The sequence below is a fragment of the Dendropsophus ebraccatus genome, chromosome 6, assembly GCF_027789765.1.
Source record: "Dendropsophus ebraccatus isolate aDenEbr1 chromosome 6, aDenEbr1.pat, whole genome shotgun sequence".
Classification (NCBI taxonomy): Eukaryota; Metazoa; Chordata; class Amphibia; order Anura; family Hylidae; genus Dendropsophus; species Dendropsophus ebraccatus.
Genome location: NC_091459.1, coordinates 83443191 through 83506411, shown reverse-complemented (window position 1 = coordinate 83506411; position 63221 = coordinate 83443191). Strand labels below are relative to the sequence as shown.

The window sequence follows — 63221 nt, the reverse complement described above, 5'->3', positions numbered from 1 at the left end:
TTGTAGAATAGCAGGCCCAGAAATAAGCCGATGGACAAGCACTCACTAGCCAGCTGATTGCCAACTTCTAACCTGTCAAACAAATCTATTATCTCCTATTACATGGGGAAATGTACAGCTGTTTGGCTGATTAATGCTAGTGTTACATGAACAATTTTTGGTTTGGTGTGCCAGTTACTTTACTTGACATACTTTTTCTTCGGGTCATACACGTATATACCCCCTCCCATAGTCCCATCCATCAACTGGTATTTACTCTATTAAAATTAAGTTAAAGCCAATCTGTACTGGCTGCCACTCACCCCAGTCTATCTTTTTTTCTAGCCTTTACCATATTATGTCTGGCCACGGGGTCTGCCTTTCCCCTGGGGCCAGGATTATTCCTAAACAGTTTTATTCTGGCAGTGCAGCTGCAATGAGGCAGGTGAATTTTCTGCAATTATTTTTATTTGTCAAGTTAGTCCTATTTGTAAAACATACTCTGTAGAAAAATCGTATATTGGCCCCATAAACTTGCACAAAGCACTGGGCATAAAAGGTAAGTTTCTTACCTCCATCACCAGCATCATTTCTGTGCCATTAGGTGTTTAATCCTTATGCTAATTAAGGTGACCTGCCCCTTCTATAAATATATCAGCAGAAAGAGCCCGCTAGGGGGCAGTGCACTGTGGGGTGGTAGTCCCGCCCACACCAATACCTAATTAGCATGAAAATTCTCCCAATAGCATAGAAATGGCACAGAGGGTAAAGGTAAGAAATTTCCCTTCATACTAAGCATCCAGTGCCCTATAGGGAGATATCAGCAGGTTAGATTCTGCTGATAATTGCCCTTTAAAATTCTATATTATAGGTTTCATTTGATCAGATGTAAAGAAAAATACATTTGTGCAGACAATTCTGTTGTGGCTAAATAAATTCTTTATTTTTTACCAATTTTAACTCACATTAAATGGGAAAGTTGGTAATATTAGTTTCAGCGTTAAGTAAAAAAGGAAACATCTGGTTAATTGGGTTTAATAATTGGAAATTATTTTCTTTTACAATGTGGCCAGTGGACATCATGACCAAGTTCACTAGATACAGCAACTATACACAATATATTCTGCGTAGATTAAGACAGCCTTCACAAGTATGCTTGTTTCATCAGCATGCCACATTAAGGTTGCAATGACCATGCAAATATACACAGATTAAAGAGTCAAAATAGGGTCATCATTCTTCAAAATGATTTTGGATGCTAGGGATTCCAGAGGCACGCAAGGATACATAATCTATGACATATAGAATATGTCAGGATATTTAAAGAGTAAAACAGAAGTGATGAAGGGAAGGGGGAGACACCTATAGCATTAACATGGGAATAAGGTTATTGTGATGTCTCATACAACTACATAGAAATATATCTTTAACCTACTTAACTTAAAAACTGATAGATAATATAAAGTTTCACAAAGTACAAGTATGGGCTGAACACAATCTATTTAACTACGCCTGCAACTAGCAGAAAAAAACCTTACATCCCAACTCTGGTATTCATGTTCATATATTCCGTGTACACCATATGGAATTCAAAGCATCAGCCAATAGTCAGTAGAATTAACTGCAAACGACAAAGTCTGAATTCACGCCTCAAAATGTATTCTTTTACACGTAATAGTCTTTTATGACGTTTGTGCACCCTCTTCTATCTCCTGACCTGTCATACACATTGATGTGTGCCCAGACCAGCACACTGCTATCATCTAGATCAGTGCTTCTCAATTCCAGTCCTCACCAACAAGTCATGTTTTGAGGATTCCCCATACAAAGATCACCTGTGAGAATACCTGATTTACTAACAATTATATCACCTGTGAAATTGTAAGGAAATCCTCAAAACTTGACCTGTTGGTGAGGCCGGAGGACTGGAATTTTAGCCAAAATGGAAAAGCCAATTCATTCTCATAGGACATTCAGACACACCTATTTACAACTCTATAACAAGTCAAAAAAGATAGAAATATGTGCACAAATCCTCCAGACTGCCCAAAATAATAGCTTGTTACGCACACAGGGGTAAGGTGGCTGGTGCATTAGCTTTCTTTAGGTCACTGTTAAGACTCACAGATAGCAAACTCCATCTTTACCCTCCATGTTTTACACATTTTTATCAGGAGTGTTATAAACACAGTTAAAGGGGTAGTGCGGCGGTAAAAAATTATTCACAGAACACACATTACAAAGTTATACAACTTTGTAATGTATGCTATGACTGTGAATCACCCCCTTCCAGTGTCCCACCACCCCACCCGTGTACCCGGAAGTGTGTGGTGCATTATACATTACGCGGCCGCGTCATCAGCTGCGATTTTTTTCCCCATGAGGAAGGGGGCTAAAGGGGTAGTGCGGCGCTAAAAAATTATTTACAGAATAAGGGTACAAACCCACTTGACGTATTTGCTGCGTGAATCAGTCTTAAAAATAAGCAGGCAAAACGCAGGTTGGCTTTATACAATTGTTCTGCGTTAAAATACGCAATTGCGTATTTTTGAAGCATGAAGCTTGTTGTTAGCAAAGCATCAGTTGTTAACAACCTGTGCGCAAAACGCATGTAGCTTAATGCTTCAAAAATACGCAATTGCGTATTTTAACACAGAACAATTGTATAAAGCCAACCTGCGTTTTGCCTGCTTATTTTTAAAACTGATTCACGCAGCAAATACGTCAAGTGGGTTTGTACCCTTATTCTGTAAATAATTTTTTAGCGCCGCACTACCCCTTTAGCCCCCTTCCTCATGGGGAAAAAAATCCCCATGGTAATGTCAGCTTCTAATAGCTGCTATCCAGTTCCTATTGTGAAAGAACAGCCTTTCTCCTCTTATCCAGCAGGAGCACCTAGAGACAAACAATAAGGCAAGGCTTTAGTCATAAAGTTACATATCTAACTGTGGAACGGCCTCTACTTTTGTTACCACCAATAGGAAAGCTGTGGTTTTCATGAATTAAATTGATTTGACAGCTCACTGCACCTAAATAAATGGCATTTTATGCAACCCATTTAAAAGAAAGTCTTGCCCACCTTCCCTAGCATAATCATACTTAAGACAAATGACATTTATTTACATATTCACAGTCATGAAAATATAGGAGACACTACCTTAAAGGGGTTAGTCACTTAACAGTTGTTTTTAATAATCATATTTCTGACAACATGCCAATGACAAATACAGTGCTGTTAGTTCTACACAGTTCTGCTTAATAATGAAGTGCTGTCCCCATACCCAGCTGGAAATCTCTATCCATAATGTAGCCTCCAATAAAGGAGTATGTGACCAGTACAAGTCCTTCTCCCTGCTCCACCGTGTCTATTTCCTGGATTCAGTGTAGCACTATACAGGAGGCATAGTGACCTGTACTGATCTCACCTGTACTCAACTTATAGACAGAGGAGCCCTCCAGCCAGAAACACTGGTCAAGGGAGCTACATTATAATGTATATTACACACAATGTATATGCACAGAACTAACACCAATGTATGTGTAAATAGCATCTTACCAGCAATACCATGTTTAAATTCATTTCTAAATTGACCAACCCATTTAAACTAGAACAGAAATTTTAGAAATTACTTACGCGAAATCAGCTAAGAAATAGTGGAATAAAAGCTGTAGCTGTTTAAACAGCCCTTCACTACAAGGAGCCATTCCCCCAACTATTTTAATGGAGCTCTATTAGGGCATGTTCACACACAGAATATATGGCGCAGGAATGTTCAGATTTAAAACTACAAATCTGTTAACAAGATCTAATCCGCAACATGTCTGCTGTGTGACTTTACCATGTGAGCTGCTAAGGCCTTTACATGGTAGACAACTTGTTTCTCCTTGGTTTCACCCTATGTAGGCATGTCTGTATCTTCATGGGCTACATAGCAGCATCCACAGATATGACTCCTTGACTATTCCAATCTGTTCAAACCACCAATAAAAGGTTTACCATTTACTTACATTAAAGTAATCATCTTCAGTATATTAAGAACTAGGAGTGCAACACAACAGATAGCGTGGAGACAATCGCCATGTGTTAAGGTCTGGTCACACAAAATGTGGTGGTGCAAGATATGTGAACATATTGGGTTATAACATCTGCAAGCTAGATATGCACACATCAGTCTGGAATCATTTACAAGCAGACCATTTCTATAACAGCAATGGAGATAAAGTCTATAAATGTCTACAAATACCTAGTATTTCAAGGAAAGCAAATATCAACAGCCAACTACATATGTTGCTGCTCACACCTTAAAAAAAAAAAAAAAAAAGCATTTTGCTTGATATTACTGGGTAGTTACCTGGAAAACAAAAAATAAAAAAATGGTCTCATAAGAGGTATTGAAAATATCAAGTTATACGGAAGTGCATAGCCAAGTTGGAATACTAACATTTTATGTCATGTATACTGATAAAGGGGTTCTCAAAGTTTTAATACAGCATCTTTACATGCATGTTAAAAGTACAATAAAATGAACATATCCAGCGCCACAGCAAATTTCTCATTGCTAGCCATCAATTTAACAGAATGAACTTGACAAAGACAGACATTCAGTTAACACTGTAGGTGCCATGAAATATTTCAGAACCAAAAAGTAACCCAAAGTCAGTCAAGGGGACCACCGAGACTAGGTTCTGAAAGTATTTGGCATAGATGTCATAGGTCAGTTATAAGAGAAAGCCATGACAGATTTTATCCAGGTATGTCATATAGTCTATTACATTTGTTTTACCAATATACATTCTTATGGATTTGCCATCTGAAGCTGCTGATATACAGCAAAATTAGCTAGGAAGGGAAACAGGTAGTTGGGTGACATCAAGTTGCAGTGACCAGTAATTATAAATTTATCGAAGGTCTACAACTTTATATCCAACTAAATTTCATACCAAGGCCACAGACTTTAATGAATGTAACGGCTGTTCAATGTTTGATATATAGATGGGGATCCATGTATGTAATCCTACAACTTCTGTAAAATTGGGGTTAGCATTTCTATAGATTTATTTGGCATGAAATGCTCTACACTTCCTTCATGATCTTAAGGAGCAGATATATTCTCACATCATGGTATATGGAAAATTATAAAGTCTTACGGTTGTATCTGAGAAAATCCACTAGTTAGACTAGTAGTGAAGAAGCTGCATAATACATGGCACACATTTTATTTTACAGGCAGACCCCAGCACTTCCATCATGAAGTAGACTATACTTTATTTTTCTAAACTCAGCATAAGAGGGGGGGGGGGGGGGGGGGGGGGGGGAAGAAAGAAAATACAAAGACAAAAAGCAATTGAATTGTGTCTTAAGGATTACTCTTTATTTCCCACGACAGCCTAGCTTGTCTTCTACATTAATAAGTTTACAAGCTAGCTATATTCTGTTTCTAGATTTAAACTGTAACCATGTTTCAGATGACAAGGAATGCTGCAAAAATACTCTAATCCAACAAAGTAAGATTCACAAAATAATCTGTATCCATTCTACAGTGTTTTACCAGTTATCTTTAACACAAAATTAGATATTGATGCTAAGGGTGGCTATAGATTTATGTCTTACAGTAACTTGTTGTTCATGCAACACTTGTGCTCAGAGGGAAGGCACAGCATTTCCTACAATGAGCCACCTTATAAAGAGTTCTGGTACTTCTAGAAATCCCTGTTGCTTTGTAATTTCATGTGTGCGTCACCTCACATTGAGGCAGTCTTCCAATTAAAAGTCACTTGCATAGAGACAATGCAAGTCTTAAAAAATACAAAGTTATCTCCCTAAAGTGGCTCAAAATAGAGATTGTTCATGGCTGCCTACATCTATAGATAAAAAGATTCTAAAACAATATAAGGGCTTAGGCATAGTACAGGTGTTGAAACCATGAATTAATTTTTTACATCTACTTACACCTCCCAATAATGTGAATGTAGCAGTACAAATGCACCAAATATCATTTTAGAAGTGTCCATATCATTTTCATAGAAAACAAATGTTTGATAACTAATAGGATTTAACACGGCACAGTGTCTACCACAACAGAAAACATCTGTACAGAACAAAATGTATCTAAAAAATAAAACTATGCTGTTCTTTGCCACATGCAAATATATTCATGAAAATGAAAGGATTGCGTGTAACCATCTTTTTCTGTATGGCATCTCATGGACTGGGGAGAAACAGAAAACAAAGGGACAAGTCTACTTTTCATGCAGATCCTTTTTGTACACAAAATCAGCTTTGATGATATGGAACAGTTTGCATAACATCAAACATTTATCTGGTGCAGATGCACAGGGTTGCCTTCTTCAATATCCTTATTTTCTAAGCAACTTAAAATATACAAGCCATACAAGTTGGAAACTAAAAAAAAAAAAAAATAATAAAAAAAAAATAATAAAGCACACAGGCTGCAGGAGTAAACCAAAATCTGCTGCTATAGCGGTCTTTGTTTTCATGTCCAGTGTAAGGTAACACTTATGAACTTATTGTTTTCTAGGTTTAGGATCAACCCCCTGAAGGCGATTCAAGCTTGCATGCGTTCACATACAGCACCACACCCATACTCTCGTACACACGCCACTCCTTGACTGGGAGTCTGCTTCATGAGTGAATTGCCTCACATTTGTAAAATGAGCCTGGCACCACAACACTGTGTCCAGACATTCATTCAATGCTGTCCATTCATACGGAGCTTCTTAGCAAGGCCTGGGCTTATTCTCCTTGGACTTGTGTGGGCATCCTACCCATATGTTTTTCTTTTATGCTTACAAGGCTTGATGATGACAGTACCACATTTCCTCATTTGCTCGGTTAGATCAATGATCCCTCTCAGGCACTGAAGATCTTTGACCTGTAGCCCTTTTCCTCTGCACAACCTATATAAGCATTCGGTGTGAAGTTATCATTACATTTGCCACTCATTCTCACTCGCACCCACTCGCCATCTTGACATCATTTGGTCTTTACTGTCATCCAAATGAAGTCCGCACATTTCTGTCTCCGATTTAATGCAGCAGCAGATCCCATGAGCCAAGCTTGATGGATCAAACCAGTTTTCAGTGCTGCACTGTACCTAACTTCCAACCATTCTTCCTAAAACTGGAACCCTTCTGCTGGTACATTGGCAGCTGAATTGAAGTTGAATGTTCCACCTTGTATTGTCTCAGGAACAAGGCTAGAATCTTCATCAATCTATGGAAAATGATACAAAAACATGATTGCACTGTTAACATCTGAAGTTCCTAAAAGGAAGCATTCCTATTTTTTAAAGGGGTACTCCGGGCAAAATGTGTTTTTAAATATGTTATTACATAACGAAAGTTATACAAATCCCTAATATACACTAATTATGGGAAATGCACATATTCTGCTGATTCCCTCACTTTAGTAGGTCAGGCGGGCTCACTTCCTCAAAAAAAAATGTGACGTCACGTCTCAAATGTATACACCAGCAGGGGGCACATGTAGAAGTATAGAAAGGGAATAGATGTCTATTTTCCATCCCTCCCTCGGCTGGTAATGTCCCCCTCCCCCCCCCCCTGTCCGGTCCTCTTATACTTGCCGCAGTGGCTCACCCCAACTAGCTGCCCCCTCTGAGCCCATCTCTCCCCTGGCTGGTCCCCTGCAGGAGCACTCACCCACCGCCCCGTTCCGGCGTGGTGAGAGCTCCTGCACCTACCCCCCCAACTTGCTGCCCCTCATCTGAGCACTGTGCCCGGTCCTTTGCATGAGCGCTCACCCACTGCCCTTCGGGGTGAGCGCTCATGCACCTCCTCCTCAGAGTCTGCTCCCCTCCATCACAGGCCGCTGCCTGGCCCCGTGCAGAGCACTCACCCGCCGGCCCGTCCCAGCGGGGTGAGCGCTTATGCACCTCTTCCCAAGTAGCTGCACCTTCTCCCAAGCAGGGTTCTTCACTGTGCATGGAACCGGGCGGCCGGGTGAGCGCAGAGATGAAGCAATCTGAGCCAGTCTCAGCGCTCACACGGCTACCCGGTTCGGTGCACGGTGAAGCACCCTGCTTGGGAGAAGGTGCAGCTGCTTGGGAAGAGGTGCACAAGCGCTCACCCCGCCAGGGCAGCGGCGGGTGAGCGCTCTGCACAGGGCCAGGCGGCGGCTGTGATGGAGGGGAGCACACTCTGAGGAGAAGGTGCATGAGCGCTCACCTAGAAGGGCAGAGGGTGAGCGCTCGTGCAAAGGACCGGGCACAGTACTCAGATGAGGGGCGGCAAGTTGGGGGTAAAGTGCGGGTGAGTGCTCCTGCAGGGGACCGGCCAAGGGAGAGATGGGCTCAGAGGGGGCAGCTAGTTGGTGTGAGCCACTGCAGCAAGTATAAGACCGGGCAGGGGGGTGGGACATTATCAGCCCAGGGAGGGATGGATGGAGAATAGACGTCTATTCCCTTTCTATACTTTTACATGCACCCTCTGCTGCTGCATACATCTGAGACGTGATGTCACGTTTTTTTTTTTGAGGAAGTGAGCCTGCCTGACCTACTAAAGTGAGGGAAATAGCACTATATGTGCATTTCCCATAATTAGTGTATATTAGGGATTTGTATAACTTTCTGTAATAACATATTTGAAAACACATTTTGCCCGGAGTACCCCTTTAAACTCATTTTGTGTGTATGTGTGTGTAATAAATATATATATACACACACACACACACATGTGAATTAGAGACGAATGAACCTCAAGCATGCCAAGGTCATCTGGTCTGTGCTGTACAAAACTGCTTTGGGAATGCCTCTTCTAAAAGCATTGAGAACAGTCTTAGGCCTTATCTACACGTCCTGTAAAGTTGTCCGTAATTGCGGATCTGTAATCATGGTATAGTTTAGACCACATTCATTTATATTGGGCTAATCACACACTCCATTTTAATTTAGATCTGTAACCTGTTCCGTAAAAAAAACAAAAAAAAAAACAGAACATGGACTGTGACCGCGGTATGGATTACCAGTAGAAGTCTATGGGATCACTAAACTTGTGAAAGAGGTCTTAGAGTTTGGACACCATCACAGAGGCTAGAGAATTTATAGCATTGAGCGCCAATGTAATCGCTGCACTACAATCACTATAGCTACTTACATCATCTGAGGAGAAAAACTGGTCAATTATTTCAAACGCCAGTTTGTAGATATCTTCATTTTCATGACTCTGTAGCTGTTCAATCTTTTCCAGTCCTGTAAAGGCAGATACATTGTTTTGTAAGTAGACTATTTTACTGGTTAAAACTTAAAAATAAAAATATATAATTTTTTTTTTTTTTTTTTTTTTTTTTAAACATTAGCACACTTCTAAGTTATCGTCGATATCAGCGACTGCATCAGGATGTCAATTGTAATTACAGCAGACACCCAATGTTGGTGGCATGGGCTCAACTGTGCCCATAGAATTTGACATGCAGTCTTCTGATCACTAATATAATACACTGCATTACTAGTAAAGTTCAATATCAGTTCCTGAACACCAGAGACACATTCATAATGACAGGTATAAAATAGTGTCTCATACAGAAGCTTTACATATGCTAGCTGTAGTTACATACCTCCACATTCTTCAATAAGATTGGCTATGGTTTCAGCCTCGTCATCAGCCATTTTTAATATGTTGCTCAATCCATCCAACACTACTTGTATCACCTGGGCATCTTTTACAGTCAACAAGTTGCAAAATGGTGGAATTACATTTTGTTGGATAAGATAAGCAACCTGGAGAAGAAGGGGAAAAGGCAACCATTTAGACATGGCAAGATTTCATAGGGTAAATAGTTACTGTTGTGTCAAACAATTTTCCTCCATCTAATAGCCTATGTGATTGCTTACATTTTTGTAAAAGTACTTTATCGAAGATGACTCCTTACCTTACAGTGCTGCTCACTAGGCTTCTCATTCCCCTACAATCTGCTGTTAACTGCCTATTAAGCTAAGGGCCCTTTTACATGGCTTGATATAGCACCACAAGTGTTCTGGCCAGCGAGATGAGCGCTCGTTTGCAGTGTTGATCTCGCTCGGCCGGGCCTCAGCTGTGTCTATCATCGGACCATTATTTAATGTTAATCTCATTTAGCCAAATCTATACACAATACTGACTACTAGCTGAGATCAAGACCAGTAGTTTCACACAGTTCCCAGATAAACATTAAAACACAGAAAATCTGCATTACATGACATAAGTCACAAGTCATAAGATACATCACACATAAAAAGGTGCTTTTACACAGGTGCTCTGACAGATTTTTAAGGCCAAAGCCAGGAATGGATTTGAGAAGAGGAGGCATCTGTCTTTCCTTTATGACCGGTTTTCTGTTTATAGTCTGTTAATGGCTTTGGCTTCAAAGATCTGTCAGATAAATCTGTGTGAGGGCACCCCAAGATTTCCATACTGACAGTCCTCACCTGGTCTTTTCGTCCACTAATTGTTAAGTTGCTTATAGCCCATGCTGCCTCCTTCTGTGTCCCAAAATCTCCCTATTTAGAAAGGAACACACAAAATCTATTAGATGATGACCGTGAAAACCTCGAGATCAATTCTGCTCCGTAACTACAGTGTACATTTAGCTTTACCTTATCCAAGAGGTGGATAATCATTGGTACAAGGTTAGCGTCAATAACTGCTTGTACTTGTTGCTGGTTGCCCGCTGTGATGTTGGACAAAAACCAAACTGCCTCCTAGAAGAATTAAACAGATTTAATAGTTCACTACTCACCAGATATCAATACATAAAGCTTAAACAGAGCTGTTTTTTGTTTTTAAACAGCGCCACTCTTGTTCTCAGTTTGAATCTCTATTACTGGCTGGCTTGTAATGAATATAATAAAAGTTTTATCCCAGAAAATGTTCCCCTTTCGCATCATTCATAACATTTACAAAACACTCAAGACAGCAAGTTGAATATACAGTAAGCAGTGATTTCATACCTTATTAATCTTTTCCTTGACATGGGTAAGCAATGCTGGAAAGTGTGACAGTGCATCACAGTTCAACACAACCTGTGTCTGCTCATCCGTTCCAGTGACAATATTACCTACAGCTCTCAAGGCAGCAGTCTAAGATTAAAAAAAATAATAATAATAATGTTTGTGTAATCTGAAGCATATGTTGAAATTTTAAAAAGGGCAACTATCAGTAGGTTTGTGTAAATGAGCCTGCTGATATCCCCCCAACAGTTCTGTGTTGACATCCTCATGTTGGAAGAGTTATTCATTTTTCTATGCGTCCCTGCATTCTTGAGCAAAAAAAAAAAAAAAAAAGAATCAGATTTTATTAGGGACCAGTTCAGTTCTGAAGTGGATTTGTGGGGCCTGTATGTTAGTTACCCCCACTGTAATACTGCACCCCTCAAAGTATTCAAAGTAACATTTCATAAGTTTATTAACCCTATAGGTGTTTCGTAGAAATTTAAGTTGGAGGGAAAATTTAAAATTCATTTTTTGGCAGATATTCTATTTTAATCCTTTTTTTTTTCTCTTAACACAGCAAATACTAACTGAGAAATGGCCATTAAATATTTATTCCGCTTATTCCAATGTTTCTAGAAATCCCCCATTATGTGGCCGCAGTGAGTCACCTGACTCAACCACAGGCCGCAGACATGACACAGACCTGGTGATGTTTGGGGCCTTTTTTTAATTTAGGTTTTTTAAGCTATGTTATCATTATTAGTCAGTTCAGTACGATTACAGTGATATCCATATTATATGGCTTTTGTTATAGTTTATGGCATTTATACTATACATACTGTTTTTGTCTTGCATATTGTAAGAGCAGTAATATTTTCATATTTTTCGCCAATGGAGTTACGTGAGGGCTTTTTTTTTGCGGCAGAAGCTGATGTTTTTAGCGGTACATGTGACTTGATAGTTTTTCTATATTTTTTAGGGGGTGGGATTAACAGAAAAGTCATTTTGGTTAGTTTTTTATGGCCTTAATCGGAAGGGATAATTAACCCCTTAAGGACCATGGGCGTACATTTACGCCCCCGCAGCCTGGGCTTTAAGGCAGGAGGACGTATATGTACGCCCTGCCGTGGTCCTGGGCTATGGAGTGGGCTCACAAGCTGAGCTTGCCCCATAGCGGGTGAGGACCGCTGCTATCTGCAAAACTGTGCTCAGCCAATCGCAGCTGATGACGCGGCAGAGGGCGTCCGGCACTCAGGACGCTCGGAGGGATTAGGCCGGGCCGTCCGAAGATGACATCGCAGACTGAAGATCGGAGACGAGTCGGCACGTGACAGGTATGTATAGCGCACCACACTTCCGGGTACACGGGTGGAGGTGGTGGGACACGGGGAAGTTGTATAACTTTGTAATGTGTGTTATTCTGTGAATTGTTTACCGCCGGACTACCCCTTTAAGGGTCAGGATCTGAAAAGAGGAGAAATATCAGACTTTCCTTTATGACCTGTTCTCAGTTTATAGTCTGTTGCTTGCTTTGACTTCAAAAATCTGTCAATATAAAATCTGTGTGTAAACACAGCCTGAGACTTACCTGCACTTTTACTTCTGGGTTGCTTAGAAGAGGAACCAAGTTTGTCACAATTCCAGAGTCTATTACCATCTGTATCTGCTCATTGCCAGCGTCTGTTAAATAGGAAAGCGCCCACACTGTGTCCACCAAAATCTAGAGGTAACAAACAGCCAATTGATTTTTTTTTTTTTTTTTTTTGGGACATTGTGTTCTTAATTATACAGAAGACATATGAGAAACTTACATTTACATCTGTGTGGTGAATGAGAACACAAAGTGCTGGTAGAATCTGAAAAAAAAGGAAAACGAGTATGTATGTGTTACACAGAGAAAAAAAAAAATACTCCTTAATGACTATGAAAGGTATTCTAATGCTGTCCGGATCAGATCACAGGTCTGAATTACGCAAACCTGTCAGAGATAAGGGTATGCAGGTTATTTAGGAGATCTCATGTGGAGCTGTAATCACAGGAATTGTTGCGGTAAAGCCCCTTCTTTTTACAACATTCCTCAGATGCACTCCGAAATCTACAATACTCTGTAATTTCAGAGACCCCTTGTAATAACCAAACCAAACACACACACACATACAGACTTCTACACAAGGGTCAATTCCCATGTAACAAGGTTGCAGCGGATTTTATACTGAGTTTCATAGTGAAATCCACTGCGATACTCAGTACCATTATAGCCTCTAAACTAACAGCCACTCCGAGAATGTAGTGACAGCCATGCATTAACTACTTCGCTTCAGTGACGGTAAAATAAACAGCCCTTCCTTACCTACCCGTGCTCCCTCTTAAGTGTCTGGGTCTCAGCTCATTGACAGTCCACTCAGCGAATCACTGGCTGCGGCGAGACAGCACAGCGATTAGCTGAGCAGGCAGTCACTGAGCCTTAAGCTAAGCTCCTGCTTCAGTCTAAGAATCCTGGCTCACTGATGGCCCACTCAACCAAACACTGGCTGAGGGAGGCGAGACAGCACAGCGATGGCTGAGCAGGCAGTCACTGAGCTGGGCTCTTGCTCGAGTATACAAATTATGGCTTACTGATGTCCCACTCAACCAGTCACTGGCTGCGGTGAGACAGCACAGCGATTAGCTGAGCAGGCAGTCACTGAGCTAAGCTCCTGCTTCAGTCTAAGAATCCTGGCTCACTGATGGCCCACTCAACCAAACACTGGCTGAGGGAGGCGAGACAGCACAGCGATGGCTAAGCAGGCAGTCACTGAGCTGGGCTCTTGCTCGAGTATACAAATTATGGCTTACTGATGTCCCACTCAACCAATCACTGGCTGCGGCGAGACAGCACAGCGATTAGCTGAGCAGGCAGTCACTGAGCTAAGCTTTTGCTTCAGGTCTAAGAATCCTGGCTTACTGATGTCCCACTCAACCAATCACTGGCTGCGGTGAGACAGCACAGCGATTAGCTGAGCAGGCAGCCACTGAGCTAAGCTAAGCTCCTGCTTCAGTCTAAGAATCCTGGCTCACGGATGGCCCACTCAACCAATCACTGGCTGCGGTGAGACAGCACAGCGATTAGCTGAGCAGGCAGCCACTGAGCTAAGCTCCTGCTTCAGTCTAAGAATCCTGGCTCACTGATGGCCCACTCAACCAAACACTGGCTGAGGGAGGCGAGACAGCACAGCGATGGCTGAGCAGGCAGTCACTGAGCTGGGCTCCTGCTCGAGTCTACGAATTATGCCTTACTGATGTCCCACTCAACCAATCACTGGCTGCGGTGAGACAGCACAGCAATTAGCTGAGAAGGCAGTCACTGAGCTAAGCTCCTGCAGGAGTCTAGGAATCCCGGCTCACTGATGGCCCACTCAAAACAATCACTGGCTGAGGGAGGCAAGACAGCGCAGCGATGGCTAAGCAGGCCACCAGCGAGTAGGGTTCCGGAGACTGAAGGAACGCAGGCAGGTAAGCATGGGCTGTTTGTTTTTACTAGCAAGGCAGTTAAATAGTAAACATGGCTGTGACTACATTCTTACAAAATGAAAATCCGTTGTGAGAATGGAGGGCCATAGGCTATAATGGTACCGAATATTGCAGCAGATTTCGCTGCAAACTCGTTACGTGTGTATCTACCCTTACAGAACATCAATATATATTATAAAAATAAATAAATCTATATTATAAAAATAAATAAATCTAATATCAATAAATAAATAAATAAAACATTCACACCAATACCCTAATTCTCTATTTCATCATATCCAAGAACAGCAATTAAAATATCTGCCAATTTTTCTGATCTCTTAAAAACGAAGAACACACTTACCTCCTGAATGGTCTCCATAGGTGGTGGTGGGTCTTTATGTCGACACAAGTTTACCATTACCCAAGTGACATTTCTCAGAAACGTAATCGGTATTGATGGGTTGATGAATGACAGCAGAGGCTTTACCACGCCAAGGCTGATAACATAATCTCTGCACTGTGGCCCATCACCTAATAAGAAAATCAGAGAACATTTTGAGGACTATTTCTTGTGACCAAAGCATAGTTATTTATAAAAAAAAAAAAAAAAAAAAAACAGTACCAAACCAAACCAGTTACCCAGTTCCTAAACAAAGATTAGTATTGGCACAATGTGAAAGTACTATTACTGTACGTGAGAGCACAATAAAGAAACTGAATCAGACCACACTGAAGATTAGGAATGTTTCAAATGAACAGACACTGCACAGAACGGTCAATATGTTGGTGTTCCACAAGAACTATCATCAATCAACAGTTTCTGTTGGAGAGAACACTTACCAATTATATTCCCCAGTGCCCACACAGCCTGCTCACAGACATTCTGATGCGGAGAATGCAACAACCTTAAGAAAAGTGGGACAGCATCTAAAAAGAAAAAAACATGTCAAGGGTTAACCTGGCAACTTAAATCACTTAAAAGGGCTATAAAATACCACCTTTTGTTTTTGCAGTTTACAAATTATAAGCCTGCAATCTTTATTTGTTTTGAGACTTCCTAGTGTGCAATTGGAAGCCTGCTTCAGATCCCTCTCTCATATGGGTCCTTCCCAGTAATATATGCTATATTAGGTTATATTATGTTAGGTCTGTGTCCTGGAGTCCAAGATGTTGCTGTGGGCGCTCTACACTTTTACACAGCCCATGTGTTTTTCCCCAGCAAACGGCTTTAAGAACGTCCCCCCACCTACAGCCTATGTGTGCTGCCGTACATGTATGCTCTCCCAATTTTCTACACTCTGATCTGCAGTGTAAGACTCCCTCTCCTCCATGCTGCAAACACAAAGAAAAGAGAATCTGAAAAACTGAAACGTGTAACATCTGATATGTGGATACAAGTTAGTCTGGAGGATGAAAGACTTACAGATAATTATCTAGTTATGTGTATACCGATAATACATTCATAAAGCCCATAAACTACAAACTGTACTCACGGGATTGGACTACAGCTTGTGTTTGCTCAGATGTTCCTGAAGCAATGTTGGTCAGAGCCCACGCAGCTTCAAACTGGAGGGAAGGACTAGGGAAGAGGGAAAAAAATTAATTATCTATACCTCACATAGGTGTTTTTTTCTTTCTAGAACTTAAGGAAAATAAAGACAACTTACTTGTCATCTCTTTCTAGACAATGGACCAAAATTGGCAAAATCCCTGATTTAATGAGATCATCAATAGGTGGATTACGATCACTGGACAGAAGTTTCCTGATAACAAAGGGTGAAGTTAGTTACAATGCAGATCAAACATGAAAATCACAATACACAACTAAAGAAGATCAGAAACAATGAGATGTGAGAAAATATTCCTTTACTGGGATAAACCTATATATATCCTAAGATAAGGTAATTACTGGAAGGGCAGAATAGATGAACTAACAATCTAGGCTTCTATTTAACTAAAAAGTTAATTACCCATCTTTCTGAGAGACAATAAAATACTGGACTTTTGTGGCACACGTGAAGTTTAAAAATTCAACCAGAGGCCTTAGAAATTATTATAGAAGGGAAAACATGCATAATATGATGCTATCTTATTCCAAACATAAAATCAGTCTCAGTACCATTAGCAATTGTTGCTACAGGCAAATTACACCAGTTTGTGTTTAAATGGAATGATAAATCTGTGGAAAGGTTCCATAAAAGCACAAGCCAGACACAGTAAATAGAGAAGGGGAATAATAGCCCCATCACAGTGGGCCAAGCCCCTTATGTTAATCTTCATGACAAAGTTTACGGCAATTCATCTGACCATTCTTCAAAACCACTACTGTTTGTACTGTGCTCTCAACATGTTTCACCCTAATAGGCATTGGCATGAGATAACAGATAGGATTTACCTCTTGACAACACCCTTTGGGATGAAACATGTTGTAGTCTAATTGTGCGTTTACACAGAGATTTATCTGACAGATTTTTGAAGCCAAAGCCACGAATGGACTATAAACAGAACAGGTCAAAGAAAATACAGATTTCTCCTTTTCTCAAATCTATTCCTGGCTTTGGCTTGAAAAATGTTAGATAAAAGACATTTAGGAAAAACTTCACATAAATCTTACCTTGCAGCTTGGACAGCACTGAGCTGAATACCTTGATGGTCACTGGATGCATTCTGAAAGAGAAGAGTGAAACTATCAAACACAAACTAAAATGTCCAGTCTAATCGTATGCACACTATTAATACATTTTACATTACCTGCACAATTGCTTCCAGAGACGTGTTTTGCTATAGGAAGATACAAAAAGGAAAAAATAATTAATGTAATGTTTCTTGCTCCATCTTTGTTGCCTTTAAAGAGGAATTCCATAAAAGCTGAATTCTTGTGATCATGGGGGTCCTAGCAGTCAGACACTAATCCTGAGAAACACTGGAAATTTGGAATAACCCCTATAACTACCCAAGTCTTTTCATATTTTGATACCACCACAACTTTACAAGCTACACCTATATTAGTTTGATATTTGTGCACAATGGAAGCTTGTGGTGCTGAGAATAGCTATGGATCCTAGTTCAGGCCCGCAGTAATGTAATCTTTAACACGGCTGCGGTCTCCAAGAATAATATGCCTAAGGTGTAGCTGTCATTTCTAAACACCTTGAGGAAATAGTTAGCACAATATACAAAACAATGTAACTTCTCTTATTAAGCAAAAAAGCCTCATGTACTTCTATACTAAAGACTGTTCTCCCCTCCACTGCTCATCTGTTGATCACTAAAAATCCCCCAAACACTTAAGTGAGTGGCAAGCTCAGCCAACAGATGTATAAAGTGTATGGGGTTCTCCTGAGACTCCACTAACAGATGAAGTCAGTGGATATAAGGATTTGGGTGTAAGGGAAAATTACTGCCTGATCCCTTTGTTCTCGGAGAGATAAACCACCACCAGAGCTGTCTGGCTGCTGCTTCTCCCTCCCCATAGAGGACAGAGAAACATTCGGCGGTGCCTTTATAATAGTGATAGAAAGGTAAAAAACAGTGCCGCTCTTTATGTGCACTCGTCTGATTATCCTAAAAAGTAACCCGAAGTCACATTAACGCTGAAAAACGGTCTGCTACAAAAGATTACATAAAAACCAATTCATTGCAACATGGCATTTACCTCAAATACCTCTTTCATTCTAAGTACATTCATAACATTGACTGCAGCCAGGAATAGTAGGAGTACACTAGTACAGTATACATTGCCACTGAACTCACCACCTTGAAATCTGCATCCACATCAGAGTCCTCACAGACATCATCATGGGGAACATTTCTTCTTTTTAACAGATGCTCATCTCTTTTATTCTATAATGAAAATATTATAAATTTCATGATATAAGGGTTGTAAAGACATTTTTGTTAGATGATGGAATTAGGTGCATATAAGTAGGATCATAGATCAATTAACCCCTTCATAACATAAGGCCATTGATGCACGGATGTCTGGGTCAAATTGAAACAATGTTTCTCCCCGCCTTCTAAGAGCCATAATGCTTTAATTTTTCCACTTACAGGGCTGGTTGGGGTGTCATTTTAGGCACCACAATCTCTAGTTTTTATTGGTTTCATTTTGAGGTAAAAGAAAATTTGATTGCTCTTTATTATTTCCTTTCTGATACATAAAAAAAACAAAAAAAAAACCACCCTGTTTTATACTTAACACTATTTTACAGTTAAATATACAACCGTTAGATTGCATATACTGATTAATGCTATGCTGTTGCACAACATTGCACAGATTGCCCATTGAACTGATCTATGCTGAGTGCAAAGTGATCAGGACTCCGCCTCCCGATCAGTGATCAGTCAGTGACAGGTGCTTATCCTGTCACTGACTTCCTTTAAGAGGTAATGAAAGAAAAACAAGGGACAGCGCTCCATGGCACGGATCAGCTGGACTACAAGGGGTCAAGGGATAAATTATGGTAACCCTCACCTGACAAAGTTGTGCTGAACTGATACTTATACTGAAGGATGGGAAGGTGAAGACGGAGTTAGAATCATATAGACCAATAAGTCTTATCAATACTGACGTGCAAGATCTTCTCTAGAATTCTAGCAAATCGTTTGAAGGAAGTTATGCCTGATTTAATACACGAAGATCAGACTGGTTTTATTCCAGGGCGTATGGCCAAATACAATATAAGGAGAGTTTATGAAAACATCCAAATGGTGGAGTCCCCTGGGTCCCACTCCATCCTGTCATTAGATGCGGTAAAAGCGTTTGATTGGGTGAAGTGGGACTATTTATGGGAGGTTTTGGAGAGATTTGGGTCTGGTCCCCGGTTTATTGGAATGGTCAAAATGTATAAATCGCCCAAAATGTTTGTAAGAGTGAATGATAGGATTTCTGAGGGGTTTCTAGCGGAAAGGGGTACTAAGCAGGGGTGTCCCCTCTCTCCTCTACTCTTCGCCCTGAGTTTAGAGCCATTAGCGGAGCTAATTAGACAGGACCCTTTGATTGAAGGTTTCGGGGCGAGGGGTGGAGGAGACAGGGTGACACTTTACGCAGATGATATTTTGTTGTTCTTGAAAGAACCTGCTGTTTCTTTTCCCAGGGTAATGGAGCTGATTGATTAGAATGGAAGGTTCTCGGGTCTGCTAGTGAACTGGGGAAAATCCATCCTGATGCCCCTAAAGGAAAGGTTAAAGGGGTATTCCCCCCCAAGAGCTAAAAAAATGAAATGCTCCCAAACCTAGCTGGTTTTACTCTCCAAGTCCCCCTGAGTATTTTGAGCCATCTCCCATCTTTCTAGCTGCTGCTGTTCCTGAGTTACAACTTTTTCTAAAACATGGAGCTTGCCGCGGGCGATTGGGGGGCGGAGCTTGCCGCTGGTGAGTGCGGAAGCTATGCTGCGGGTGAGTGAGGGATGCCACAGGTGATGGGGGGGGGGGGGGGGGGGGGAGGAGGAGGAGGTTAGACGGGAATATGCACTATCGGGAAATTGTTGGTATACATACACCCAGATATATACGGGGATAAAGGTTGGAATGAGAAGGGATAGGGGTAAGATACAGAGTGAACGAATGATTGAGGGTATTAGGGACTCTGGCTCTGGACTAATGGGAATCTCTTATATTTATAGATACCTTATTAGTGTTTTAGAGGGAAGCTCTAAAAGTAAGAACAAATGGGAGGAAGAGATTGGGAAATTGTCCGAATCACAGTGGATGCGAATACTGCGAAGTATAAGATGTTTCGAAATCGTTTAAATCACAGAATTGTTCAGTATAACATTGTACAAAGGTTGTATTGCACCCCTTTATTCTTGGCAAGAATTAGACATGTAAAAACTAAAAGCTGCCCTAGGTGTGGGATGAGGGAGGCGAGGTTCCTACACATGGTATGGTCATGTCAAAAGCTAAGGGGCTTTTGGGAGGCAATCCTGTTAAATATAAAAAAATACAACGGGGATAGAGATTCCCAGTAGTCCGGTAGTGACAATATTGGGGGAGGTGTCTTCGATAGAGTCATCTAAAATAATACGGAAAAAAGTTAGTAGGTTCCTGTTTTATGGGCGACTGGTTATAACAAGGAATTGGATGTCAACTAATACCCCCTCATATCATGAATGGGAAGGTTGCATGAGAAGTTGTGAAAGGTATTATCATAACTGAGGAGGAGGGTTTTTTTTTTGTTTTTTTTTTTCATTCCTCTCTCTGAGGGTGGGGGGAGATGGGATGGGTAGAAAATGATATGTTGGATGTGTTTTTTTTATGGCTTCTTTTTTTTTTTTAATACAAAAGTTGTGCTGAACAGGAAGCACAACTTTAATAGCATAAAAAGTATAAACCTGCAAACCGCAACCACTCCCGAACTCCACCAAGGAAATAATGAGGAAAACCACCACCAAACGCCAACAACATGGATCTAGGCGCAGGTCCGACTAATGGTGACCAGATGAATAATGTAAAACTATAAAAGTTTATTAAAAAGACCAACGCGTTTCGGAACCGTACCAGTTCCTTTTTCAAGAGTCAAATAACTGACTCTTGAAAAAGGAACTGGTACGGTTTAAACGTTGGGTCTTTAGTAAACTTTTATAGTTTTACATTATTCATCCGGTCACCATTAGTCGGACCTGCACCTGCATCCCCGCTGTTGGGAGTTTGGTGGTGTTTTTCCTCCTTAAAAGGTAATGACCGCAGCTGCCTGTTATTATACCTGGCGCTGCACACATTAAAACCCCTTCACTTTTTTAGGAACGTATAAAGCTGTGTGGCTGACATGAAGAGGTTAAAGGACAACTCAGACGCAAATCCCTTGAGAACCATATCCAGAAGCCAGTTGGGAGCCCTGAAGCAGTAAGCCAGCACTATGGAGGCACAGGGAGAGGAAAGTAGAGCTTGCCTATTGTTATGTTCCTCCCTGCCTTCTGGAAAATCATTATCACCAGACTTCTCTTATAAAGAGAGTAACTAAATGCATAAAATGAGAATAAAGAAAGGTATAAACTATCACAGCACAGTTGTACGAGGCTCTGTCCACATGACGTTTTCGTGCTACATTGAAAGTAAATGTAAGCTTTTTCCCAGGATCAAAAAGTACATCATGCTACGCTTTTGGATCATGCCAAACAAAGCAAACCATACCACTTCTCATAATTATTTTTCTTTTTAATATGATCTGGTCAGTGCCAACATGTTAATCCCAGTGGCGCAGTCTATTGTTTTTAAACCATCACCTGGTTCCCACGAAGCAAATAGGGCAGTTTGGTGCACTGGAGGCAGGCCAAACACCCCCAGAGCACAGATATTTTCACTGAGGGGGATATCTGTGCACTGGGCCCACCTCCAGGGAATAAACACACATTTAGTGGTACATTTGCTTTAACAGAATAAACAGCTGTGTAACATATGCACTACTTTTTTTCAATGGCTATGTTACTGTATGTTTAGTTTACTTCTTCAATGTATAAGTTAAACACTGCATAAAATAATGCAGTATAAAGGGGACCTTAGCTCCAGAAATGCAGAGGGCCTTTGGTTGATTGAAAATAAATGACTGGCAATGCTAGTCACATAGGCACAGCCTGTTCTCAAAAGTTTTCATTTATGGACATATATCATATACTAAAAGCACATTGCACAGGCGCATGCACACTATAAACCAAAGTAAAGCAATGGTAAGAGGAAAATTACTATACCTTTCTTAGCTCCACAACTACTTCATTCCTCTGTCTTCTCATGCTCTGAAAAAGAAAGGCAAAATGTTTAAATCCAGGGGAATCCGCAGCCCCAAGGCTGGGTTCACACTATGTTAAAGGGGTACTCCAGAATGTTAAAACATTTAAAATAAAAAAACATTTCATTCTCACCTCACCACACTCCCCCAGTATCCTGTCACAGACTGACGGGATAGTATGTCCAGTGATTTGGCAGTGAGCACCTGCTCAGCCAGACAAGTTCATTATGGTAGTGGGGGATCTGAATACACTGGGGGTGCAGTGAGGTAAGAATAGGATGTTTATGTTGTATATAACTGCAGCATTATATTAAAAGATATTAAGTGTCAGAGTACTCCTTTAGGCAGAGTCAGCAGAGAGACTGAATAGGTCTCACCATGTGTTAGACTCATAGACCTCCATGTCATTTTGGCCTTCTTTGGAGTGAAGGAGTCTGGGTTTGTTGGATGGAATGGCACTGACCTCCATGCTATTACAATTCTGCTGGACCCTGCCACTTAACACTAAGTGGCATCTGGCCCAGGTATACATGAGGGATTGCCATTTTTACAGGGCAGATTATTAAGGGTGCATTCTCACGTACAAGATCTACAGCAGATTTGCTTTGAATATAAACTGCGACATTAAATCTGCTGCAGATCCTGTACGAGTGAACTCACCCTAAGGGTACGTTCACACTTACTGGATACGCAGCTTATTTTCTGCTGCAGATCCGCAGCATATTTCATTTAAACAACTGAACACAGCATCAAATCTGCACCATCAAATCTGCTGCAGATCCTGTAGGTGTGAACGCACCCTAAAGGAGGTATTCCACCCAAATTTTACACCTTACACGCATTACTTCCTATATATGGTAATAGAGAAAATACTGTCACTATTTTTATATCAAAAACAGGCCACATGTATATGTAAATGGCATGATCTGAAGTTGTACACCTAAACGGTCAGTGCTTTACAGGATGGCATCACTTACGTAATAATAAAGACAAACAAGTCAGATATGATGGATGATTCCAGAGACTGGACAGCAGACATTACAGTATGCAGAATGCATATCTCTGCTCATAAAGCTAGTAAAATACATAGCACTCCCGTAAGACAAACAAAAAGCGTCTATGCCAATACTAAAGTGCAGAGAAAGGGAAATGGAAGGAAATCATTACTCCGGGCACAGTGCACAAGCTACTCAGGGTGCCCATACACACAGTGGTTTTAACCCTTTGAGGACCAGGCCCAAAATGACCCAGTGGGCCGCGCAAATTTTGATCTTAGCGTTTTCGTTTTTCCCTCCTCCCTTTCTAAGAGCTTTAGCACTCTCAGTTTTCTATCTACAAGCCATGTAAGTGCTTGTTTTTTACAGGAATAGTTGTAGTACTTTGTAATGGCGTCATTCATTTTACCATAACATGTATGATGGAATTCCAAATATATTATTTATGAAGATATAAATAGGTGAAATCATAAAAAAGACTGCAATATGGTAACGTTTGGGGGGTTCCTGTGTCTACGTAATGCACTATATGGTAACAGCGACATGATACTATTATTCTATAGGTCAGCCCGAACACAACCATATGCAGGTTACACAGATTCTCTAATGTTATATATGTATTTTTTTTTATGAAATCCTTTTTTTTGGCAATTAAATAATAAAATGGGCCTATTGTGACGCTTATAACAGTTTTATTTTTTCACCTATGAGGCTGTATGGGGTGTCATTTTTTCCCGCCATGATCTCTAGTTTTTATTAATACCATATTTGTGAAGATCGGACGTTTTGATCACTTTTTATAGATTTTTTTTTTTTTTTTTTTAAATATAAAGTAACAAAATCGGTAATCTGCGCACTTTTTTCCCTCTTTTCGTGTACGCCATTCACCGATCACAATGACGCTTGTTATATTTTAATAGATCGGACAATTACGCAGGCTAGGTGAGAGACCTCCGGCGGTCCGTTTCAACGATCGGGACCCCCGCAGTCACACTGCGGGGGTCCCGATCGGTAAGTGACAGGTGACTCCCCCTGTCACTTACACTTAAACGCCGCGGGGTTAATGACACGCGGCAGCGCGATCGCTGCAGCGTGTCATTACCGGTGAGGTCCCGGCTGCTCACTGCAGCCTGCCCCCACCTCCTATGAAGCGCGCTCCGCTTCATAGCGGGAGAAACACCCAGGACGTAGAGTTACGTCATGGGTCGTCTGGGGACAGACTTCCATGACATAACCCTACGTCCAGGGTCGTCTAGGGGTTAAACAGTATGGCAAAACATATGTAGCCACAATGAAATCTGTGCTTTACCTGAACAACCAGCATGGGCAATTACCGCACAGCAATAGACGAAGCAGCATATGTTTTGCCTGCATGTTGCGTGCATCTGCTAAGTATACAGGCAGCCTTAGACTGCAACTACGAGCAAGATTTCCCATAATTGAAATATATCTTCAATTCAGCTACACTGGATAAGTGCCACGGTCCCCAAGTACACAGTGTCCTACAACAGAAGCCAGGCACTGGAGGCATGAGTGTGCAGGATAAATTTAGACTTTGAAATCTGATAATATAAGGCAAGAGGTTAAAATAGAAAATTGTATTAAAACTACATTAAACAGACAAACAGGGATGATGCCAGAAGTAGAGGTGGTCAATCCACATACAACTTTTCAGGTGCCACATAAACCTTAAGCAACGGTTAAAAGGCTATTCCCCCCAAAATTATTTTTGCATTATTACGCTGCCCACCCGTAGCTTTTCATCTTTCCAATATACAGTTATTATGGATTCTGCACAGTTTTGCTGTTATCCAGCTGCACTCACCCCCACGGATTGCAGAGAATCATGAGACCTCAGTCCAACCCGACACGCTCCCTGCTCCTGGCCCCCACCCTCCCGTGTCGGCATCACGTGTCCTCAGTCCCAGCACAGTGAAGTGACTGAGAACACTGATGGGGTGGCTGCTGTTAAAGAGGGAGACAGTGATCAGCGCAGCTGTGACTGCATCCCTCTCTAACAGCAGCCGCCTGGTCACCCCCAGCCCAGAGCTCACCCCCTGTGTCCAGAGCCTCCCGGAGCACTGTCCAGCACTCATCCGCAGCACACAGCCCCCCGCCCCACAATCACCGGTGGCATCCCTCACTCACCCGCAGCATGGCATCCCTCACTCACCCACAACAAGCTCCGCCCCCGCAATCGCCCGTGGCAAGCCCGCCCCCGCAATCGCCCGCAGCAAGCTCCGCCCCCGCAATCGCCGCCGTCACCGCCAACTCAGCTCTGCTACGCCGTCACCGCCTCCTTCATTGTCTCAGCTCTGCTACTTCACCATCATCAGGCAGAAGCATTGCATGATGGGAAATGTAGTTTCCTATCTTGGATATAGATCGGCTTTTAGAAAAACTTGTAACTCAGGAATGGCAGCAGCTAGAAAGATGGGAGACGTCTCAAAATTCTCAGGGGGACATGGTGAGGCAGGGCCCGATAATACCTGTAAACGAGCAGCGATCTGCTAAATCGTTGCTCGTTTACTGGACCTATTACACGGCCCGATAATCGTTTGACAAGAGCTGCAAGGACATCGTTACCGATGTCCTTGCAGCCCTTGCTAAACTGGCATACATTACCCATCCACGTTCCAGGGCTGCTCCTGCGTCCTCTTCTCCCGGGGGTCCCGCGCGCTCTCTAGCGTCACAGCGGCCTGTCAGCTGGTAGGCCGCTCAGCCAATCACAGGCCGGGACCGCCGCGGCCTGTGATTGGCTGAGCGGCCTATCAGCTGACAGGCCTCTGTGACGCTAGAGAGCGCGCGCGGGACGCAAGGAGAAGCGGACGGCAGGAGCAGCCCTGGAACGTGGATGGGTAATGTATATCGTTAGTCGCCGGCCACGCACCGCTATTACACGCAGCGGTGCGCGGTCGGCGCCCGACGAAAATAGGTTCTAAATTATATCAACGATCAGCCGATGATCGTTGTCATCGGCTGATCGTTGTATTTATTACACGGAGCGATAATCGGCCGAATCGGGCCAATTCGGCCGATTATCGTTCCGTGTAATACCACCCTTAGGCCAGCTAGGTTTGGGAGCATTTCATTTTTTTTTAGCTCTTGGGGGAATACCCCTTTAAGGCCTTATTTACACGTCCCGTGTCGTGAAAAAGAAATCAGACAGATCACAGTGCCTTTCCCTCTCCTGTCACCAGCTCCCCCCGTCAGCCTCCGGACAACACCAGTGCCTCCCGATGCCCAAACCAGAGCATCCAAACAGATGCAATCCAAAGATGTCCAGTGTTTTTTACGGAGTGGACAAAACCATGCTCTGTGAAAAACATTTCGACAAGTAGTGCCTGATGTCCACTAGAAAAATAAGTGTCCACGCACAGGATCTACTGCAAATATCAATGTAACTAAATGGTTGAACACTGCAGCTCCTGTACATGTGAATGTAGCCTTAAAATGGGAGTGTTTTGTTGATTTACATTGCGGATATGGTGCGGATGTATGAAAACTCAGCTGATTCACTTGAAAGCCTGTGAAGCTGTTCAGTCTACTGGAAATACAGTAAGCATGGTATAATGATAACATTTAGGTCTACTGCCAAATGTGATGCAATCAATTTTCTTCAAGTATTCAGCATCCCAGTCTGCAGCAAACAGACAGTATTACTACATCTAGCATCTGAAATCCCATTTTCACTAGAGATTATAACCTGGACAGAGTCTGTACAGAAGTGTACAGTGGCCGTATGGCACCTTAGTAGGAAGCCACACAGCCTCCATATACTGCTATACAGGCTATTCTGTATTTCTGTACATAGAAAATGACAATTATTGCGTGCCCCTTACAGAACCCAACAGGGAAAAAAATAGGATTAGTCCTTAACGGTAAGCCCGTTTCTTCGAACCTTCACGACGGCAACCTAGGAGGATGGGTTGTACCCTAGGGACAGGAAAAAGCACGAGTTTAAAAGCCCCTCCCCTTCCTCCCAACACCAGTGCCTTTATAACAGTCAATTAGCACCACGTGAGTATCATATTTACATACAATACTAGGGAGGGATATTGGTGCAGTCGTGAAGGTTCGAAGAAACCGGCTTACCGGTAAGGACTAATCCTATTTTCTCTCCTCACCTTCACGACGGCACCATAGGAGTAATACCAACCATTAATCTTAGGGAGGGACCACAGCCTGAAAAACTTTCCTGCCGAAGGTCAGGTCTTCACTTGACTGCAGTAGTAGTCTATAATGTTTGATGAACATGTGGGGAGACGACCAAGTCGCTGCCCTGCAGATCTGTTCCAGGGAGGCAGAGGCTCTCTCTGCCCATGAAGTGGAGACTGCTCTTGTAGAGTGTGCCCTGATATTGATTGGAGATGGAAGGTTCTGAGCTTTATATGACTCTGCTATAGCATTCCTTATCCATCTGGCGATGGTACTTTTTGACACCTTTTTGCCCTTATTTTTGCCCTAAAACTGAATAAATAAACTTTGGTCTATTCTCCAAGGTGCTGTAGTTTCAATGTATTGGAGAACTGCTCTTCTCACATCCAATGAATGGAATTTCTTCTCCAGATCATTTTTGGGATCTGGACAAAAAGAAGGCAGTAACGAATTCCGTAACTACCTTAGGTAGAAATGAGGTGTCTGTTCTTAAGACTATACGATCCTCAGATATTGTACAGTAGGGCTTACGGATAGTGAGGGCTTGAATTTCGCTCACCCTTCTTGCGGAGCAAATGGCCACTAGGAAGACTGTTTTGTATGAGAGAAGTCTATTGTTAATTTCTGAGATGGGCTCAAAAATGTGGCTTGTTAAGCCCTCTAGGACCACGTTTAGATCCCATGCTGGATGAGTAATCTGTGTTCTGGGATTGATTCTGGAGGCTGCCCTGATAAACCTCTTTATCCATCTGTGGTCTGCTAGATTTTTGTCGTATATGGCTGATGGGGCTGAAACCTGTACTTTTAAGGTAGAGGGCTTGAGACCCTTGGTTAGTCCAGCTTGTAAAAAAATCTAATATTTGAGATATATTGGGTTCAGCAGGAATTTTGCACCAGGAAGAAAAGACTTTCCAGACCTTTAAATAGATGGAAGTTGTTACCTTTTTCCTGCTTTTCATTAGTGTTGAGATTACACTTTGTGAAAGACCTTGATGTCTTAGCATTGCCCGCTCATGATCCATGCTGAGAGATGTAGCTTCGCTGGATCCGGATGGATAATTGGGCCCTGAAAGAGAAGATCTGTTTGAGGTGGAAGGAGGATCGGATCCTCTAGGGCCAAGGTCTTTAGAAGCCCGAACCAGCTTCTCTTTGGCCAGTACGGGACAATGAGGATGACTTTTGACCTTTGGTCTCTGACCTTCTGAAGTACTCTTGGTATCAGAGGTATCGGAGGAAATGCGTATGCTAACTGTTTGCCAAGTCTGAGTTAGAGCGTCTATTGCCATTGGATGGTCGGCTGGATTCAAGGAGTAAAAGTTTTTTACCTTCCTGTTCTTTTTTGTGGCAAATAGATCGATCTCGGGGAATCCCCAGCGATCCACTAGTTGATGGAATACTTGATCCTTTAGACACCACTCCCCCGGATGTATCTGGTGGCGGCTGAGAAAATCCGCCTTGGTGTTTTCTGTCCCTTTTAAGTGAGTTGCAGATAAGGACAGAAGATGTGACTCCGCCCAAGAGAATATCTGTTGGGAAATCGACCACAGACGGTTGCGTTTTGCACTCCCCTGATGTCTTAGGTGGGTTACTGTCGTGATATTGTCTGACAATATGTGAACATGTACTCCGTCTAGAATATCCTGAGCTGCTCGAAGGGAATATTGAACTGCTCTCAGCTCCCTGAGGTTTGAGGAGTCTTTCCCCTCGTCTGGATTCCAGACTCCCTGGAAGAAATGAGTCCCTGTTTGGGCACCCCAACCTGTCTGGCTTGCATCTGTTTTCAGAACTGACTTGGGATGTGGATTCCACTGTACCCCCTTCTCGAGGTTTACGCGGTTCAGCCACCAGTTCAGTGATTTTTTTTACCTGAGGTGTGAGGATTATCTTTTTCTCCAGCCCTGATGGTTTTTTGTTCCACACCTTTAGAATCTGGGCTTGTAGGACTCGGGAATGAGCCTGGCTCCATGGAACAGCCGGTATACATAATGTCATCGATCCTAGTATCGACATGGCTTCCCTTATTGACGGAAGCGGGGTGTTCTTGAATTCCCTGATTTTCCTGAGGAATTTTACCATCTTTTCCTCCGGGAGAAAGGACATCTGGAGCTTGGAGTTTAGGAGGATTCCTAAGAACACCTTCCTTGGAGATGGGACTAAGTCCGATTTGTTCTCGTTGATGATCCACCCCAATGAAGATAGAAGACTGCGGGTTGTTTGTAGATCCTGATGGAGCTTCCTCTGAGAGTTTGCAATTATCAGGAGGTCGTCCAGGTAGGCCACTATATTTATTCCCTGTAGGTGTAGAGAAGAAACAACCTCTGACATCACGTTGGTGAATATACATGGAGCAGATGAAATCCCGAACGGGAGAGCCCTGAACTGGTAGTGGCAAATTCTTTTGTCTATTTGTACCGCAAATCTCAGAAATTTCTGGGACTGAGGATGAATTGGGACGTGATAATACGCGTCTTGGAGGTCTATTGAAGCCATCCACGCGTTTGATGTAATCAGAGGAGTGGTGGATTTTATAGACTCCATCTTGAATCTTGCATACTTCACAAATTGATTTAGGGGTTTCAAGTTTATAATTAGGCGAAAAGATCCGTTTGTTTTTTTTTTATTACAAGAAATAGATTAGAGTAGTGACCCGATCTTTCTTTTAATGGTACTGGAGAGATGACTTCCATAAGATGTAACTTCCGTACACTCTCTACCAGTTCTTTTTGTAGGGGACTTGAAGACTGCCTGGATATGGTGAATCTTCGGGGGGGGGGGGGGGGGGGGGGGGGAGTGAATTCTATTTGATATCCCTTCTTGATGATATTTATTACCCAGGTGTTCTCGGTAATAGAGCCCCACGCACCTGAAAAGCCCTGCAGTCTTCCCCCTACGGGACAAACGTCACTGTTTGTCCTGAGAGGCTTTGGGGTTGAAAAAAAATATTCCTCCCCTTGCCTCCTTTCGAATAGCTCCAACGGCCTGTTTTGCCTTTGCCTCGGTAGCTCTCTTGAAATTTAGGACGTTTGTATTGTTGTTTCTTAACTGTGCTCTTTTCTTCGGGTAGAGCCTTCTTTTTACCCGCTGTCTTCTCGATAATTTTATCGAGAGGAGCCCCAAATACGTGTTCCCCTTCAAATGGTATACCGCATAAATTGGATTTTGCGGTATTGTCCCCTGTCCAATTCTTTAGCCAGAGTGCTCGTCTAGCTGCATTAGTAAGGGCGCTATCCTTAGCAGAGGTAGGGAATCTATTATTTTCTGTCTTGGACATTTATCACTCAAGTGGCCCTCCAGTTGCTCTATCCAAACATGAAGAGCTCTGGCTACACAGGTGGCAGCAATGTTATTCTTTAGCGAATATGAGACTGTTTCCCAGGAGCGTCTGAGGAGACTCTTAGCCTTTCTATCCATAGGCTCTTTTAGTTGTGATGAATCTTCAAAGGGCAGAATGGACTTTTTTGTTGTTTTTGCCACTTGCGCATCAATTTTTGGGATTTCTCCCCATTTCCTCATATCTTCTTTCCCAAAGGGAAGACGTCTTTTGATTTCACTAGGAACCTGAAGTCTTTTTTCCGGTTCCACCCATTCGTCGGTTATAAGAGATTGTAAGGTCTCATGAACCGGAAAAACTAATTTTTTCTTTGCTTTTAGGCCTCTAAACATTTTATCCTTGGGTGCTATTTCTTCTTGCACCTCTTCCATGCCCAAAGCGTCTCTGACTGCTGTGAGAAGGGCAGAAGTGTGGTCTGAGGAAAAGAAATATTTCTTTAATTCCTCCCTATATTCAGATTGTACCTCCTCAATTTCCTGATCTTCTGAGATCTGTCCTGATTCACAGGAAGATGCCGAAGAATGTCTCTTACGCTTCCTAGATGTGGAAGCGACTGACCCCTCAGAGACTGTTATAGAGGCTGGATAGTTAACCGTCGGTTCCACTATAGGTACCTCGTCAGCTAAATCCTGCTGAGCTGGAGGGGTAGGTGGAGGGCCCTGAGGTACAGGAGGTGGTGTAGGAAGAGGAGGAGGAAGATTAGCTATAGAGGTGGCAATCTCCTCTTTCATCATCTTCCTAATGTCCTCAAGGAAGGAAGCTCTGTTTTTAAACATCTCCGATACAAGAGGGACAAATATTTTTCTTGCAATTAGATGGCAGCTTGTTGTTGCAAGATACGCATTTTCTAACGGGAGTCCTTGACTTCTTTTTAGGAGTAGAAGTGGATTCTTTAGTCTCCTAAGGAGAATAATAAGTTTCAGTCTAGTGTTGTCACTACTAAGTGGCTAAGCCGAAAGAACTGACATGTCAATTCTTTTGGCAGAATGTGGAATCAGCCGGCCCATAGAATGGTGTCTATGGAAACGGCGGAAAGGCGCGCGTGTCCGTGAACGCGTACAGCCAGCAGAATTCCGCGGGGTTTATCAGCCAGAATTACGTAGTGTGAACCCACCCTTATATAGAAGTTGGCGGCCGTCAGGGGGATCTGGGAGAGGGCTACGGAGGTGACTTTTAAATGATACCTGGTTGAGTCCTAAGAAGGATCAGGTATGGGAGGGGGAGCAAGGTGGTATTACAGCTTGCTGCACTGTAGGAGCTTGGGAAAAGCTCTGACTGACTACAGTACAAAGGCATTTATCTATGTTCTAGAACAGGGCTGTCAAAGTCAGGCCCGCCAGCTTTTACAAGACTACAATTGCCATCATGCCTGGAGAGCCAAAACTAAAGCTTTGGCTGCCTAGGCATGATGGGAATTGTAGTTTTGCAACAGCTTGAGGGCCCGACTGACAGCCCTGTTCTAGATGAAGCAAAGGTGTATATATGAAGGATACCGCATGTCTCCCTGCCTTAACAGCTATAGAGTGAACTGTAGCCATCCTAATTATATATACACATTATATTATAATATTATATACACATACACATATTATATATATATTATATATACACACACACACACACACACACACACACACACACCCCTGTGTACACAGAGAGGTGGGGCTAAAGCTGAACAACTAGGTGCTGATGCCACACCGATTTGAGGCCTCTTTTAACCCCTTAACGAGGCATGATGGGTATACCTGTCATGCCGCCGTTAAGGAGATGCAGAGAGGGCTCCTGGCACCGTCCCTCTCTGCAGCACGTGGCACTCGGCTGTTTTGTACAGCCAGGGTCTACACACATTAGCCGCCGTGGCCAGCTAGTTAGATGCAGCAGTCAAAGCTGACAGCTCCATCCCTTCTTCCTACCCAGGCCGGGCCTCAGCGTCTGTATAACGCTAATCCAGGCTTGGCAATAGATTGCTTAGGACTGCTGCAGCCAGAAGCAATCTAACACTAATCTCATTGATCAGTGTATTGCAAGTACACTGCAGTGATCTCTATGAGAGATCACTGCAGTAATAATAAAAGTCCCCCAGGGGAACTAAAAGTTAAAGTTGAGAAAAAAAAAAAAGTTTTCCTTATCAATAAAAAATCCCCTCCCCTAATAAAAAGTCTGAATCACCCCCCTTTTCATATTTTATAAATAAAAATAGATAGACATACATATTTAGTATCACCGCGTGCATAATCGCCTGAATTATTAAATTATCACATTCCTGATCACGCACGGTAAACAGCGTAAGCATGAAGACGCGCCAAAGTGCAAAATTGATGATTTTAGATCACATCAAATCCAGAAAATTTGCAATAAAAAGCGATTAAAAAGTCGCATATGTGCAATCAGGGTACTGATAGAAAGTACACATCATGGCGCAAAAAATGACACCTCACACAGCCCCATAGACCAAAGGATAAAAGCGCTATAAGCATGGGAATGGAGCGATTTTAAAGGAGAAGTCCGGCCAAAATTAATTTTTGATATGTTGTTACTTATGAAAAGTTATACAAATTTCTAATGTACATTAATTATGGGAAATGCACATATACTGCTATTTCCCTTAATTTAGTAGATCAGGAAGTGTTAGAAATATCTCTGAAGAAGTGACGTCACGACCCAGGGTGTAATTCCTATGGAGTGTCCAGCAGGGGGCGCTCTCTATATAGAAGTCTATGGGACTTTATTGTTTCTATGGGTTTCTATGTAATGTAATGTAATGTAATGTAGTGTACAGTGCTTTATTGAATGAATACATCTATGGAATACTTTGGGGAGCAAGTGTCCTTGCTCCCCAAAGTATTGCATAAATGTATTCATTCAATACATTCAATACACAGTAAGCCCGCCGATCCGCCGCATTTCCGCCGAATTTCCGCCGCATTCCCGCCGATCCGCCACACGCTGATCTGCCGCATTCCCGCCGATCCGGACCATATACATTGAACTACAGCTCCCATCATCTGCTTCTAGTATGAACAGGTGATGGGAGCTGTAGCTGGGTAATGGATATGACATGCCGCCGGGCGCAGGGGGGAGCCGCTCAGTACACAGGAGCGCTCCCCCCTCCTCCTTCCGGGATAACTTCCGCCTATACCAATGCTGAGTCCCTGCCTGGCCGCCGCTCTCCGCTCTCCCCCCCCATACATACCGGCTCCCGATGCATCCTGGTGTCCGCGCTGATGCCGGGAGCCGGTATATGTGAGCGGAGAGCGGCGGCCAGGCAGGGAGTCAGCATTGGTATAGGCGGAAGTTATCCCGGAAGGAGGAGGAGGAGGGGGGGGAGCGCTGCTGTGTACTGAGCGGCTCCCCCCTGCGCCCGGCGGCATGTGATATCCATTACCCAGCTACAGCTCCCATCACCTGTTCATACTAGAAGCAGATGATGGGAGCTGTAGTTCAATGTATATGGTCCGGATCGGCGGGAATGCGGCGGAAATGCGGCGGATCGGCGGAAATGCGGCGGATCGGCGGGCTTACTGTGTATTGAATGTATTGAATGAATACATTTATGCAATACTTTGGGGAGCAAGGACACTTGCTCCCCAAAGTATTCCATAGATGTATTCATTCAATAAAGCACTGTACACTACATTACATTACATAGAAACCCATAGAAACAATAAAGTCCCATAGACTTCTATATAGAGAGCGCCCCCTGCTGGACACTCCATAGGAATTACACCCTGGGTCGTGACGTCACTTCTTCAGAGATATTTCTAACACTTCCTGACCTACTAAATTAAGGGAAATAGCAGTATATGAGCATTTCCCATAATTAATGTACATTAGAAATTTGTATAACTTTTCATAAGTAACAACATATCAAAAATTAATTTTGGCCGGACTTCTCCTTTAAGGAACGTATATTTATGAATGGTTTGAATTTTTTACAAGCCAGCAGATACAACGATGTTATACATCTTACATATCGTTGTAATTGTAACAACTTGAGGAACATATAATAACAGTTTTACCCCAGGGCGAATGGCAATAAAAAAAAGTTTTTTTTTTCAATTTTAACACACTTATTTTTTTCTGGTTTTGCAGTGTACTTTATGAAAAAAATTCAGCCTGTCATTGCAATGTGCAATTAGTGGCACAAAAAATAAGGGCTCATGTGGGTTTCTAGGTGAAAAAATGCAAGTGCTATGGCCTTTTAAACACAAGATGGAAAAAACGAAAACGCAAAAATCGAAATTGGTCCGGTCTTTAAGGGGTTAAGTTTGAACACTCACTACAATGGGAAAACAAAATATAGCTTTTTGGCCTCAATTTCATTCCAAGAAGCCCTTTAAATACTAAAAGTTATACACCTCCAAAACTGTAGTCTAGAGTCATGCCACCAAGTAGCAAGCAAAGTCCTATGTACACTGCCATAGCTTGCTGCTCCTTCATCTATTTCCAGTAACTAAAATCAGATCTCTGCAACCCAGCAAACACTTTCACATTGAGTCAGATGCAGGCGAATCTTTCGGAAGAGGGCCATAACGGTTCTCCATTACATCCACAGGATCCCACTCCACTGCAGGAATAGGATCACATAGGCCAGTGGCAAAGAAAACTCAGGGAAATAGAAAATATATACCATTTTTCCCCAAATATAAGACAGACGCTGGGCAACACACTGATTGGCTTGGCGGGACAGCAGGAAGCCAGGAGCCTGAGCAGCAAGTCAGATTAAGGACAGGTGATGTATGTGCAGGCAGAGAGTGGGTTAAGGTGTCGGGTGATTTACATACAAGCAGCAATATAAAGATCCTCTGCAAGTATGTATTCACACATAACTGACAGGACCTTGGGTTGCAATGGATCTCACTGCGAGATTTCTGTTGCGATCAGTCCTGTGTAAAGCGGCCCCAAGGCTTACTTTTGGAGAAACAATGTATATTTTTCCAGGACTATTAGCCATATAATGGTACCATGTTCCTCCTGATATGTCTGGGACAATTTACCCTTATGTTTCCTCCCTAGAGGCTGAAATGGGAACACTTGTTGACACTATAAGGGTATATTCACACGAACGGGCTCGCAGCGAGATTCTCGCTGCGAGCCCGGCAGGTCCCACACACTACATACTTGCTGCGGTCTAAACGACCGCAGCGAGTATGTAATTCTGCCGCCCTTAACCCCTTCTACTCCCGCCCGGCTCCCCTGCTGTAAGCATACATTACCTGTCCTCGCTGCACGGGTCCGGCGTCCTGCTCTCCCGTCCGGCCAATTAGTGTGTTGCCCAGCCGCAGCCACTAATTGGCCGGACGGGAGAGCAGGACGCCGGACCCGTGCAGCGAGGACAGGTAATGTATGCTTACAGCGGGGGAGCCGGGCGGGAGCAGAAGGGGTTAAGCGCGGCAGAATTACATACTCGCTGCGGTCGTTTAGACCGCAGCGAGTATATAGTGTGTGGGAACCGCCAGGACCTGCCGGGCTTGCAGCGAGAATCTCGCTGCGAGCCCGTTCGTGTGAATATACCCTAAGAGGGTAAAACACACGTGGACTGCCAGCCTCACGCGGCTGGACTGAAACACATGAATTTACCAGAGGTAAAGAGATCTACTTTACACCCCTGTTAATTTGCTACAATTGTATTTCAATATTTCCTACACACAACTCCAGGATGAAACATTTCACCAAACAATACATTGTAGAAAAGTGTCAAAACACAATAGGGGAGACTGCCGTTAGCCCATAACAACCAAGCACAGTGCAGCTTTTATTCTGTATTGTAGCTCTCCGAGACTGTCCCCCATAGCAGCTTGTAGAGTCTGACATGTCTGCACCAGTGTCTCTGGGTCTCAGCAGTACATGGACTGTACAGATTCTCAGCCACAAGAAATAAAAGGACAGATCCTGAACAGCAGCTCAAAGTGTATGAGAAAGGTGCAGGACTTTTCCAGAACAGGTAAGGTGGCCGATAAGCACTACTGGAAGACAATACAATCCATTACTGGGGCACACTGGACATAGGATGAACCTATTCATCCCCTGAATTCACATGACTGGCCCACTGACTACAATAAGCTTATATACAAATGTAACAAACTCCAGCGCTACAAAAACGTGCCCACTTTCCCTCTACTGTTGTCTCCAGATTGGGTGGGGTTTTGAAACTCAGTTCCATTGAAGTAAATGGAGCTTAATTGCAAACCGCACCTGAACTGGAGACCCCTTAACTACAGGTCAATAAAGAGCCAGAGCCCACTCCCAGTTGCTGCGATCACACATGGACAGCCACTGCAGCACTACCCTGAATAAACAGAGGCTGCGCTTCCCTACCGACAACTACAGCGGTGCTGGGGAGGCCTGACCCACAGCAACATGCTGGAGACAATAGCCTGCTCCCAGGTGATAACATTATCTGAGTGTAACACAGGCTACAGAGGGTGGAGACAGTACACACAGGACCCTGTACCATATGGCTCTCCATACAATAGATAGCACACCTGTAGATAATGGGGATCATGGGGGCAGGAAGTCTTCTGCACTTCATTAATCCCATCAGGGACACTACAGGGAATCATTAAATAGAATGGGGTGGCTGATAACAGAATAGATTAGGTCCAGGCGCTATATACATAGAGAGGAGCTGTGGCCTATCAGGGCTCCAGATGGCGACCAAAATGGTCGCCAATGCGACTGACATTTTGCAAATGGCCATTTGCGACTGGCCCCGGCGGCAGCGCGCTGTCTCTTTAAGATGCGCGGCTGCCGGGGGTGTCCCATCCTATCCCCGGCAGCGCGGCGCATCAGTGAGCTGCCTGGGGCCCTGACTTCCGGCACAGGAAGCGCGCGTCAGAGACGCTTCCTGTGTCAGAAGTCACAGCCCCGGCGTACAGGGAGCTCACTGATGCGCCGCGCTGCCGGGGATAGGACGGGACACCCCCGGCAGCCGCGCATCAGCCGGGGACAGCGTCCGAAGAAGAGGATCGCCGGGGGAGCGGGTTGTCAGGTGAGTTTGTGTGTGTGTTTTTTTTAAATATTGCTTAGCATAGAGGAAAGGGGGGGCATCTATAATGGGGGGAGAAGAGGGGCCATCTTCTAGGGGGGGAGAGGGGGCCATCTATAAGGGGAGGGGGTATCTATAAGGGGGGGAGAAGAGGGGGCATCTATAAGGGGAGGGGGGAGAGGGGGCATCTATAATGGGGGTAGAAAGGGTCATCTATAAGGGGAGGGGTCATCTATAAGGGGGGGAGAAGAGGGGGCATCTATAATGGGGGGGAGAGGGGGCATCTATAATGGGGGTAGAGAGGGTCATCTATAAGGGGAGGGGGCCATCTATAAGTGTAGGGCAAACTGGCTGCAGACACTGGGAGATAGATATATGCACAATTATTATTATCAGGGCCCCTCAGGTGTCTGTATTGTAGGGGGTCACTTGCATTAGTCACTAGGTGAGAGATATATCTATCTATATACACATCTTGTGGGGGGTCACTATGGCTGCAGTCAGAAGTCTAGCTCAGTATGTATAGACTGTTGCAAGCTTTTAAAGGGAACCTGTCACCCCCGGTGCCGGGGTGACAGGCTCCCAACCCCCCGTTAGAGCCCCCTATACTCACCTCGTCTTCACCCCGCTTCTGAAGATGGTCGGGTCACGGAGATCTCAGCCGCTGCAGCCTGACGCGCACACTGAGAGATGAGTCCAACGCTCATAGAGAATGACGGAGCGCTGGACTCTCCCGTCATTCTCTATGAGCGTTGGACTCATCTCTCAGCGCACGCCTGGCTGCAGCGGCTGAGATCTCCGTGACCCGACCATCTTCAGAAGCGGGGTGAAGATGAGGTGAGTATAGGGGGTTCTAACGGGGGGTTGGGAGCCTGTCACCCCGGCACGGGGGTCGACAGGTTCCCTTTAAGTTCAAGTTCAGAAGAGTAAGCCTCATTAAAAGGCTAGCCAAGTGAAGCTGAAGTACTGAGTCAGACTGTATATGGTTGTCAAGTTGCAAGTTTCCATGTTGAACGTTTTCAAACTAAGAAAAGAAAGGATCTAAAGGAGGAGGAGGCTGCCGCGGCCTCTGCACACAGTAAGTCCCATTTAACATAACATTAATTTTACATGGTTTAAAATGTTAGCGACCAAATATTCTATTTGGCGCCTAAATTTTTCAGGTTAGGAGCCAATGGCTCCTAGGTAAATTTTTTAGTCTGGAGCCCTGCCTATACAGAATATGGCCTCCTGCTCCGTGTACACTGTGGTATACAGATGGCTCAGGCGCTACATACATGGAGAGGAGCTGTGGCCTATACAGAATATGGCCTCCTGCTCCGTGTACACTGTGGTATACAGATGGCTCAGACGCTATATACATGGAGAGGAGCTGTGGCCTATACAGAATATGGCCTCCTGCTCCGTGTACACTGTGGTATACAGATGGCTCAGACGCTATATACATGGTGAAGCTGTGGCCTATACAGAATATGGCCTCCTGCTCCGTGTACACTGTGGTATACAGATGGCTCAGACACTATATACATGGAGAGGAGCTGTGGCCTATACAGAATATGGCCTCCTGCTCCGTGTACACTGCGGTATACAGATGGCTCAGACGCTATATACACATGGAGGAGCTGTGGCCTATACAGAATATGGCCTCCTGCTCCGTGTACACTGTGGTATACAGATGGCTCAGACGCTATATACACATGGAGAGGAGCTGTGGCCTATACAGAATATGGCCTCCTGCTCCGTGTACACTGTGGTATACAGATGGCTCAGACGCTATATACATGGAGAAGCTGTGGCCTATACAGAATATGGCCTCCTGCTCCGTGTACACTATGGAATACAGATGGCTCAGGCGCTATATACACATGGAGAGGAGCTGTGGCCTATACAGAATATGGCCTCCTGCTCCGTGTACACTGTGGTATACAGATGGCTCAGACGCTATATACATGGAGAGGAGCTGTGGCCTATACAGAATATGGCCTCCTGCTCCGTGTACACTGTGGTATACAGATGGCTCAGACGCTATATACATGGAGAGGAGCTGTGGCCTATACAGAATATGGCCTCCTGCTCCGTGTACACTGTGGTATACAGATGGCTCAGCCACTAACCAAACAAAATACACAGTTCTGATATAAAGTGCACCCCCCCTCCAGGCGGAAACAATGGACGAGTCCAGTACGTGCCCTATGGCCTGAGCGCAGTAAGCGGGCACACCTATTCTGTGACAGGGGAGGCCTGGGCCCCAGCACCGGGACCTCCTGTACTGCGCAGAAGGTAGACCGGGAGCCGCCCTCGCACAGCATCGATGAGAATCAGCGTTACCGCCGCCGCCCCCCCTCCAGGCCTGGCACCACATTCCTCCGCCAGGCCCCGGCGGCAGCGACGTCACAAGTGGGACCGTCAGCGCGGCGCCTGGGCCCGGGTGACGCGAGCCGGCGGGTGGCTGAGGCCTCGATGCTCGGCCGGGCAGGAGCGGGATGCATACCTCTAGGTCTCGGCCTTTGTTCTTGAAATTCTTCAGCCGCTGGTTATCCAGTTTGTCGTTGTCAGCCATGATGGGAGCGCCGGGGCCTCTCTCAGCCGCCCGTCTGTGTCAGAGAACGCGGGGACTCCGGTGGGTAGGGCTCGTGTTACCCCGATGTGTCTCTCACGGCCTGAACGAAAAAGGCTAAAGCACCGAACCTCCGGTAAGCGCCGCAGACAGCCCGCACTCCTGACGCTCGTCTGGGCGGAATGCCGGTAACAAGAAAGCCTCGAACTGGTGAAAATGACTCAGCCCACACACAGGAATCCCCGGCGCTGATTGGCTGAGCGCTGACCCTGGGGGGGGGCAGAATTGCGCAAAGCTTCCGGCTGCAGGATAGTCCGCCAACCAGGGAGGGCGCTATATCTGCTCCCAGCGGGGGAGCACAGGGAAAGAATGGCAACGATTCGAGGTGTGATCACAACTTCCGGAGATAGACTGCGCAGAGCGCTTCAGCGGGGGGCGGGGATAATCACCTGATTGGCAGTCGGTGCGGGCATCTATGTACCGCCTGCGATATGTGGGACCGGTGTGCTTGGTGCAGGTCAGGGACTGAACGCCGCTCTGTAACCGGACTCGCTGCGTCAGGAATAAAAGCCATAGATTGTCAGTGTGGTGTCATGGCTGCATTGTGTATGGTCCCATATGTATAGTCACAGTGATCCCTGTGCTGCTATCCTGAGGGCTGCCCCCTGCCGTGTACAGCACAGTCCTCTGACAGGGAGCTGTGTGTGACATGGCCGCCTATTTGTCTCCAACAGAAACCTGCTGGGAATCACCATTTATCAAGATAGGAGAAGTCCAGCCAAAAAGTATTGTATTGCCCCCCATAAGGGTGCGTTTACACAGACAGATTTATCTGACAGATTTTGGAAGCCAAAGCCAGGAATGTATTTGTAAAGAGGATAGAACCCAGTCTTTCCTTTATGACCTGATCCCTGTTTATAGTCTGTTCCTGGTTTGTGCTTCAAAGATCTGTCAGATAAATCTGTCTGTGTAAATGCACCATTAGTTATACAAATCCCCAATATACACTTATTACAGGAAATGCTTATAAAGTGCTTTTTTCCCTGCACTTAGAAACATAGAAACATAGAAGATTGTTGGCAGAAAAAGACCACTGGGTCCATCTAGTCCGCCCTTTTAGTATTTTCTTCCTTATTATCTTAGGATAGATATATGTCTATCCCAGGCGTGTTTAAATTCTGTTATTGTAGATTTACCAACCACCTCTGCTGGAAGTTTGTTCCAGGTATCTACTACTCTTTCAGTAAAATAATATTTTCTTACATTGCTTCTGATCTTTCCCCCAACTAACCTCTCACTGTGTCCTCTTGTTCTTGAGCTCAGTTTTTTACTAAAAACACTCCCCTCTTTGTTAAGTCTAAATTTAGATGTTGACCTCTCTCTATGGAGAGAAGCCGAAAACCCAGGTAAAGGATGGTTTTTAAATTATATCTAGAGTTGGAATCCTGCAGTATTACCAGCTCGTTACTTATACGTCACTGACACAGATAAGACAATGTATCATGATTATAAGCCTGGAGAAATGGCCCAAGTTTTATTATGGTAATCACATTTTATAGACAGATAAAATATAGGGTGGTAACAAATGCTAATAAGGCATAGATGAGGCGGTGCTAGTGATTTAGATATTCAGTCATGCGCAATGGCATCTATATTAGTATTCATTATTATTATTCAAAAAGGTCACAAAAGGGTAGAACAATACATTCTGTGCAAAGATACTTTTTCATGAATCCAAGAGCACAATGTATTTGTTTTCCATAAATTGTTTATAGATAAGAGTCTCTGGGTCCTTGGGGATTGTGTCTACAAATGATAACTTTCCAGGAGCTGTTCTCATTGACGTGCTTCCAGCATTCCTCTTCTTCATCCAGAACATCTCTCTGTCACCCTCTGATCACGCTCTCATCACGCTCTGATCATCTCCAGTCTCTTAAGAGGGCAATATATATATAGGTGTAGTCATATAGGTACGGTGCAAGTAGGTAAAATCCCATAATCTGGCCTTATCATTCCCCCATTTGACATCCGTGAAGCCTTGGACTGGAATCACTGTGGTTGGTACATAGCCAGAGGTTCCAAAGATACTGTCTGAGCCGCGGGTTGCTCAGGGGTCACATCTTCTCCATAGGGTGAACCCTTCCTCCAAGTACTTGTCCAGCATCCAACCTCCAGAAATGTCCAGGCGACACAGATTCAAGAGAACCGGAAACGGAAGGGAAAACACAGTTAGTTACTCTTTATCTAAGAATTGATCTTCTCCTCTTTCGAGGTTTTATGCGAAAGAAAATACACATAAACACTTTTACTGACTAACAGATCAGTATTATGCATAAGACCACTTGGATGAGACCCTGAAGGACTCCCATTAGTTTATGGGCATCACCATAGGATAGACAAAAATAGTACCATACATTTTATTGAAAGTTATAGATGGCGGAACAAACTTACAGCAGATGTGGTAGTGAGATCTGCAATAACCAAAAGAAAATACTAAACAATGGGCGAGTCTTTATAGTATACATCAATATACAGCTTAGTTACAACAAAACAAATAAAAGCTTATTATCAATACCCAAAATAACATATATATATATATGACAAATACCTCTCTGGATTTTATCAAAACAACCAAACCTTATTGTCTTATCACTGTATATAACAGACGTGACTCTATAACAAGGACTCTACCACTTCGGTATCATGTGGGTATTGGAAAATCACAACAACTAACTTTAAAAAGTTTCTGAAAAGGGAAAGTTTAGATGTCAGCAAATCTTATCTCATAGCAAAAGCAAAAATAAAAAGTTGATTGACACATAAACTAAAAACAGCATAACAGATAAATGCAATAAAATCTCCACAATGTGACCTACTATGTAACCACTAGATTCACTTAAAATAACCAGATAATGAATTCACACTCGTCAGTATGAGATCTTCAGAATTTTCCACTTCTTTTTAGTCTTTTTTTAGTTCGTTTTGTACATAGAAAACATCTTTATAATTAGATCACACAGGCCTAATGACTGGTCTCATGGTCCCATCTCTTACTGTACATAATCATATAGTATAATACATACACCAATAATATGAAGTAACTGGGCGCTTATTACCGATATAATATTTGGATCCTACTGAATTGTCTCTTGTCTCACTAAGATCATCACATATTACACATAAAATAACCACCATAGAAATAAAAGCAAAGTGTAAACGATACATCACCTAAGGTTTCAAAGCCTTTTTATGAGAATAATATATCATATGATCCTTTTTGTAATAGTAGCATTGGTATGGATCCTTTATCCTTAAACCCATCTTTTGACTGACAGGCCTCTTTACAGACACTTGAATTCTTGGCCTCAGTTATATCGCTTCTTTTAAGGCCACTAGTATCACCTCAGACATTGGCTTTGTCGTCTCCCATAGTTTTGTCTGACCTGTAAAGAAGACACCAGTACAGACAAGGACATACCTATATAGGCCACCTGCGGCAGGTGGATGACGTCCACTTACATTCCCTGAAACAGGCAGGAAGATGACAGACTATGCAGACAGGCACTTTACGGTGTTACTTACAGTAGGTTATGACAGGTGTAGACAATACAGCCCTACACAACCCTCTCTGCTATATTTGTTGTCCCCTGGGCCGCCCAATGTGAGGATACTACATCACATTACACATGGCTTCCTTCTGCTGGTTTTGTCAGATAACTTACAGTGGGATACAAGGCAGGTGGCAAACACAGTTACTTACTGTCTGACGCCATCTTTACCCTGTACCTCCTCTCCATCCGCTGGTCTTACAGCTTGTTGCTGATTGTCTCTGGAAAAGACTTAAAAACAAACAGATCCACATCTCCCCCTCCACCTGTACACTATGTACGGTTACCTCAGGAAGAGACCGGAAACATCTCCCCATTCCCTTGTACGCTTTGTACGGTTACCTTGGGAAGAGCACAGAAACCACAGCATCACCAGCTTTATCCATCATCCATTACCCTTTTTGGCATCAGGGTTTGTCTGCGTGAACGTTGCGTCAGCCGCTCTATGGCAGCTTTTCTTCTTCTTTGAACAGTTTTTTTTTTTTTTCTACAAGTGTTTTTGGTAAGCCCAGGGACCAAACAAATCTCTAATTTGCCAATTAACCCATAATCGTGGGCTTCATATAGACATCTGCACAGTTACCTTCAACCATCCTACATGTCTCAGTGATTGTCCTCACCTCCAGCTTATGGCAGGAGCGGTTTCTGCAGTGGAACGTCACGCTGCATGGCGGTCACCATATATCCTTGCGTCTTGTGTCATCCATCTTTGAAAAATCTGGGACAATCTACAATGAAAACTTTTAAACTTTCATTAATATTTGGGCTTTCAATTTCATTTTCATCTTTCACAATTTAAAATATCAAACACAATAAGTAATAAAAACATCCTTATTCAAAAATAATTAAAAAATAATTAAATTAAAAATTTAAAACATCAAAATTGACTACTCCATCAAAATGGGCTGCTCCCATTTCCATTCACCTCTATCCCCTCCCCCATTTGAATCTACATCAAGAGGCAACAGAGATGCTGGATTCAATGCACTTAGCAAAAAAAATATATATTGGGGGCATAAGGAGTGCAGACTGGAGCCATGGATATGGGTTTGGTTTTTACTAGGGATAAAAATACATATATATTCATGAGCTAGTCTGCCATAATCATCACAAAACTGTTAACCCTAAAAATAAAAACATAAAAAAAATTAAATAAATCAGCTGAAATGAATATTCCTTCAATACGCTGCTCTTATCAGTAAACAGAACGCTCTGTGCCTCACTTCTAACCTTGAGCAGTGAGCAGTAAAATCATAGATACAAGAGTTAAAACTTCTTGGAAGTTTTTTTTTTTTTTTTTTTTTCTAACATCCTTGAAGTTACAGAAGATATCAGCGCTGTGCTCTTATACACCAGACTGTAACCTTGGACAGTGGCACACATAACTTATAACTTAGTAGGAAAAAAAAAAACTATTTGCATAGAACTTATTAGGATAGATGTGTACACATATATACACATATATATAAAAACTTGTTAAATAAAGTTACATAGAAATATATATTACAGTAGTAAGTTACTACTCCTTAGAAATATATATATTTTACTGTAGTAAACTACTTATTCTTTGAAATATCATACGTTGGGGACACACACTTAAAGAAAATCTGCTTACAATATATATTGGGATACATATATATACCTACAACATACTATTTAAATACAAATGTGTAAGTTACAGTAATAAGTTACTACAGGCTCCTTATACCATTGGGTTCTTAATAAGTGCACAAACTTCTGCGTTTGATCTTTACCATTTATCACTTTCTCTTGAGATTCCTAATAAAACGTACTTTTTCTCTCTGACTCCTACTGACACTTCCGTATAACAATCTTATACACTAACAGGTCTACTAAACCGGACTTCTTCAAACAGTCTCTATACTTTTCCTTTCAACAAACCTTTGTCTAACTTTCCTCACCCTCAGGTAATAACATTTCTTAATAAATGTGCAAAACAGTTGTCAGACTCTATCGGAGAGTCCTGTGCCCGCCCCCTCAGTGACACTAAGCAGTATGGGTGGAGGACAGAAATGCCAGGAGTTAAAATGGCCACCGGACTGGATAACCGGATATAGGGGTGTTGGCTTAGGGCATGGTTTTGAGACGTCACAATTATAATACAGACGTGGATGATATGTGGGAGTGGTTGGCTTTCAGTCGCCATCTTTGATTACAAAAAAACTGGCGTACATGAATAAGCAAATGTTCCACGGTCGGGACAACAGAAAATGATCAACATTTTGTAACAAGTCACATACTACTTCTAAAGGGGAACACCAGCTTAGTAAGACTGGCTGAAATACAACAGTATATAATGTAGGAGCGTACATTACATTACACTAACAGCTCTGATTCTTTTTTTTTTTTTTTCTCTAACTCTGCTTGCATGTTATCTGCAGCCCTCAGAGCTGGTTGATGGCCTTGTACAAAACATAACAAATAACACACACAAAAAAACTTTGTATGCTGCTTCACTACGCAGCATTAATTAACCTCTTCAGCTCTCTCAGTACTGTATCTAGCAATGAGCTGGACTGTTCTCCATGTCTGAGTACGTGGCTTTGTACTTAGACACTTACATGGCACTGTACACTATTTGAGGTTAGGCTGCCCACCTCCACAAAGGCATTGGTCTTACTATCAGGTCAGGGGCACTTTAAATCAAAGTAACTACTTTAACAGCTGACCAAGGGGAAGATTCCTGCAGAACAAAGGGTCTATACGCCACCATTGGAGGTAGGTTGGCTTTTTGCAGGATCTGGGGTTTGTATACAGATATAAACTGGGTACAATGATGTAACATAATGATGTGGCTTGGGTCTGCCACACACACTACAATATTCTGTCTTATCTAGATATTGCTGGTAACCGGCACATGTCCACCCAGCTGGACCTGTGCTTCCCACCCATTATCCTGAATGTTTTCCTTCTGTCGGACCCTCTGGCTCTCATCTATCTACTCCACACCCTCCTCTCTTAGAACTCTAATCCTTGATTCCCCCTTAGGAATAGTACTTACATTGACCCCTAAGGTTCCTGGAAATTCCAAGGACCCATTTGCCCTGCATGTTACATGTAGGTCTGGTTACCTACCCACAAGGCAAAAATAGGTGTGCACAGGAGTGTGAGTGGTTTCCCAGGTGTTGGTCAGAGAGCCAGAGGTTGGTGGGGCTAAGGCATGTATCTGCCTTCATATCAAACCTCCTAAAGATCTGTTTTAGATCTTGCACTGCATCTTCTCATGCCCGTCGCTAACTATATCTTAGCTGTTCAATTTCCCATAGCCCTCCCATAAAGATGATGGGTTCCTCTTTAGTGAACATCTTTCCCATTCTCACCCTGATCCTAGATAGCTTATCGGGGACTCTCCAGACCTGTCTAGGTCTTGTCTAGTAGGCTCCTGCTTGCGGCGGGATGCCTTCCCTCTTTGCTCTCTCCTTCTAGGAGGCGAGAATCGTCCACGGATCTACTGATCCATGCCGTGTATGTCGGTAAGCCTTCCACAAGGCAAACCCAAGGAGTGGAACTAATACAAGTACTGTTTCCACCATCCTCTGGACAGATAATTCTCAGTTCAGGAACCCATTCATACAAAGAGTCTATGCGCCTACTGTCTGTGACCTTGCAGCTGCTCTCGATGCCATGCTGTATTACAAGGGTTAAGCATTAATCACAGCCTCCCCGTAAGGACGTAGAAGTGAATAAGTTCGGCAATCCCTTTTTCTTAATTCAGCATAAATACAGCAACAGCTTATCTCAATCACACAACAGTTTGCGACGGCAATGCAGCACTTTAACCTTGTCCTATCCTGGGTTACAGAGTTCTTTGTCTAACAAATAGACTCAGCTTTACAAACATATATATAGAACGCAGGTGTGACGGGAATCTGATTAGATCCGTTCCCCTGAGGCACAGATAGTACGTAAGAAAGGAAAGTCTTTCTTACCTGGCCAGTTATATCTGTGCGTCCGATGACGGATAAATCACCGCATCCCGTCTGTCTGCGTTCTGGTTGCAAGCGGCTGAGTCCCTGTTCGGGCGCCAAAATGTTAAGTCTAAATTTAGATGTTGACCTCTCTCTATGGAGAGAAGCCGAAAACCCAGGTAAAGGATGGTTTTTAAATTATATCTAGAGTTGGAATCCTGCAGTATTACCAGCTCGTTACTTATACGTCACTGACACAGATAAGACAATGTATCATGATTATAAGCCTGGAGAAATGGCCCAAGTTTTATTATGGTAATCACATTTTATAGACAGATAAAATATAGGGTGGTAACAAATGCTAATAAGGCATAGATGAGGCGGTGCTAGTGATTTAGATATTCAGTCATGCGCAATGGCATCTATATTAGTATTCATTATTATTATTCAAAAAGGTCACAAAAGGGTAGAACAATACATTCTGTGCAAAGATACTTTTTCATGAATCCAAGAGCACAATGTAGTTGTTTTCCATAAATTGTTTATAGATAAGAGTCTCTGGGTCCTTGGGGATTGTGTCTACAAATGATAACTTTCCAGGAGCTGTTCTCATTGACGTGCTTCCAGCATTCCTCTTCTTCATCCAGAACATCTCTCTGTCACCCTCTGATCACGCTCTCATCACGCTCTGATCATCTCCAGTCTCTTAAGAGGGCAATATATATATAGGTGTAGTCATATAGGTACGGTGCAAGTAGGTAAAATCCCATAATCTGGCCTTATCACTCTTGAACCTTATTTAGTCCCTTAACATACTTAAAGGTTTCAATCATGTCCCCCCTTTCCCGTCTTTCCTCCAGACTATACAGATTCAAATCCTTAAGTCTTTCCTGATATGGTTTATGCCTCACACCCTCCACCATTTTTGTAGCTCGTCTTTGGACCCGTTCTATTTTATCAATGTCCTTTTTTAGGTGAGGTCTCCAGAACTGGACACAGTATTCCAGATGTGGCCTCACCAGAGCTCTATACAGCGGGATCACAATCTCCCTCTTCCTACTGGTTATACCTCTAGCTATACACCCCAGCATACGATTTGCTTTCCCCACCGCCTGGTTGCACTGGTGACTCATTTTAAGGCTTTCAGAAATCATTACCCCTAAATCCTTCTCTTCTGAAGTCTTTTCCAACACAGTACTGCCGATGTGATACTCGGATAGAGGATTCCTCCTCCCCAAGTGCATTATTTTACATTTGGAAACGTTGAACTTCAATTTCCACTGTTTGGACCACGTATCTAGCAAAGCTAAATCATTTTCCATATTACTGACACCTCCAGGAATATCCACCCTATTGCAGACTTTTGTGTCGTCAGCAAACAGACAAACTTTACCTATCAACCCTTCTCCTATGTCACTTACAAACATATTAAAAAGAATAGGACCCAGAACAGACCCTTGTGGCACACCACTTGTAACCAGTCTCTGCTCAGAATATACACCATTAACAACAACCCTCTGATATCTCTCCTTCAGCCAACCACAAATCCACTGAACTATCCAGGGATTTAGTCCAATTTTCTCCAACTTCTCTATCAGCTCTTTATGGGGAACTGTATCAAAAGCTTTGCTGAAGTCCAGATAGGCGATATCCACAGCACCACCTTCATCCAGCACTTTTGTGGCATAATCAAAGAAATCAATGAGATTAGTCTGACATGATCGGCCCTCAGTAAAGCCATGCTGGTTTGGATCCATCAAATTGTTGATTCTTAGGTGATCCATTATCTTCTTTTTTAGAAGAGTTTCCACTTACTACTGTATCAAGGCTTCACTTCCTGGATAAGGGCGGGTTCACACTACAGAATTCTCGCCGGCCCATAGAATGGTGTCTATGGAGCCGGCGGAAAAGCGCGTGCCCGTGTGGGCGGACAGCTGACGGAATTCCGCGGACATTGTCTGCGAGAATTCCGTAGTGTGAATCCGCCCTAACATGGTGATGTCACAACCCAACTCCCAGAGCTGTGCGGGCTGGGGCTGCTGGAGAGGATGATGGCAGAGGGATGCTCAGTGTCCCCCTGCCATCATCCTCTCCAGCAGCCCCAGCCCGCACAGCTCTTGGAGTCGGGTCGTGACATCACCATGTTATCCAGGAAGTGAAGCCTTGATTCGGGGCGTAGCTAGGATTTGGCCTCATAGCTGAACACATAGCTCCACTACGCACAACACAAAGCACTGCGTGTGTGTGTGTGTGTATATATTGTAGACATGTCACTGGAGATGTGTTCGAGGGGGTGTACATCTCACCTAGGCTGATGCATAGTGTGAGATGGTAAGTCCAGGAGGGATCTGTTGCTCAGCAGTGCTATGCTGCTGAGTTATTTATTTTTACCGGGCCTGGATTTACTGGAATGGTCGATAGGTTGGTAGTGGGATCTGCCATTCCCTCCCCCTCGATCCAGTATGGGTTTTGGGATCAGGTGAGCTCTGATCCCAATCAGCCTAAGAAGGCAAAAGGTGTGCTCAGTGTGCAGGGGAGCTCTCAGCCAGGAGTGAACAGCCTGCATGCTGTTTGGTGAGAGCTGGGAAGACAGCCGCTGCTGGGGCCTGTTCACACCCCGCAATACTGCCAACTGAAGTGCCAGAGAGGTAACCTGCTTTGTTAGTTAGCGCCCAGACGGGCAAGACCTTTTGTTTTGTTCTTAAAGCACAGTGTTGCCATATTTCTGTTATGGACTGTTTATGCTGCAAATAAACGCCAAGCTGTTATTTTACAAGTCCAAGTCTGCTGTGAACTGTGTCCAAACACACCATCCCCCGGGAAGATCCCTACTATATATATATACACACTCAGCGGCCACTTTATTAGGTACACCATGCTAGTAACGGGTTGGACCCCCTTTTGCCTTCAGAACTGCCTCAATTCTTCGTGGCATAGATTCAACAAGGTGCTGGAAGCATTCCTCAGAGATTTTGGTCCATATTGACATGATGGCATCACACAGTTGCCGCAGATTTGTCGGCTGCACATCCATGATGCGATCTCCCGTTCCACCACATCCCAAAGATGCTCTATTGGATTGAGATCTGGTGACTGTGGAGGCCATTTGAGTACAGTGAACTCATTGTCATGTTCAAGAAACCAGTCTGAGATGATTCTAGCTTTATGACATGGCGCATTATCCTGCTGAAAGTAGCCATCAGATGTTGGGTACATTGTGGTCATAAAGGGATGGACATGGTCAGCAACAATTCTCAGGTAGGCTGTGGCGTTGCAACGATGCTCAATTGGTACCAAGGGGCCCAAAGAGTGCCAAGAAAATATTCCCCACACCATGACACCACCAGCCTGAACCGTTGATACAAGGCAGGATGGATCCATGCTTTCATGTTGTTGATGCCAAATTCTGACCCTACCATCCGAATGTCGCAGCAGAAATCGAGACTCATCAGACCAGGCAACGTTTTTCCAATCTTCTACTGTCCAATTTCGAAGAGCTTGTGCAAATTGTAGCCTCAGTTTCCTGTTCTTAGCTGAAAGGAGTGGCACCCGGTGTGGTCTGCTGCTGCTGTAGCCCATCTGCCTCAAAGTTGGACGTACTGTGCGTTCAGAGATGCTCTTCTGCCTACCTTGGTTGTAATGGTTGGCTATTTGAGTCACTGTTGCCTTTCTATCAGCTCGAACCAGTCTGCCCATTCTTCTCTGACCTCTGGCATCAACAAGGCATTTCCGCCCACAGAACTGCCGCTCACTGGATGTTTTTTCTTTTTCGGACCATTCTCTGTAAACCCTAGAGATGGTTGTGCGTGAAAATCCCAGTAGATCAGCAGTTTCTGAAATACTCAGACCAGCCCTTCTGGCACCAACAACCATGCCACGTTCAAAGGCACTCAAATAACCTTTCTTCCCCATACTGATGCTCGGTTTGAACTGCAGGAGATTGTCTTGACCATGTCTACATGGTCTGCCATGTTGCTGCCATGTGATTGGCTGATTAGAAATTAAGTGGTAACGTGCAGTTGGACAGGTGTACCTAATAAAGTGGCCGGTGAGTGTGTATGTATGTATGTATGTGTGTGTGTGTATATATATATATATATATATATATATATATATATATATATATATATATATGCTTTACTGCTGGTGCACTGATAACCCCTGACCTCTGCTCTGCACATTTTCCTTTAGTACTTGATTGGCAGCTGGAGAACAGAGGTTATCAGTGCAGTGATGCAGAGATCTCTGTCTTCTGCTTGTTAACCCTTTTTTTGTGTTGCAGCATGTAAGTAAACATTGGGTCACTTACACACTGCAGTACATAAGGGGTTAACCACTTCAGGACACAGCCCCATTTTTAAAATCTGAGCTGTGTTGGTGGGTTCACATGTTCCATAATCATGGTCCATGCATGGATGATGTGCTATGAACCAGAAATCAGAACCCTCAGTAAGTGTTAGGCTGGGTTCACACTACGTTTTTGCAAAAAACAGATGCATGTGTGTGCATCCGTTTTTCCATTGAATTCCATTAAAAAAAAATGATGTCCCGGGAAGCCCCTCCTTCTGGGAACCATTAGCAGGTTAGATGAATCTGACCTGCTGATAGCTCCCTATTGTGCATGGGGCACTGAGGAGAAAGGTAAGTCTCTTACCTTCATCCTTGGCACTGTTCCAGTGCATTTTTAATGTGGTCTGTCCTGTAAGGCCATTTAGAGCGCTGGCCCGACACCAGAGCGCAGATCCAGCCAGCCCGCTCCACTAGTAATCATTAGAAGGGGCAGATTAGATCCATCCTTGCGGCTCACAGGCTGGAGCCAGAAGATGGAAAAGAGCTGCCTGGATTAGGTGAGTATGATGGGTTTTTTTCATTGGTGTACAGCAGAGAGGAGGGGCATTAGTACTATGAAGGGCACAGCAGATGGGGGCATTATTACTATAAAGGGCTTTGGGGGAGATTATTTCTAAGGGGTGCTCTGAGGTGGAAAAGGTTGGGAAACACTGCTGTATATATCTCAATAAAGATAAAGCAGACCGGCACAACCACCTGTAAGCCTAAGGGATCCTGAGTTGGGCAGTGCGGCAACACGCAGGGGGCTCTTTCAACAGACATGCAGTGAAAGCAATAATATAACTATTCCAAGGAAAGAAAATGTATGGAGGCACCATGCAGTGTCTGCATATACTGTAGCAGTGCAATGTCAGTGTACATAGAGGAGACTGCCACAGGATATACAGTGTCAGCTCTGGTGCTGTGTATACAGACAAAGTAGACACTGCACTGCCGCAGTATATACAGACACTGTATATGCTGTGCAGTGCAGTGTCTGTGTATACAGCAGCAGGACCAGCACAGTGTACATAGAGAAGACAGCAACAGTATATACAGCCACTGCACTGCCACAGTATATACAGACTCTATGTACTGTGGCATTGCAGTGTCTGCACACACAGCACCAGGGCTGGCACTGTATATACTATGGCAGTCTCCATGGACACTGCTGTGTATAGGTCTGCTCCACTCTTGTTCCGGTGCACCCCCACCCCCCCTACATACAATCAACAGCTTGAGCACCTCCATTCCCTCTTAACCATCCCAAAGCGCAAAATCCCCCCCTCTGTGCGGCCGCAAACACCTCTACTTCTCTGTATGTGCATGGTCACCTCTACTTCTCTGTATGTGTATGGTCACCTCTACTTCTCTGTATGTGTATGGTCACCTCTACTTCTCTGTATGTGTATGGTCACCTCTACTTCTCTGTATGTGTATGGTCACCTCTACTTCTCTGTATGTGTATGGTCACCTCTACTTCTCTGTATGTGTATGGTCACCTCTACTTCTCTGTATGTGTATGGTCACCTCTACTTCTCTGTATGTGTATGGTCACCTCTACTTCTCTGTATGTGTATGGTCACCTCTACTTCTCTGTATGTGTATGGTCACCTTTACTTCTCTGTATGTGTATGGTCACCTCTACTTCTCTGTATGTGTATGGTCACCTCTACTTCTCTGTATGTGTATGGTCACCTCTACTTCTCTGTATGTGTATGGTCACCTCTACTTCTCTGTATGTGTATGGTCACCTTTATTTCTCTGTATGTGTATGGTCACCTCTACTTCTCTGTATGTGTATGGTCACCTCTACTTCTCTGTATGTGTATGGTCACCTCTACTTCTCTGTATGTGTATGGTCACCTCTACTTCTCTGTATGTGTATGGTCACCTCTACTTCTCTGTATGTGTATGGTCACCTCTACTTCTCTGTATGTGTATGGTCACCTCTACTTCTCTGTATGTGTATGGTCACCTCTACTTCTCTGTATGTGTATGGTCACCTTTACTTCTCTGTATGTGTATGGTCACCTCTACTTCTCTGTATGTGTATGGTCACCTCTACTTCTCTGTATGTGTATGGTCACCTCTACTTCTCTGTATGTGTATGGTCACCTCTACTTCTCTGTATGTGTATGGTCACCTTTATTTCTCTGTATGTGTATGGTCACCTCTACTTCTCTGTATGTGTATGGTCACCTCTACTTCTCTGTATGTGTATGGTCACCTTTACTTCTCTGTATGTGTATGGTCACCTCTACTTCTCTGTATGTGTATGGTCACCTCTACTTCTCTGTATGTGTATGGTCACCTCTACTTCTCTGTATGTGTATGGTCACCTTTACTTCTCTGTATGTGTATGGTCACCTCTACTTCTCTGTATGTGTATGGTCACCTTTATTTATCTGTATGTGTATGGTCAACTTTACTTCTCTGTATGTGTATGGTCACCTTTACTTCTCTGTATGTGTATGGTCACCTTTACTTCTCTGTATGTGTATGGTCACCTTTACTTCTCTGTATGTGTATGGTCACCTTTACTTCTCTGTATGTGTATGGTCACCTTTACTTCTCTGTATGTGTATGGTCACCTCTACTTCTCTGTATGTGTATGGTCACCTTTATTTCTCTGTATGTGTATGGTCACCTCTACTTCTCTGTGTATGGTCACCTCTACTTCTCTGTATGTGTATGGTCACCTCTACTTCTCTGTATGTGTATGGTCACCTCTACTTCTCTGTATGTGTATGGTCACCTCTACTTCTCTGTATGTGTATGGTCATCTTTATTTCTCTGTATGTGTATGGTCACCTCTACTTCTCTGTATGTGTATGGTCACCTTTACTTCTCTGTATATGTATGGTCACCTCTACTTCTCTGTATGTGTATGGTCACCTTTATTTCTCTGTATGTGTATGGTCACCTCTACTTCTCTGTGTATGGTCACCTCTACTTCTCTGTATGTGTATGGTCACCTTTATTTCTCTGTATGTGTATGGTCACCTTTACTTCTCTGTATATGTATGGTCAACTTTACTTCTCTGTATGTGTATGGTCACCTTTACTTCTCTGTATATGTATGGTCACCTCTACTTCTCTGTATGTGTATGGTCACCTTTACTTCTCTGTATGTGTATGGTCACCTTTACTTCTCTGTATGTGTATGGTCACCTCTACTTCTCTGTATGTGTATGGTCACCTTTACTTCTTTGTATATGCAGGGCTCCAGACTAAAACATTTACCTAGGAGCCATTGGCTCCTAACCTGAAAAATTTAGGCGCCAAATAGAATATTTGGTTGCCAACATTTTAAAACATGTAAAATTAATGTTATGTTAAATGGGACTTACTGTGTGCAGAGGCCACGGCAGCATCCTCCTCCTTTAGATTCTCTCTTTTCTTAGTTTGAAAACGTTCAACATGGAAACTTGCAACTTGCAGTGTATACATACACACACACTGAGGGAAGTGGTACTGTGCAATGTATATACATACAGACACTGAGGGAAGTGGTACTGTGCAGTGTATACATACACACTGAGGGAAGTGGTACTGTGCAGTCTATATATACAGACACTGAGGGAAGTGGTACTGTGCAGTCTATATATACAGACACTGAGGGAAGTGGTACTGTGCAGTCTATACATACACACTGAGGGAAGTGGTACTGTGCAGTCTATATATACAGACACTGAGGGAAGAGGTACTGTGCAGTCTATATATACAGACACTGAGGGAAGTGGTACTGTGCAGTCTATACATACACACTGAGGGAAGAGGTACTGTGCAGTCTATATATACACACTGAGGGAAGAGGTACTGTGCAGTCTATATATACAGACACTGAGGGAAGTGGTACTGTGCAGTCTATACATACACACTGAGGGAAGTGGTACTGTGCAGTCTATACATACACACTGAGGGAAGTGGTACTGTGCAGTCTATATATACAGACACTGAGGGAAGTGGTACTGTGCAGTCTATACATACACACTGAGGGAAGAGGTACTATGCAGTCTATATATACAGACACTGAGGGAAGTGGTACTGTGCAGTCTATACATACACACTGAGGGAAGAGGTACTGTGCAGTCTATATATACAGACACTGAGGGAAGTGGTACTGTGCAGTCTATACATACACACTGAGGGAAGTGGTACTGTGCAGTCTATATATAAAGACACTGAGGGAAGTGGTACTGTGCAGTCTATACATACTGAGCTAGACTTATGACTGCAGCCATAGTGACCCCCCACAAGATGTGTATATAAATAGATATATCTCTCACCTAGTGACTAATGCAAGTGACCCCCTACAATACAGACACCTGAGGAACCCTGATAATAATAATTGTGCATATATCTATCTCCCAGTGTCTGCAGCCAGTTTGCCCTACACTTATATATATATATATATATATATATATATATATATATATCACCCAGTGCAGCCATAGTTACCCCCCGGCTCTTTACCCTGACGTGCTGACACTTGATGCTGCAGGGAGGCCATGCCATAGCACTTGCATTTTTCCACCTAGAAACCCACATGAGCCCTTATTTTTTACGTCACTAATTGTACTTTGCAATGGCAGGCTGAATTTTTGCATAAAGTACACTGCGAAACCAGAAAAAAATTCAAAGTGTGGTGAAATTGAAAAAAAAAAACGCATTTTGTTTATTTGGGGGAAATGTGTTTTTACGCCATTCGCCCTGGGGTAAAACTGACTTGTTATATATGTTCCTCAAGTCGTTACGATTACAACGATATGTAACATGTATAACTTATATTGTATCTGATGGCCTGTAAAAAATTCAAACCATTGTCAACAAATATATGTCACTTAAAATTGCTCCATTCCCAGGCTTATAGCGCTTTTATCCTTTGGTCTATGGGGCTGTGTCAGGTGTCATTTTTTGCGCCATGATGTGTTCTTTCTATCGGTACCTTGAATGCGCATATACGACTTTTTGATCGCTTTTTATTACAATTTTTCATGTTTATTTATTTATTTACTTTTATTTATAACCTGGGAAAAGGGGGGGTGATTCAGACTTTTATTAGGGGAGGGGGATTTTTATTAATAATGACACTTTTTTTTTTAACTTTTACACTTATACTAGAAGCCCCCCTAGGGGACTTCTAGTATATACACTTTGATCTCTCATAGAGATCTCTGCAGCATAGATATGCTGCAGAGATCCATGAGATAGGCACTCGTTTACTTCCGGCTGCTGCAGACGGAAGTAAACGAGTGCCGAGCCGGGGACGGCGCCATCTTGGAGCGGTCCCCGGCCGGCTTCAGAAACGGAGATCGCTCCTCCGGGATAACATCCCGGAGGAGCGATCTCCTCCTCTAGACCCCAGGGAACGGCTGAATCCGGTAATCGGATGCAGCTGTCATGTTTGACAGCTGCATCTGATTACTGTATTAGTGGGCACGGCGATCGGACCGTGCCCGCTAATACCTGCGGTCCCGGGCTACAAGCGGCACCCAGGACCGCCGCGGTTCAGAGCGGGGTTGCCGCGCGGCCCCGCTCTGAACGTCCTTAACGGCAACAGGGCGTAAATATACGCCCTTTGTCGTTAAGGGGTTAATTGCGTCATGAGTTTGGGTAGAAACGCGATTGGCTAAAGAATATAGGCGGAGCCAAGGTTGTGTGAGAGGTCAGGGAAGCACGCGAGAAGGCAGCAGCGCAGCTCATTGTCCTTAAAGAGACAGCGCGCCGCTGCCGGGGCCAGTTGCAAATGGCCATTTGCAATATGTCAGTCGCATTGCCGACCATTTTGGTCGCCATCTGGAGCCCTGATATGTATGGTCACCTTTACTTCTCTGTATGTATATGGTCACAAATGCACATACAGACAAAGACAAATGCAGCAGATTTGTAGGAAAGGGGCATGGCTTTATGTGAAGAGGCTGTGGTCACCTCCGTGCAGTATTAGCTAGCTGGCAACTACTCCACTGCTCCTTTGGACAAGGTTTAATGAATTTTTCCCATAATTTATGCATTTCAGAGCCCTTTTGGTTGAAATAGAAGATCTGTACTTGCCTTATTTCACACAAACGTTACTCAAAACACTCCAGGAGGGTCAGTTTTGTGCTTGGGTGTACTATAATAGTAATGCTATGGCTCCTACTTACAGTGAGGAGCTGCTGCTGTACTCTGGCCTTTAGCTATAGAAAGCCCCTTGTTATCTGCTGTTCACAAGTGGGGGGAAGGAGCGTCTTGTATCTCAAGACCAGGACCCACTCAATATACCATAGTGAATGCTGTTAAGTAGTGTTTGGCAGTACAAGACAAATTGCAGTATATACAAGAAACCTACGATGCCCAAACACATTTTAAGATACCTAACATATTATTATACATTCCTTAGCCACGGAAATTTAGGCTGGGGATACGAGTGCACAGACACTGTACCTGGAACTTCGTGGGTGCTGGAACCTCCTCATGTTAACTGTTAGCCAAGTAACCAAGCATGCATGCTGCCAGCTACTGCACTATGGCATGGTAATGTTACCATCTATTGTGGCCTAAGAGTCCTAGGAAGACAGAATCTAAAAGTGCACATAAAACAGCATCATATATATCCTGTACACAGTGGGGAGAGTTTACCAATGGCAATGGACAAATATTTGATGGTAACTGTATGGACTAAAAGACAATTTGTGTAAAAATAGGTAAGTTTGTAGTGTTTACCTGTTCTTTGTATGGACAGATTTATTGCACAACCTGACAGGCCAAATTTACTAAAGGACATGAAATATATGTCCATAATTAGAGGGGTACACCAGGCAAACACTTCTTTCTGACAACTTATGACCAGGGGACCAAAGGGATTGTTCAAAGTGGACAACGTCAGTTGCCAGGGTCAGGTCAAGCAGGCTTCCTACTTTGCAGGGCTGGATTGTCAGGTCTCTCACTGTGTACATTTTAGTATCGGGAGAGACCTGTCCCAGTAGAGCATTGAGAAGCCAGCATAGAGCCAACCTCCTTGTCTTTAAATCAGACTCCCGTCTCATCTTTTAGCTATGATGTTTCTGTAATGCTGTAATGTTTCAGAGTAAATCAGGCCTATTCACAAAGATCCTGTTAGACGTTTCATGCTGACAAATGACAATTCAACATGATGAGTAAAACTTTTTTAGCTTTATTTGGTAACAGAATAAAATTCCAAACATCATGGACAGTAGACAAAGATGTTTTTCGCCTATAATAGCTAGCGAATAAGGCTATTTTAGCATCTTTGCATCTTAGTCTCCTGTCCATGTTGTTAGAAATCTTATGCTGTTACCAAATAAAGCTAAAATAGTTTTCCCCATTCGCCGCACTGAATTATCGTTTCTTCTTCTGCTGCTGGTGCTCATTGCTGCTACTGGGATCTCGTGGTAGCTGACTCTCCCATTTGTTGAGTTTCATGCTGCTTAGGTTTCCTGTAAACTAAAACTTCCAGTTTGCTGCACATCTGGATATAGAAAGGTAAGGCTTAGTCCAGGTTATCTTTAACATTACAATGCTTTAGAATATTATACAGAGCTAAAGTCAAATGATAAATAAAAATCTATGTACTGTCACTTAAAACATGGAAAACAACCAGATGATAAAAAATGATGAAAGAAAAATATGGATTTACTAGAATACAATGATGTAATTACAAGGTTATATTTTTTTGTACTGAAAGCTAAATCTAAATAAAACAATGCATAACATATTCTATAAATCCAAAATACTGATTGTAAGAATTACAATGGACTGCACATAGTGATGCTCTACTACACTTTCCATTTCCGACACATAGCACCAAGTCTGCATCTTAAGTTGGCGATATCCTTCACTTATCCCGAAAGTCACATATGTCCCACATATTGTCCCCTAATACTGTAAGGCTTCTAGTTCTGTAGGTGTGTAAGTAGGTATATGCCTATAGTCTCTTATTAAATCACAGAGATGTATTGCATTCTTGTGAATGCAGAGACAATAAATCATAAATAACACTTCTCAACTGTTTTCATGGCTCTTTCATCCATTTCTTCTATATTGCAGAATGATGAATCTGCCACTGTGCTGGGATTCACATTTAAGGTGCATTAAGTTAATTGTCCATGAACTATAGAAGAGCATTCATACTTTACGAGAAGTTTTAAGTATTACATTCTGCTTGGTGAACCGTAGAGCGTCTTCTTTAGATCTCTTGACAAATTCAGTCACTTTGCTGAACCCTTCAGCTAGTCCTTGGCCAGTAATGGCACAGCATGGTTGGACATACCAGTCCCGGTCACAGCAATACTTCTTCATGTTAAATTTTCGAGTGATTTCATCAGCATTCAGAGCTCCAGGCAGGTCTTGCTTGTTGGCCAATACGACCACGGGCACATTCTTTATCATCTCATTCTGGAGGAGGAGCTGAAACTGTTTCTTTGATTCATCCAAAGTTTGCTTGTTGGTGCTGTCCACCACATAGACCAGTCCATCTGTGTTTTCGAAGTAGTAGCACCAGAGTGATCTCAGCTTCTCCTGGCCTCCAACATCCCATATAGTTAGCTGCAAGTGCTTCTCAGTCTGAATCATCTCCACATTAAATCCTACTGTTGGAATAGTGGAAAAGGGCTCCTTAAACTTGAATTTATACAGAACAGTAGATTTGCCTGCTGCGTCCAAGCCAAGTAGCAGGATTCTGGCTTGTTTAGCTTTGGAGTGACTAGATCCTGATGAGCCCATGCCTTGTATTTACTATTGGTTTTGGAGAAAAGGGGAAGAATACATTTAGCATGGTGAATTTTAGCGGTGCTGGCTGGGTACTTATAGCCTGTCTTATCAGTAAGTAGAAAGGTGTATTGTTTATGAAGGTTTAATGTCCACTGCTTGTCACAAAGGTAGGACTGTCACGAGTAATAAAGCATGATCGATAAGGAAATCAAAGTTCAAAGTATGTGAGAATGCAGTGATGTATGAAAATGGTACTGATAGAAGAAGGTGAGTTTACTTTAAAATAGCAATGCTTCTGGCTGTTCTAGCTACTGATCAGGCTGATCAGTATATGAATCCATTGTGAAGGGATTGGCAGGTTATCTTCTCAATTATAGATGACATGTAGAAACATATAAGATTGTCAGCAGAAAAAGACCACCTGCTCTATCTAGTCCGCCCTTTTAGTATTTCCTTTCTTAGAAATATGATATATGTTTATTCCAGGCATGTTTACATTCAGTTATTGTGGATGTACCTACCACACCTGCTGGAAGTTTGCTCCAAGCATCCACTACTCTTTCAGTAAAGTAATATTTTCTCATCTTGCTTCTGATTTTTCTCCCAACTAACCTCTGACTATGTCCCCTTCTTCTTAAATTCAGTTTAAAAAAAAAAAAAAAAAATTTCCCTCCTGATTCTTATTTAGGCATTTAACATATTTAAAGGTTTTGATCATATCCCCCCTTTTCCCTTCTTTCCTGATATGTTTTATGCCTGACCCCCTCCACTATTTTTGTAGTCTAGACCTGTTTTATTTTATCAGTATCTTTTTGTAGGTGAGGTCTCCAGAACACAGTGTTCCAGATGTGGTCTCACTAGAGCTCTATACAGCGGGATCATAATCTCCCTCTTCCTACTGGTTATACCTCTAGCTATACACCCCAGCATAAGATTTGCTTTCCCTACCACCTGGCTGCACAGGTGACTCATTTTGAGAAGAAATCACCACCCACAAAGTGATAATGCCCCCTGCTGTGCACCCCAGCCTCCGCAAAGTGATAATGCCCCCTGCTGTGCACCCCAGCCTCCTGCTGTGCACCGCCCTCTCGGTAATGATGCCCCCTGTCCTACAACCAAACCCCCCCCCCCCCCCCAAAAAAAAAAACAAAAACAAAAAAAAAACACATAATACTCACTTGATCCAAGCATGGAGCAGGACTCCCCATCTTCTGACCTTCAGCCTGTGAGCTGTAGATCCTCCTGTTGGAGTGAATATTTCAGATCACCGTGCCTCCTAGAGTTATCTTGTTCCAGCACCTCATAGGCTGTGGGCCTGAAGTGCCTAGGAGAATGCTGAATGTGGCTTAGCATGGCACTCCAGTGTGTAGCAGCACTCTGGTTGGACTTAAAGCCCTGTTAAGGAGTTTAATTGCTGTTCCAGTAAGAGTTGTCTGGTGTCTTCTCTAGACACCATTTCGAGGCAGTGGGTGCAATTTCATGGGGCATGGTACTCCAGGGAACTCCACATAAGGAAAATGTATTTTCTAATAAAAGTACATTGAAAGTTATATAGATGTGTCTATATTATGTATTACCAGATCTGTATGGTTCTGCCATACTGGTAGCTGATAAAAGTCCAAAAAGTGAAGAAAAATGGCCTCTGTGCCAATTCACATTGTCTCCTGCTCCCTCTGCTATCCCCCCTTAGGAGACAAATATTCCATGCCTCTGTCTCACATTGTATGTTTTTGCTGAGCACAGGCTCATGATGCAGGCATAGGGGCAGGGCGTGATGTCACAGGAGGCTTGGCTGAATTCCCCAATCCCTTAAGTGATTCACCCTCTCTGACCGGCCAAAAGCAGGTGCTGCAATTTCGCTGATCGTGCAGAAGTGTGCAGTAAATTAGGGCTGCGTTCACACATGTTGGAGATTCATTGCAGTACTGCAGCGTATTCACAAAAATGATGCAGCAACACAAGTAAACAATGCTAAAGAGAGGATCAGAGCCAACACTGCCAATCCTACCTGGACAAAAAACAAGGCATAAACAATAAATCCCATGTAAGATAGTATTGGATAAAGTACCTATTGTGGGGCTCAACTTCAAAGATAAATGATGCTTAATCATAATATGTGCGTGGAAATGAAAAGTAAAAACAATTCTAAAAGTTCTTTACTTTATTCCATTATCAGCGTTACAGGCAGAGAATACAGCGTGCTGTGTGGTGTTACAGGTAGAATATACAGTGTACTGTGTGGTGTTACAGGTAGAGAATACAGCGTGCTGTGTGGTGTTACAGGTAGAGAATACAGAGTGCTCTGTGGTGTTACAGGTAGAGAATACAGAGTGCTGGGTGGTTGTTACAGGTAGTAAATACAGCGTGCTGTGTGATGTTAAGGGTAGAGAATACAGCGTGCTGTGTGGTGTTACAGGTAGAGAATAGAGCGTGCTATGTGGTGTTACAGGTAGAGAATACAGTGTGCTTTG

General features: G+C 43.3%; 2 protein-coding genes and 1 non-coding gene across 4 annotated transcripts; all 3 read right to left on the bottom strand.

Annotated features, from left to right (window-relative positions):
• Positions 1-5324: 5324 nt before the first annotated feature.
• KPNA4 (karyopherin subunit alpha 4) lies at positions 5325-40527 on the bottom strand. 2 transcript variants are annotated; one of them, XM_069975260.1, is made up of 17 exons: positions 40104-40527; positions 22103-22147; positions 18174-18260; positions 17169-17198; positions 17032-17084; positions 16085-16180; positions 15911-15996; positions 15258-15344; positions 14779-14948; positions 12737-12781; positions 12514-12645; positions 10944-11072; positions 10590-10694; positions 10422-10493; positions 9572-9734; positions 9112-9206; positions 5325-7213 (listed from the first exon to the last, which is right to left on the bottom strand). In XM_069975260.1, the coding sequence occupies exons 1-17, from the start codon at positions 40170-40172 to the stop codon at positions 7115-7117; spliced, it is 1563 nt and encodes a 520-aa protein (XP_069831361.1). In that variant the 5' UTR covers positions 40173-40527; the 3' UTR covers positions 5325-7114. The 2 variants fall into 2 exon arrangements, with proteins under 2 accessions (XP_069831361.1, XP_069831360.1); XM_069975259.1 differs by having other exon boundaries at positions 18171-18260; positions 40104-40525.
• Positions 12871-13206, bottom strand: LOC138796137 (small Cajal body-specific RNA 7). Its single transcript, XR_011363745.1, has one exon. It is a non-coding gene; the product is annotated as a small Cajal body-specific RNA 7 (non-coding RNA).
• Positions 40528-59652: 19125 nt separating the features above from the next.
• On the bottom strand, positions 59653-60801 carry ARL14 (ARF like GTPase 14). Its single transcript, XM_069973843.1, has one exon. The coding sequence runs from the start codon at positions 60760-60762 to the stop codon at positions 60166-60168; it is 597 nt and encodes a 198-aa protein (XP_069829944.1). The 5' UTR covers positions 60763-60801; the 3' UTR covers positions 59653-60165.
• Positions 60802-63221: the final 2420 nt, after the last annotated feature.

Coding starts and splice junctions, on each gene's coding strand:
- KPNA4 (XM_069975259.1), bottom strand. CDS start 40,172: ATGGCTGACAACGACAAACTGGATAACCAGCGGCTGAAGAATTTCAAG. Junction 15,345..15,910: donor ACAAGCTGTAGTCCAATCCC/GTGAGTACAGTT, acceptor TTTTCTTTTTAG/ATGCTGTCCCACTTTTCTTA. Junction 9,735..10,421: donor TTAGTGGACGAAAAGACCAG/GTGAGGACTGTC, acceptor CTTCTTCTCCAG/GTTGCTTATCTTATCCAACA.
- ARL14 (XM_069973843.1), bottom strand. CDS start 60,762: ATGGGCTCATCAGGATCTAGTCACTCCAAAGCTAAACAAGCCAGAATC.